We start from the raw sequence: 72,089 nt of genomic DNA, 5'->3' as shown, positions 1-72,089 counted from the left end.
CCATTGGTCTATATTTCTGTCTTTGTGCCAGTACCATACTGTCTTGATGACTGTAGCTTTGTAGTAGAGGCGGAAGTCAGGCAGGTTGAGTCCTCCAGTTCCATTCTTCTTTTTCAAGATGGCTTTGGCTCTTTGAGGTTTTTTGTATTTCCATACAAATTGTGAAATTATTTGTTCTAGTTCTATGAAAGTACCATTGGTAGCTTGATAGGGATTGCATTGAATCTATAGATTGCTTTGGGTAGTATATTCATTTTCACTATATTGATTCTTCCAATCCATGAACATGGTATATTTTTCCATATATTTGTGTCCTCTTTGATTTATTTCATCAGTGTTTTATAGTTTTCTATATGTAGGTCTTTTGTTTCTTTAGGTAGATACATTCCTAAGTATTTACTCTTTTAATTGCAATGGTGAATGGAATTGTTTCCTTAATTTCTCTGTTTTATCATTGTTAGTGTATAGGAATGCAAGGGATTTATGTGTGTTGATTTTATATTCTGAAACTTTACTATATCCATTGATTAGTTCTAGCAATTTTCTGGTGGAGCCTTTAGGATTTTCTATGTAGAGGATCATGTCATCTGCAAACAGCGAGAATTTTACTTCTTCTTTTCCAATTTGGATTCCTTTTATTACTTTTTCTGCTCTGATTGTTCTGGCCAAAACTTCCAAACTATGTTAAATAGTAGTAGTGAGAGTGGGCACGCTTGTCTTGTTCCTGACTTTAGGGGAAATGCTTTCAATTTTTCACCATTGAGGATAATGTTTGCTGTGGGTTTGTCATATATAGCTTTTATTATGTTGAGGTATGTTCCTTCTATTCCTGCTTTCTGGGGGTTTTTTATCATAAATGGATGTTGAATTTTGTCAAAGGCTTTCTCTGCATCTATTGAGATAATCATATGGTTTTTATCTTTCAATTTGTTAATGTGGTGTATTATGTTGATTGATTTGTGGATATTGAAGAATCCTTGCATCCCTGGGGTAAAGCCCACTTGGTCATGATGTATGATCTTTTTAATATGTTGTTGGATTCTGTTTGCTAGAATTTTGTTAAGGATTTTTGCATCTATGTTCATCAGTGATATTGGCCTGTAGTTTTCTTTTTTTGTGGGATCTTTGTCAGGTTTTGGTATTAGGGTGATGGTGGCCTCATAGAATGAGTTTGGAAGTTTACCTTCCTCTGCAATTTTCTGGAAGAGTTTGAGTAGGATAGGTGTTAGCTCTTCTCTAAATTTTTGGTAGAATTCAGCTGTGAAGCTGTCTGGCCCTGGGTTTTTGTTTGCTGGAAGATTTCTGATTACAGTTTCAATTTCCGTGCTTGTGATGGATCTGTTAAGATTTTCTATTTCTTCCTGGTTTTGTTTTGGAAAGTTGTACTTTTCTAAGAATTTGTCCATTTCTTCCAAGCTGTCCATTTTATTGGCATATAGCTGCTGATAGTAGTCTCTTATGATCCTTTGTATTTCTGTGTTGTCTGTTGTGATCTCTCCATTTCCATTTCTAATTTTGTTGATTTGATTTTTCTCCCTTTGTTTCTTGATGAGTCTGGCTAATGGTTTGTCAAGTTTATTTATCTTCTCAAGGAACCAGCTTTTGGCTTTGTTGATTTTTGCTATGGTCTCTTTTGTTTCTTTTGCATTTATTTCTGCACTAATATTTAAGTTTTCTTTCCTTCTACTAACCCTGGGGTTCTTCATTTCTTCCTTTTCTAGTTGCTTTAGGTGTAGAGTTAGGTTATTTATTTGACTTCTTATTGTTTCTTGAGGTATGCCTGTATTGCTATGAACCTTCCCCTTAGCACTGCTTTTACAGTGTCCCATAGGTTTTTGGGTTGTTGTGTTTTCATTTTCATTCATTTCTATGCATATTTTTATTTCTTCTGTGATTTGTTGGTTATTCAGCAGTGTGTTGTTCAGCCTCCGTATGTTGGAATTTTTAATAGTTTTTCTCCTGTAATTGACATCTAATCTTACTGCATTGTGGTCAGAAAAGATGTTTGGAATGGTTTAAATGTTTTTGAATTTACCAAGGCTAGACTTATGGCCCAGGATGTGATCTATCCTGGAGAAGGTTCTGTGTGCACTTAAGAAAAGGGTGAAATTCATTGTTTTGGGGTGCAATGTCCTATAGATATCAGTTAGGTCTAACTTGTGCATTATATCTTTTAAAGTTTGTGTTTCCTTATTAATTTTCTGTTTATTTGATCTATCCATAGGTGTGAGTGGGGTATTAATGTCTCCCACTATTCTTGTGTTACTGTTAATTTCTGCTTTCATACTTGTTAGCATTTGTCTTACATGTTGTGGTGCTCCTACGTTGGGTGCATATATAATTGTTATATCTTCTTGGATTGATCCTTTGACCATTATGTAGTGTCCTTCTGTGTCTCTTTTCACAGCCTTTGTTTTAAAGTCTATTTTATCTGATATAAGTATTGCTACTCCTGCTTTCTTTTGGTCTCTATTTGCATGGAATATCTTTTTCCAGCCCTTCACTTTCAGTCTGTATGTGTCCCTTGTTTTGAGGTGGGTCTCTTGTTGACAACATATATAGGGGTTTTGTTTTTGTATCCATTCAGCCAGTCTTTGTCTTTTGGTTGGGGCATTCAACCCATTTTCATTTAAGGTAATTATTGATAAGTATGATCCCAATGCCATCTACTCTGTTGTTTTGGGTTCGAGTTTATACACCCTTTCTGTGTTTCCTGTCTAGAGAAGATCCTTTAGCATTTGTTGGAGAGCTGGTTTGGTGGTGCTGAATTCTCTGAGCTTTTGCTTGTCTTTTGATTTCTCCTTCATATTTGAATGAGATCCTCGCTGGGTACAGTAATCTGGGCTGTAGGTTTTTCTCTTTCATCACTTTAAGTATGTCCTGCCCTTCCCTTCTGGCCTGAAGAGTTTCTATTGAAAGATCAGCTGTTATCCTTGTGGGAATCCCCTTTGTGTTATTTGTTGTTTTTCCCTTGCTGCTTTTAATTTTTGTTCTTTGTGTTTGATCTTTGTTAATTTGATTAATATGTGTCTTGGGATGTTTTGCCTTGGGTTTATCCTGTTTCGAACTCTTTGAGATTTTGGACTTGGGTGATTATTTCCTTGCCCATTTTAGGGAAGTTTTCAACTATTATCTCCTCAAGTATTTTCTCATGGTCTTTCTGTTTGTTTTCTTCTTCTGGGACTCCTATGATTCAAATGTTGGGGTGTTTAACATTGTCCCAGAGGTCTCTGAGTTTGTCCTCATTTCTTTTAATTCTTTTTTCCTCTCTGTTTCATTTAATTCTAACATTCTATCTTCTAACTTACTTATCCTATCCTCTGCCTCCATTATTCTACTGTTGGTTCCCTCCAGAGGACTTTTGATCTCATTTATTGCATTATTCATTATATATTGACTCTTTTATTACTTCCAGGTCCTTGTTAAACATTTCTTCCATCTTCTCAATCCTTGTCTCAAGGCTATTTATCTGTGATTCCATTTTGTTTTCAAGATTTTGGATCATTTTCACTATCATTATTTAGAATTCTTTATGAGGTAGATGCCCTATCTCTTCCTCTTTTGTTTAGTTTGGTGGGCATTTATCCTGTTCCTTTACCTGCTGAGTATTTCTCTGTCTTTTCATCTTGTTTATATTGGTGTGTTTGGGGTGGCCTTTCCATATTCTGGCAGTTTGTGGTTTCTCTTTATTGTGGCGGTTCCTCACTGTGGGTGGGGTTGGATGGGTGGCTTGTCAAGGTTTCCTGGTTAGGGAAGCTTGTGTCAGTGTTCTGGTCGGTGGAGCTGGATTTCTTCTCTCTGGAGTGCAATGAAGTGTCCCGTAGTGAGTTTTGAGATGTCAGTGGGTTTGGTGTGACTTTGGGCAGCCTGTATATTGAAGCTCAGGGCTATGTTCCTGGAGAATTTGTGTGGTATGTCTTTCTCTGGAGCTTGTTGGCCCTTGGGTGGTGCTTGGTTTCAGTGCTGGTATGGAGGCTTTTGATGAGCTCTTATTGATTAATGTTCCCTGGAGTCAGGAGTTCTCTGGTGTCTCAGGATTTGGACTTAAGCATCCTGCCTCTGGTTTTCAGTCTTTTTCTTACAGTAGCCTCAAGACTCCTCCATCTATACAGCACCAATGATAAAACGTCTAGGTTAATGATGAAAAGTTTCTCCACAGTGAGGGACACCATAGAGGTTCACAGAGTTACATGGAGAAGAGAAGATGGAAGAGGGAGATAGAGGTGACCAGGAGGAGAAGAGGTGGAATCAAAAGGGGAGAGAGCAAGCTAGCCAGTAATCATTTCCTATGTGTTCTCCACAGTCTGGATCCCTCAGAGATGTTCATGGAGTTACACAGAGAAGAGAAGAGAAGAGAAGAGGGAGGTAGGAGACAGAGGTGGCCAGGAGGATAAAAGGGGGAATCAAAAAGAGAGAGACAGATCCAGCCAGTAATCAGTTCCCTAAGTGTTCTCCACAGTCTGGAACACAGAGGTTCACAGAGTTGGGTAGAGAAGAGAAGGGGGAGGGAGGAGATAGAGGCGACCTGGTGGAAAAAAAGGAGAGTCAAAAGAGGGAGAGAGCAATCAGACCAGTAATCTCACTCACAAGTAAAAATAGGTACTGAAGATTGGATTCTTAAAGGTACAAAATTGATAACAAATACCAAAAAGTAAAGATTAGAAATCTAGAGTAGAGGTTAGATTCTCAAAAATACAATATTTTTTTCCCATGTTTAATGCAATTCTTTTTTTATTTATTTATTTTTTATTTTTTTAATTTAATTTTATTTTTTAAACTTTACATAATTGTATTAGTTTTGCCAAATATCAAAATGAATCCGCCACAGGTATACATGTGTTCCCCATCCTGAACCCTCCTCCCTCCTCCCTCCCCACACCAAACCTCTGGGTCGTCCCAGTGCACCAGCCCCAAGCATCCAGTATCGTACATCGAACCTGGACTGGCAACTCGTTTCATACATGATATTTTACATGTTTCAATGCCATTCTCCCAAATCTTCCCACCCTCTCCCTCTCTCTCAGAGTCCAAAAATACAATATTAAAAAAACAAAACAGTAACAAAAATTATAAAATATATGTATATGAAGTTTGCTTTAAAAATAGGTTTTTTTTTTTTTGCAAGGTAATAGTAGGTTATAAAAATGAAAATTAAAGGAGTAATAGAGGACTTTAAAATTTTAAAAGAATTAAGAAAATTTATAAAATAATAATAGTAAAAAATATATCTAGGACTTTCTCTGGAGCTGTTGGGGACACTGTGGGGTCAGTTCATTTTCAGATAGTTCCTTCATCCAGCTTATACTTCAGAAGACTTATAGGCCCCCTCCTAAGCAGTTGGTGCTAACTACAGGGTTTTAATCTATTGCACCTGTCACTTCCAAAGCAGTTCCCTCTGTTTATTTTAGCTTCTTCTGTTTGCTGGCCTCTTCAGTGTCTAATTTCTGCCCTGACACAAGGGGCCGGTGGAGGTCACTTTTTTTAGGCTCACTTGTTCAGTAGTGCTGTGGGGAGGGAGGAACACTGCAAACAAATATCACTAGCATGTGTGGGGAGTGCTCGCAGTGTCTCGGCCACACTGGGTTTGTCCCTGCTCATGGCATGTGTGCTTTCCCAGTCTACACTGCTCAGGCTCCAGGTTGCTCTGTGGGGAACTGTCTGTGGCAGGCCGTGGGTTGCAAGCACTTTCCAGGTCTAAGCCGCTCAGGTTCAGGTTCTCGGGTAGTCCACAAAGGCTCAGACTTGGTTGGGCCTGCGTTTTGTGCCCTTCCCAGGTCCGAGCAGCTCAGGTGACCAGGTGATTTTTGAACGCAGTTCCCACCCCACCCAGCCACGGCCCCGCCATTGGAGGCTGCATCTTATCACTTCCCCTGTCCCAGTCACTCAGTTTTCTGGGTGTACAAAGGCTGCACCTTCTCAGGTATGCTATCTGTGTCTTCTGGGAAGCTGATCTATGGTTGTGACCCTCCCAGTGTATGTCAACCATCCAGAATCCCAAGAAGTCTTGGATAGCAGTGAAGCTTGCTTGCAGTTTGGTAGAGGATGCATCTCTGGGATCGCAATTGCCCCCTTCCGGCTCTGCCTGCCCTCGCCTGCTTGTCTCCAGTGGGGGATGGGCCAGTCTACAGCTGGCTAGTTCTGCTCAGTCCTTTGTTCTTGAATGGTGGTGTCTTAGGTTAGGGCTTTTTGCAGGATAGCTATCCCACAGTCTGATTTGCTATCTCAAGCTAGATCCCTCAGATTGCCCTCAAGGCATTCAGGCCCATTCCTTACCCAAAGCAACGCAGCCTGAGCCTCCCTGGCCAGCACCTGCTTGCTGTGGCCAATGCGAGCATCTGGGTTGCTTTTCTGCTGGGAGTTGCCGTTAGGCACGTAATCTCCTTCCGAAGAAAATGGGCTGCCTTTCTGGGTGCCTGATGTCCTCTGCCAGCAATCAGAAGTTTTGTGGAATTTGCTCAGTGTTCAAATGTTCTTTTGATGAATTTGTGGGGGAGAAAGTGTTCTCCCCGTCCTATTCCTCCACCATCTTAGGACCACCCCCCAAATTTTTTTTTCCTGGCTCTGATTCTTAACTCTGGTGGTTTAATTCTCAAATGAAAGTTATTTGATGGTGCTTCTCTCTCCCTATGATTCAGAGCTGTTAATATAGGAACCAACCCAAAACTAGGTATTATAATTATTAGGTTTAATGATTAGAATGAATACTCTTTAGTCCTTTCAAACCACAGGATTAATAATAGTTCGTTTTTATTCAGTGCTTACCATGTAACAAGCATGTTTTTATATTTATCATCATCATCACCATCTTATAAGGTAGGTAGTACTGTTATCCCCATTTTTTACAGCAGAGGAGAGTAACACTTAGAGACGGTAAACTATCAAGGTTTTTGGAAGGTTTCAGAATCAGTAAGTGGCAAAGCTGGAATTCAGATTCAGGCAGGTTGATTCTAGTACCTGTTTTCTTATTTTGTAAAGAACATAAATCTTTTAAATTCATGAATCAACAATCACTTCTTTCTATGCATTTTCTATCTTATTTATTTCTTAAGTGTGGTTCTTTAAAGAGGGGTAGCAGGTTCCTTTAACCCTGGGTCATGGTCAAGGTTGCAGCATTTGTTATTTTCCTCCATTGTGGCACTCAACAAACTTTTTGCTTCTAAGTTGCTTATGTTTATTAAAAATAAGTATAATTTATATGCAATAAACTGTATATTTAAAATGTGTCCAATTTAATGAACTTTTGTAGATAATTTCACTCAGGAAACCATCACCAAAATCAAAGACCAAACACTTCCATCATTCCAAAAACCTCACTTACTTTAATAATTGTAATATACTGTCTTCTCTTTGGGGCAGAGGCCAAGGCCTTATACCGCTATTATTTTAGTAGCCTTTCTTACTAATTTCCCAGGACTGAAGAGGGTGGGGGTCTGAATATGTGGGTTTTCAGTGCTAAAACTGGGACAGTCTAGGGAAAACTGGGATGAGCTGCTCATCCTGTGTGGCTTATGTGCATTATGCTTCCAAGTGCTTTATGTGCATTAATCCTCATAATTACCCTGTTGAGAAAGATACTAATATTGTTCTCATTTACCAGTTGGAGAGCCATTGTGTTGAAAGGTTAAGTAACTTTTAATCCAACGTGACACTGTTAATTGATAGAGGATTTGAAACCAGGGCTATCCTGCTTACCTTTTTGTTATTCTGCCTTTAATGGTAAATGAATTGTTCAGAGGAAGAAGCTACTCACTCCCACTTTCCCGAGTTTATGGAGAGGTAGCAGTGGAGTTTGAGAATTGACCACACGAATATGGAGTCTACAGGTTGATAAGGAGCAATGATAACACCCAATTTTTGAGTTCTGCCAAGGCCTGGATATTAGGGACCATTATGGGTTGTTTAAAAGGGTGTGGAAAGAGGTTGATGAGGAATAGAAGTCATGTTTTGTACACACATATGATTACTGCCAAAACTCAAAACATGACTACTTAGAATAGATGGGAAAGTTGTGTACAATTTGCAGTCTTTCCCCTAGAAGCTGCTAGAGAAAATCACACAACGAGGGTAACAGGTTTTTAATCATGACATCAAAGCCATAAATCGGCACTCAGAAATGTGCAGCAATCTTGAATCTTCCTAGTGCAGTGTCTGAGATGAGCATCACATATTTCACTGCTGCTCAAACCTCCCTCCCTTCTAGCTGCACTGATGAAGTATTAAAAGCCTGTTTCACCTACTTTGCCATAGCCATGAATTCTTTCTTCGTTTGGTCGCTTTCTCCAGAATCATCTCTTTCTCCATTCCTATTTATGCTTTTTTATTAGTGTAAAAATAAGATCTAGTTCACACATTTCTCTCCAGCTACTCCCATTTCTCTCCTCTTCTTCACAGGCATATTTCAGATGAGTTATTCCTACATTTCATTCCTCTGTACTCTTCAAACACCCCCAGCCCCATTTAGCTTCTACACCTGAATTGCCATGGAAGTAGTTTTAGTTCAAGCTCAGTGATCTCCATTTTGATAAACCCAGGAGATACCTCTGTCTTCATTGCAGTACATCCATCTTTCAGTAATATTCAACTAAGTTGACCCTCACATGTTCCAAAAAAGTCTTCCTTCTCTTGACTTCTGAAACACCACTCTCACTTTGGCCGCTTCTTTTCAGTCAATTTTATTATTTTATCTCCTTCAGCATGATCTTTAGGTGTTGAGATTCTCCACAGCTGGTGTTTTTCCTCTCTCCATACCCTCTGGATGATGATAACCTATATTTCCATAGACTTAAATGTCATCCTTAGTTTCTGTCTTCGGCACTCAAGGGTGTTGGTACTGACTGTCCAGCTGTTCAGGTGTTATCTCCACTTATTTGTCTCCGACCTTACCGTGTCCTAAAAGGAACTCTGGAGTCTATATTCCACCTTTTTAAAACCGTACCTCCCCTCGCTGGGTCTTCATCATAGTGTTTCACTACCACCCAGCTAGTTGCCTGAGCTATAAGCCATCCTTGAATTCTCTCTTTCTTCACTCCTAACACACAATCACAACTACACACAATCCAGCTTCACTTCCTGCACTTTCCCCAAAACATATCTAAAATCCATTAATGATTCTGAGCCTCTCTGTCACTACCTTACTCTGAGGCAGTTCATGCCTTACCTGGTCTCTTTTTCATACCTCCTTTTAGTTCATTCTGCACATAGCAACCAAAGTGATTTTCTTGAAACCCAGTTATATCATATTTCTGGCCTTCAATTATTTCTTATGTCTTAGGATAAAACCCAAGCTCCTGATTATGACTTCTAGGGTCCTATAGTATCTAGCCCAGCCTCCATTTCAGACCTTATCTTGTGCCACTATTTTATTCCAGTCATGCTTTCAGTTTCAGGCACTTATCACCATCTTTACCAGGGCTTTACTCGATCCAGATGCTCACCCTGGTTCTTCATTTGGCTGACTCATTCTCTTCTTCCAGAACTGAGCTTAAAGATCATCTTAGTGGTATGTATCTGTTCATTCCATACTCCTAATTCATCTCTGCTCCCTTCTCCCTTTGGCAACCATAAATTTGTTTTCTGTGTCTGTGAGTCTGTTTCTGTTTTGTAAATAAAGCTATTTGTAATGTTTTTAGCTTTCACATATAAATGACACCATATTTGTTTTTCTCTGTCTTATTTCACTCAGTATGATAAGCTCTAGGTTAATCCATTTTGCTGCAGTACTTTTCTTTCTGTCACATCACAGTCTGAACTTATTTTATTTTTTCTATTTACTTTTTTTTCTTAAGTGCCTCTCCACTGGAAGACAAGCTTAATGATATCAGGGCTCATAATTCATTTTTTGTGTCCCTGGTGCTTAGCATACTACCAGATATGTAGTAGGCACTCCCTATATTTGTTAAATATGAAAATACATCTTTATTACTTTCTACCACAGTTTATGTAATAAACCAAGACACCTATCAGTGGTTTGATGTAATTCAATCTTAACCGGTAGACCAGATTTCCCTAAACAATCTTTGCCTCCCATTAGCCTGTTTTGTTTTTTACCTCATTTATTTTATTAAAGTATTTTAAATGGACTTTTCTTTGCTTTCTACTTAGGGTATCCTGATAGAAAAGAGAAGATACAAAATTCAAGGTAAGAATCATGAGTAGGGTAGGATAAGGTGGGGATCTTGAGTGACCCTACAGCTGATTGAGCACCTACTCCACCCAGGTTCTAGGAGGCTGTTGGTTACAGAATTGAACGAGAAGCTCAGTATCTGCTCTCAGAGCTTTTCATAACTTCTCAGACTTCTCAGGCTCCTCTGTGCATGGAATTCTCCAGGAAGGAATACTGGAGTGGGTGGCAATTCCTTTCTCCAGGGGATCTTCCTGAATCAGGGATCAAACTCAGGTCTCTTGCATTGCAGGTGGATTCTTTACTATCTCAGCCACCAGGGAAGCCTTTGTTGTTCAAAAAACTTTCTAAGTAATTGTACAAACAGAGCTGAAAGCTGCTTGTCTTTCATATTGCAGAATTAGTCTCCATTCCTAATTACACTACCCTACACACACACAAAGGTTATATAACTTTTACTGGGTTATTGTGACATTTGGGACATGGACAGAATGAAATATATTTTAAGAAAAAAATGATTCTGTCCACTGAATACTATATGAATCACTAATAATTTTAGACTAAGTCTAGGTGGTGCTAGTGGTGAAGAACCAGCCTGCCAGTTCAGGAGACATAAGATACAGGTTCACTCCATGGGTCGGGAAGATCCCCCGGAAGAGGGCATGGCAACCCACTCTTGCCTGGAGAATCCCATGGACAGAGGAACCAGGAATGCTACAGTCCCTAGGATCATAAAAAGTTGGACACGACTGAAGTGACTTAGCATTCTCACACACTAGATGTTGTAGTTATGAAGACAAAGTAGTCTGCAGTAAAAAAGTCAAATAAGACCAAATAGAACATCTAATCATCATGGCTTTATATGATCTATAACCAGTATTTATTAGAGCTGAAACCTGAAATATTATAACATCAATAGGTAATATTTACATTTACTACTAGTTCATTCTTTATGAAATTATTGGCTTAGTGTTTTATCTCTACCTATAAATGTAAACCCCATAGAAAATTAGGAACTTATCAGCCACATTAACAACTGTATCCCCTAGTGCACACCTGATTCTTCATACACACTTCATAAATATTTGAGGATTGCATGGATAAATGTTCCTTACAGCAGCCCTGTGAGAGAAGAGTACTTATTCCCATTGTATAGGTGAGGACCCTAACACCCTGAGTTTACTAATATACAGCCTCCAGGAGCTTTTTGTGATTTGTTCACTGTTGTATCTCTTGATGCATGGGCTCAGTGTGTAACACACTAAACAGTTTTTGAATGAATAAATGGAAAAGGCAAATCCAACTTAGCCTATATCATATGGATGATAAGCAACAGAGGTAGAATTCAAACTCAAGTCTCATTGGATCCATAACACATTCCTTTTACTTTTTGGAATTGTTTAAACCCACATAATAATTGAAATAACAGTGCAATTTGAGCATGTTATTTGATATTTTGTCACATTTATGTTGTTTCTCTCTCTATGTATACAATTTTGTTTTTTTCTGAACCATTTGTACAGGTGTTTCAGACATCTTGACACTTCACATAAACACTTCAGTCTGCACTTCCTCAGAATGAGTATATTCTCTTAGATAACACAATATTACTTTTATACCTAAGAAATTTCAGATTAATTTGAATTTGTACAGAATATTCCCCAGATTATTTCATTGTTATTTTATGTTTTCCCTTCCTAGTCAGGACCTGATCAAGGATCGTATACTGCCTTGGTTGCTAACTCTTCAGCAAAGCCCATTCTCTCAATTCTATTACATGTTGTCCAGAAAATGCTTAACTGCAATACTTTATTTCCACAGCATCATCACTTTGCCCAGCCTTTCTCCTTCAGGGTTGGCAAGTACAGCAGCAGAGGGGATGCACCCAGAGGAAAACATCTATATCATTGAGGAAAATGTATATGAAGTGGAGGATCCATACGAGTGTTACTGCTCCATCAACAGTGGGCAGCAATCCTAACAGCCTCTGGGCTGCTGTCACCTTTCATGCCACCAGATTCAACCACTTCATTTAGGGGCTTGGTGTTGTCTTTGAAAACATGAGATGGCTCAGCTGACTGATTTGAGACATTCTGTGCTTGGCCACCAAGCAGAGGTTTTCCATATTTTAAAGATAACTAACTCACTTGAGGATTGAGCTGGGACCTGTGTGGTAATACACAGGTATTACATTGCCTCTGCATTCCATCCACCCAACTCAGAGACTGCTAATTGGGACATTAGAGCTCCAGTGGGCTTTTATAGAGAGTAAGAATTCTTAATATGGGATCTCTGGAATTCTAGATATTCTGTTACATGGTATGTCCATGGAGCTCCTGAAAATACAGGGGAAATTATGTGCTGAGATACATGTGTATATATTACACATATTATATATGTGTGTATATATTACTCTTTTTCAACATAGGAAGTCTAAAGGAGTCAGTGATTCTCAAAGAGCTTGGTGATCCATGGAATGGGTTAGGAAACTACTGGAGTAGGACTAGATGGTCTTGATTCCCTCAAAGCCTAAAGGTTTATACTTCTTTGAATGTTGACTCTGCAACAGTAAGTGCCAATGCACAGCTCTCCTTGGCCTCAGTTAAGAAGATGACCCAGCAAGGCCTGTGGTGTGGCAGATGCTCCTGGAGAAAAAGGAAGTACACTCAGTGTGTGTTGACCAGTTTTGCTTGGGGGTACTCAAAGGGAAAGATCTCTAACTGACCTCTTCATTCATGGAGAGAAATGGAGCAGAGTTTTTCATAAAAGAAGGAGCAGTAACTGGGACACAAATTCTGTTCCCTGGTGGAAAGTAGGTGAAGGTCTCTAGCTGTCTTTATTCGTCAGAGTCAGACCCCTTCATGCTTCAACAATGGTCCTTAAGCTTCAGTGCCAAGATGGTGGAGAGTAGGTCCATCCTGCCTGTTCTTTTTCTCCCCAGTTATGGCACAACTCTGACACATAATAGAGATTTATTTAATATCTTTGGAGTGAAAAAATTAAATAAGCAGAAAGGTAAATTTCTGGAAAAACTTTTCCATTGGAGAGTTCAGATAGAGCTCTGTACCTTCACTTGTGGGAAACTCAAAAATACTCTTAATCCTCTGTTTCTGGTCTTGTCCAGCTCTTAGTTTTTCAGCATCTTCTTCCACCTCACGCCCTGGAAGTCTATTACTCTCCTGTTTTCTTTCTCTTTTCTGCTGGATGTATCAACAGTAGAGACCTGCCTGAAAACGGCCTTCTCCGGGTGATGACTAAAGTGCTACTGTGTTCATGCAGGAGATGTTTGTCACCAAGGATGCAGACTTCCTGTTTGTTACAGTGTTCAGGCTGCATCCAGATAGGATTGGGAAGCATTCATTTTCTACTGGAGATTATTTTGCAGAGTTCCAGGCAGTGGCTTTTAAACAAGTTGGAAAATTAATCTTAAGTGTTTTTAATTTATGAAATTCCGGAGGGAATCAGTTTCAGAACATATTTATATCAAGTCAATGATTGCACGACAAAAGGGATTCATATCCTAAAAAAATCTTTAAACAAGGATATATACATGAACAACTATTGCAACAGTGTTTGTGAGAGACTTTTTCAATGAATTGGGGAATAGCTGGTTATTATGGTATTGCCAACACACTGGAACAGTTAAAAAAAAATTAGGTGGTTTCATCATTGAGTTGTTTTGCTAGTTCAACAGATACAAGTGCTTACCTTGTGCCAGGTACTCTGGTGCTGGGATCACAGAGACCAAATAGACACATCTCTGACCCCATGGAACTTCTGACTGATCTGACAGGAAGGAGGATCTCATTCATTTATTCAGTGAACATTTCTTAACACCTACAACATGCCAGCAAATTTGGAAAACTCAGCAGTGGCCACAGGACTGGAAAAGGTCAGTTTTCATTCCAATCCCAAAGAAAGGAAATACCAAAGAATGCTCAAACTACCACACAATTGCACTCATCTCACACGCTAGTAAAGTAATGCTCAAAATTCTCCAAGCCAGGCTTCAGTAATATGTGAACCGTGAACTTCCTGATGTTCAAGCTAGTTTTAGAAAAGGCAGAGGAACCAGAGATCAAATTGCCAACATCTGCTAGATCATGGAAAAAGCAAGAGAGTTCCAGAAAAGCATCTATTTCTGCTTTATTGACTATGCCAAAGCCTTTGACTGTGTGGATCACAATAAACTGTGGAAAATTCTGAAAGAGATGGGAATACCAGACCATCTGATCTGCCTCTTGAGAAATTTGTATGCAGGTCAGGAAGCAACAGTTAGAACTGGACATGGAACAACAGACTGGTTCCAAATAGGAAAAGGAGTACATCAAGGCTGTATATTGTCACCCTGCTTATTGAACTTCTATGCAGAGTACATCATGAGGAACGCTGGACTAGAAGAAACACAAACTGGAATCAAGATTGCTGAGAGAAATATCAATAACCTCAGATATGCAAATGACACCTCCCTTATGGAAGAAAGTGAAGAGGAATTCAAAAGCCTCTTGATGAAAGTGAAAGTGGAGAGTGAAAAAGTTGGCTTAAAGCTCAACATTCAGAAAACGAAGATCATGGCATCCGGTCCCACCGCTTCATGGGAAATAGATGGGGAACAGTGGAAACAGTGTCAGACTTTATTTTTCTGGGCTCCAAAATCACTACTGATGGTGACTGCAGCCGTGAAATTAAAAGACGCTTACTCCTTGGAAGGAAAGTCATGACCAACCTGGATAGCATATTCAAAAGCAGAGACATTATTTTGCCAACAAAGGTTTGTCTAGTCCAGGCTATGGTTTTTCCTGTGGTCGTGTATGGATGTGAGAGTTGGACTGTGAAGGAGGCTGAGCACCGAAGAATTGATGCTTTTGAACTGTGGTGTTGGAGAAGACTCTTGAGAGTCCCTTGGACTGCAAGGAGATCCAAGCAGTCCATTCTGAAGGAGATCAGCCCAGGGATTTCTTTGGAAGGAATGATGCTAAAGCTGAAACTCCAGTACTTTGGCCACCTCATGCGAAGAGTTGACTCATTGGAAAAGACCCTGATGCTGGTAGGGATTGAGGGCAGGAGGAGAAGGGGACGACAGAGGATGAGATGGCTGGATGGCATCACTGACTGGATGGAAGTGAGTCTGAGTGAACTCCAGGAGTTGGTGATGGACAGGGAGGCCTGGCGTGCTGTGATTCATGGGGTCGAAAAGAGTCGGACACGACTGAGCGACTGATCTGATCTGATCTGATCTTGTGCCAGACAGTGTTTTAGTTCCTAGAAATATAGCAGTGAAGGAATCAGACAAATTCCCTAGTTTCACAGAGCTTCTGTCACTTGTCAAAGGATAAATCTATATTGCTAATAAAAAGGTTCTAAAATAGTATAGTTAATTCTCTTTATTTCTTTTACTGTAAAATATTCCAGAAGCATATTCCAAAGTTAATATGGTTATTCCACAGGGGCAAATAGTCAAGAGTTTCACTTTTTCCTTTTATGTGCTTCTGTAACTGTTTGAATAATTTTCTCCATTTTTTTTTGTAATAAAGAAATTTTAAATATGATCACAATGCTTTCCTGTCCACCCTCCTCCTCATAGAAAGAAATGAAGACTTTGGATAAACTCAGGTCACAGCCAGCGGTAGTGTGTAGCATCACTCTAGATGTGTCAAAAGTGGTTCCAGCAGGGATTGGGACCCTGGTTTTCAGGGTAGGATCAACTCTGTGTCAGTGATTTGTGATGAGGAAGATGGCAGAAAGATAACATACTATCAAGGAACCCCCAAAGGGTCTGGGTGATGACAAGTAGTAACTTAATTAGCAACAACATAGAAAGATTGAATGTGTGGGTTTTCTCTTAGAAGTGCCTTAGAAATTTTTCTCCTAGATCTCTGCCATAGACACCCACAGGGCCCAAAGAGGCTCCCTGATCTTTTCAGACTGAAAATTTAAGATCTTGCCATGTTTTATCTGCCTATCACTTTAAGTGTTAGAATTTCCAAGGCAAAAATTCCAAGTGGTTTGACTTGTCATTCATTTATTTGGGAACATCCCCTTATGCTTATTTCCATTTAAATTTAATTTTCACATAAGTTTTTTTTTAACTGAATACAAATTAATTTTGTCTCCAGATTTCTACTGAGAAAGTCTTTCCAGAGGCACGTAGAGATGCCCTAGATCTGTAATTTTAAAGATTTTCATCATTCTTTTCTGGAACTCAGCTAGAAAGGGGAAAAGGAGAGAGAGGCAGCTGGGACACTTGGTTAGAGATTTCTCAAGCTTAAGGGGAGCTCAGATTTTAACCAGTTTTCAGTGGAAAAGCTGTGCAGTAGAGAATGCATCAGAAATGTGACTTTCAAGATTTTAGATCCTCTACATCTTTTTTTCAGTTGTATTGCCTGTAACTATAAAGTTCACTCATTTACATAGTAGCAGTTTTCTTTCATAATTCTTAGTTAAGCTCCTTCTGATTATGGTGTGACTCTTTTTCCAGAGAAAGTAGTGAGGTTTTAAAAAATGATTTAAGCTATGCAGGTGTGGTTGTGGTGGTAGAATGTCTGTTTAAATACCCACATTATTTTTAATATACTTGTTTTGTCGGTGGGTTAGCTTTGGAAAGTATTTTGTTGCAGGTTTATAGTCTATACTTAACAACATGCCTTATGACAATCTGACACATTGTCCTTTGTAATTTCTACATTTCATGTTTTTAAACCTACTTCATGTAAAATGAAAGTATTTTACATTCCAATGCACTGTTTAAAATTATCTTCCTTTGGCCAGTTCTGAAATAGCCATGTATCTATATATCTATATCAAATCTGTTTTTAATTTTGTTATCCAGTTTTACCTGCCATTCCTACTCATTTGCATGCTGAGTTTAGTTCTTGTTCTGGAAACCTTTAAGTAAGTAGTAACACCTGTACAAATATAGGTGAAGGTTGTTATACTAATAATATTGATTTTTGATTCATTTTTTTTAATCTCAAAGTTCACGATGAGATCTTAGCAAAAATCTCTTGACCTTAGTGTTGGTTTAGTCTGAGGGCTGAAGCAAGGAGCCGATGAGGGAGCAAGGAGCAAGTGAAGGGGCTTTGAAAACGTCTAGCTGCTCAGGCCTCAGTGAAGTCCTTAGAGAGGTGGCGGCTTTCCTCTTCTCTGAGCAAGCGTCCTACTCCAGCAAAAATCCCTGGTACCTAAGCAGCAGCCAGGGAGCTTCTAATCACCAAGGGAGAAGAGAGTTTTCTGAATTGATGGAATTTCAGGTGGGAGCTAAGGAATATGATATTTAGTAATCCTAGCTGTCTTGTTTCAAGCAAATGTGTTTACAAGGAGCTGTGGGTAGGTGAGTTACTTTACAGTAAGTACTTTGAGACTCCAAGTAAGAATCTCTAAGCAGAAGATACATCTTGTTAGAGTGCTTGTTTCCCTCATTGTTGTTTTTTTTAGGTTTTTATTTTGAAATAATTTGAGATTTGCAGAAAAATTGCAATGATAGTACAGAGTTCCTGTATTCAGCAGATTTTTTTGGTTTTGTTTTGGTTAACAGCTTACATAACCATGGTACCATTTGTGAAAACTAAGAAATTAAGACTGACACATAATATTAACTAAACAATAAATTTTGCTTGGATTCCTACTCTGATTTTTAAAATTTTAAATTAAGTGCTTTCTGAAAAATAATTAAAAGTAGAAATCCCTATTCCCTGTCCTCTTCATCAAAAATTTTCCCCAGTCCCACTCCCCAGGAACAGTCCTAGGTCAGCACTGTCCAGTAGAAATGCAGTGTTTTTTTTTTTTTTCTTAGTGTTGTTATTTTGTTTTTTTTTCTTCATTATATGTCTTCACAGTTCAGTGAGTATTTTCCATTTAGAGGACACGTCCATTCTGACTAGTCACTTTTTAAGTGCTCAATAGCCACATGTGGCTAGTGGTTCTAGAGTTAGCAAAGTTCTGGGCTATTCTCTTGTTTTCTCTCTCTCTTTTTCACTCACTCTCACACACACACACACACACGGTAACCTAATTTTTTCCACTACTTACAAAAGCTCATCATTCCCCGTGAGAATGGGACAACTGCCTTTACTTAGACAGCTATGTAGTACTAAGTATAACAAATGTGCTTAATCTATTAAATCACTTCCCCACACACAGATGTTTAGGTTTTGTTTTTTTTCCCCATTTCAAATATACAAAAACCTATGTGCATTTGTATACTTCCAACATTTATGCTTGTGGACATGGAATTGTTGTGTCAAAGGATGTGATTGTATTTGAACTCTCATGACAATAGAACAGTAGTATATTTTTAAAGAAATATACCATTCAGTGTATTACTAAATGTATGTTTTTTTCTCAAGGCAGTCAGTTTGGAAAGCAATTTATTTAAATAGTGTTCCTTTCACTCAAAATAATTCATTTTTGATTTTTGACGTTTGAAGTTTTGAAATTTTAAAATGTCAACATTCTTTAGCAACATAGCTAGTTAACAGAGCATTCTGTTATCAGTGTGGTAAGTCCCAATGCTCACTACAAATGCAGTGCCTTGACAAAACTTTTGACAAAGCTCAGCATACATTTTGAATAACTTCTACTAGCACAGGAGTTCAACTGGTGCCCAAGTCTTGCAGTGGGCCAAGTCTTGTAGTGGGCTGAGTCCTTCATAAGATTCCCTTAACCTTATCTGATGAAAGCCAAGTGCTATCATGGTTTTTCTTTTTTTTTTTTTTTTTTTTCTGATCCAATCATCTTCCCTCAAATGGATGCAGAGGAAATGACTTACAATCATATGACAATGCAGCAAGGCACATAGCTAAAAGTGAAAGTTTTCATCCCCAAACAAATCTCTGATGTCAGTGTTTTTAAGTAGAAAACATTGTTTTGGTTTTGGGGACGAAGAAAAAGGACCCATCATTTCATAAATTGGGGAGATGTTCTGTTTTACACTAGGCAGTGCCCTCTAGCTGTGTGAACAGGAGCTACTTAGCTCACATTCCATTTTCTGACATCGTCTCACTCACAGCTTCAAAACCTGGAACATCAATGGATGTGGTATTACATGTGAGAGAGGTATATAAATTATATTGGGGCACAGTGTAACTCGACTCCTTTATTTTAAATTGAAGTACGGTTGATTTACAGTATTATGTTAGTTTAAGGTTCATAACAAAGTGATTCACATGTGTGTGTGTGGATGTATTTCAGATTATTTTCCATTATAGTTTATTGCAAGATAATGAATATAGTTCCTTATAGTGTGAAATGTAAGTCACTGAGTCTTGTCTGCCTCTTTGCAGCTCCATGGACTGTGGCCTGACAGGCTCTTCTGTCCATGGGAAGAATACTTAGAGTGGGTAGCCATTCCCTTTTCCAAGGAATCTTCCCAACACAGGGATCTGCCCTGGCTCTCTTGCTTGCAGGCAAATTCTTTACCATCTGAGTCACCAGTTTCCTATGCTATACAGTAAATCTTTGTTGCTTGTTTATTTTATGTATCAGTTGAACTGTATAACTTCAGTCGGTCAGTTGTGTCTGACTCTTTTCGACCCCATGAATTGCAGCACGCCAGGCCTCCCTGTCCATCACCAACTCCCAAATTTCACTCAGACTCAAGTCCATCGAGTTGGTGATGCCATCCGGCCATCTCATCCTCTGTCTTCCCCTTCCTCTCTTGCCCCCAATCCCTCCCAGCATCAGAGTCTTTTCCAATGAGTCAACTCTTTGCATGAGGTGGCCAAAGAACTGGAGTTTCAGCTTTAGCATCATTTCTTCCAAAAAAATCCCAGGGCTGATCTCCTTCAGAATGGACTGGTTGGACTTCCTTGCAGTCCGAGGGACTCTCAAGAGTCTTCTCCAACACCACAGTTCAAAAGCATCAATTCTTTGGTGCTCATCTTTCTTTACAGTCCAACTCTCACATCCATACATGACTACTGGAAAAACCATAGCCTTGACTAGATGGACCTTTGTTGGAAAAGTAATGTCTCTGCTTTGGAATATGCTATCTAGGTTGGTCATAAGTTTCCTTCCAAGGAGTAAGCGTCTTTTAATTTCATGGCTGCAGTCACCATCTGCAGTGATTTTGGAGCCCCCCAAAATAAAGTCTGACACTGTGTCCACTGTTTCCCCATCTATTTCCTTTGAAGTGATGGGACCAGATGCCATGATCTTAATTTTCTGTATACTCCTACTTTTTCTCCCACCATCCCCTTTGGTAACCATAAGCTTGTTTCCTATGATGACTTCCTTCATACTGAAAGTGCTGGCTTGTTTTCCTAAACTTGCAATGGTGGAGATTGTGGGTTTGCTTTATCTACTAAAATGTTCCATTGCTTAGTATGGGATGCTTGATGAATATTTGGTGAAATAAATGGGAATTCCCTGGCACTCCACTGGTTAGGATTCTGAGCTTTGATTGCAGAGGCTGTGTGTTTATATCCCTGGTTGGGGAACTAAGATCCCACAAGCTGAGTGTTACAAAGAACAACAACAAAAAACATTGGTGAAATACTGTTTCTTGAGGAAAAGGAACAGTGGAATAGGGGTAGGTGAACCTGGCTTTCACTTCTGCATTGGGCCTGAGTGACTTCTGTGGGTCCTCTCGTCTATTTCTCTCTGGTCCTCAGTTTATTCCCATAGAAATCAAGAGGTTTGGCCCCAGGTAGTTAAAGTCTCTTTTGTATAAAGAGTCTCAAAATTCATATGACTTTTCAGGCCTAAAGTCTGACCCTAAATCAAGACCTGTACTGAATTTTTAAAAACAGCCTACCTCAAAAAGAATAAATTTCCTAGAATAAAACTGCCTAAGAAGGTGAGAGACCTGTACTTGGAAAACTACTGAAGATAATAGGGAAGGAAAATTATACCATGCTCTTGGATTGGAAGAATTAATATTTTAAAAATGACTATTAAAATAATTAATATTTTTAAATATTAAATTTAATATTTACTAATATTTATATACATTTACATTTAAAAATTTATATAAATATATCAATATTCATATATTTTATATATTATATAATATACATATAATGTCGTATGTCAGATCAGATCAGTCACTCAGTTGTGTCCAACTCTTTGCGACCCCATGAATTGCAGCACGCCAGGCCTCCCTGTCCATCACCAACTCCCAGAGTTCACTCAGACTCACGTCCATCCAGTCAGTGATGCCATCCAGCCATCTCATCCTCTGTCGTCCCCTTCTCATCCTGCCCCCAATCCCTCCCAGCATCAGAGTCTTTTCCAATGACTCAACTCTTGGCATGAGGTGGCCAAAGTACTGGAGTTTCAGCTTTAGCATCATTCCCTCCAAAGAAATCCCAGGGCTGATCTCCTTCAGAATGGACTGGTTGGATCTCCTTGCAGTCCAAGGGACTCTCAAGAGTCTTCTCCAACACCACAGTTCAAAAGCATCAATTCTTCGGCACTCAGCCTTCTTCACAGTCCAACTCTCACATCCATACATGACCACAGGAAAAACCATAGCCTGGACTAGACGAACATTTGTTGGCAAAGTAATGTCTCTGCTTTTGAATATGCTATCTAGGTTGGTCATGACTTTCCTTCCAAGGAGTAAGCGTCTTTTAATTTCATGGCTGCAGTCACCATCTGCAGTGATTTTGGAGCCCAGAAAAATAAAGTCTGACACTGTTTCCACTGTTTCTCCATCTATTTCCCATGAAGTGGTGGGACTGGATGCCATGATCTTCGTTTTCTGAATGTTGAGCTTTAAGCCAACTTTTTCACTCTGCACTTTCACTTTCATCAAGAGGCTTTTGAGATCCTCTTCACTTTCTGCCATAAGGGTAGTGTCATCTGCATATCTGAGGTTATTGATATTTCTCCCGGCAATCTTGATTCCAGCTTGTGTTTCTTCCAGTCCAGCGTTTCTCATGATGTACTCTGCATATCAAATTTTATATTAGTAAATTATTATTGCTAAAATATTTTATTAATATTTAACAATAATTAATATTGTTAAAATACTATTGTTAAAATTACCCAAGGCAATTTATTGATTCAATACAATCCCTACCAAAATACCAATAGTATCTTTCAAAGAACTAGGAACAATTTTAAAATTTATGTGGAAATACAAAAGACCCAAAAGGCCAAAACAATATTGAGAAAGAGAACAAAGGTGAGGAATTCACACTCCCCAACTTTAGACTATATTACAAAGCTATTGTAATCAAAATATTGTGGTACTGGCTAAACAGACACACAGATCAATGGAAGAGGATGGAGAATTCGGAATCATATACTTTTGGTCAATTAATCAATGACAAAAGAGGCAAGAATAGACAATGGAGAAAAGACAGTCAAAAAAAGCAGTGCTGGAAAACTGGACAGCTACAGGTAGAAGAATGATAGCTCAGCAGGTAAAGAATCTGCCTGCAATGTGGGAGACCTGGGTTCGATCCCTGGGTTGGGAAGATCGGTTTCCCACTCCAGTATTCTGGCTTGGAGAATTCCATGGACTGTATAGTCTACGGGATCGCAAAGAGTCGGACACAACTGAGTGACTTTCACTCCTGCACTTAATATCACATACAAAAATAAAATGGGTTAAAGATATAAATAGACCAGAAACCATAGAACTGCCAGAGGAAAACATGGGCAGAGCACTCTTTGATATAAAAAGTAGCAGTGCTCTTGTTCAAGAACCATGACTACCTAGAACAGCTGAGTGATGACTGAGGTAGCAAGACAGTCTACGAAAAGTTCCTAATGCAGCTTCTGGCCATCAAGGGCATGCTACAGAAGATCATGGATGCCTTCTTCCAAACCATCTTCAGCATCACTGGGGCTCAGCCCTGCTGCTGGCCATCGAGTACATGTTTGATTTCCTGGATGAGCAGGCCAATCGGCACCAGGTACGTGATGCAGATATGCATCACACCTGGAAGAAAAACTGCCTGTTCCCGTGCTCCTGGTTGAACATGATCAAGAAATGACAGGTTCTATTCAACATCTACAAGAGCAGCAGCACTGATGTCTGGCTGTCAGTGGTAGCCTAGGCCTTCATGGACTCCTGCTCTACATCTGAGCACAAGCTGGGCAAGGACTTTTTCTCCCAGAAGCTGCTCTACACCAATGACATTCTTAGCTACAAGAGCCAGGTGGAGATTAACTATGCCTACATCACCAAGATGGCCTGCCATCAGCTACCAGGACACAAGTGCATATCTCACGTTGGACCTGAGTCAATTCAGTAGCACGAGTGTCCTGCATGAGATCTACTCACATCACCAAGTACAAGGGAGAGGCCCCAACACAGCCCTGGAGAAGGATAAGCAGACCTGGTGGCAGCTGCTTTGGAGCAAGCTGGAGCGAGTAGTACACACCAAACCCCTGAGTAGCTGAGTCATGGGCCCATGAACATCTGACCAGGGGGACTTGAGTGAATTTGGGGCTGGCCCTTATCTAGCAGCCAGAGCTGGGAGATCTGTAGAAGAGGCCTGGTCCCAACTGTGCCAGGTGCCCTGTGCTGGGGGCCAGGTGTCCATTCCTGGTCCCCTTGGCACTAACCCCCTTGGAGCCTGCCAGGGTCCCAGTTCTTAATTGGTGTGGATGAGATGATGCCTGAGCCCTCCATGCCCAGAATTGCTTGCTATGGGGTTGGGGAACCCAGGTGTGACCAGGGTCCTTCTTAGGACAATAAGGTGACTATTAAGGCCCTGGAGGTGAGGCCAGACCCTCTGGAAGATAGAGACCAGGTTTCCAAGGCCAGGACTAGGCTCAGGGGCTGGGAGGGTTCAGCTGTGCCTGGCTTCCTGGGCAGAGTCTGAGGACGGGGCCTGGCTGGTGGCCCAGGTGGGGAGAGTGAATGCCCAGGGCTCAGTCATGATGAGCTAAAGCCTGTCTGGGTCATCACCCCCACCTGCTATGTTTCAGCACCCCTATGCTCACCACTACACACCCACAACCACTATCCTCTTCTTTCACCACATGCTGTTCTTGGCTGAGGTTGGAGTGACACATTGACCTCACTCAGAGAGAGGCCCTGGGTCCATCCTGTGGAGGGGTTGCAGGATGGCTCCACCCAGGGCCCAAGTGACTTCCTGTTCTGTCCTCTGGGCTGTGCCTCTGAGAGATATTGGGGCTTGGAGCTCCTGGTCATGAGTGTAAGTTTATCTCATTTATTCTCCCTCATCATGCCCACCATACCCCACACCCTGCCTCAGGCTGAGCTCTCAGCTGTAGAGGTCCCAGGGGCAGTCATGATCACTCTCCTCCCCACTCTCTGACCCACCACCAACCTTTCAGAGGCTTCAGTCTGGCTCCCCAACAACATGCTGGACTCTTGCAGCAACGGGATATCTGGGGGCCATTGCTCATTTTTTAGGGGAACAAAGGACTCCTGATTACTTTTCTCAGGTACCTGGGAGTGTTGAGGTCTCAGGTCACACCCAATGGCCTGGTTGGCAGCAGGATGCAGTGACCAGAGAGTCTGGAGTTTGGGTCGTCCCATGTTATAGTCAACAAGCAAGAGAATACATGCTGAATTAGAAAACCTGTGCATTAAAAAAAAAGTAGCTATGTTTTCTCGCATCTGCTCCTTTTAAAGCAAGAGAAATAAAAACAAAAATAAATGGGAACTAATTAAACTTAAAAGCTTTTGCACAAAGGAAACCATCACAAAACAAAAATTTCTACCTCTCAACATAATGAGAGGTAGAAATTATTTGTAAATGATATGACTAATAAAGGGCTAATATCCAAAATACATAAACAGTTCATACAACTCAACATCAAAAAAACAACCATGTTTCAAGATGGAGAGAAGACCTGAGTAGACATTTTTCCAAAGGGGTCATGCAGATGGCCAACAGGCACATGTTTGGCATTGCTTCTCTTCAGGCAAATGGATATTAAAACGTCAAAACCACAATGAGGTATCACCTCACACCTGTCAGAATGGCTTTCATAAAAAAGAACACAAAACCAAATGTTGGCAAGGAAATGGGGAAAAGAGAACCCTTGTACACTATTGGTGGGAATTTGATTTAGTGCAGGCTTAGTGGAAAACACAATGGAGGTTTATAAGAAAACTAAGAATGGGACTATGGTATGACTCAGGAATTCACCTCTTGGTTATATACCCCCCCCCAAAAAAAACAATAATTTAAAAAGATATATGCACTCCAATATTCATAGCAGCCTTATTTACAGTTGCCAAGATAGGAAAGCAACCTAATTGTCCTTAAACATGAATGGATCAAGAAGTTACAGTGTATATATATACACGCACAATGTTGCCATTTGCAACAGCTTGGTTGGAGCTGGAGGGTATTATGCTTAGTGAAATAAGTCAGAGAAAGACAAATACTGTATTACTGAAATCACTTTTATGTGGAATCTAAAAAATAAAACAGACTAGTCAACATAATTGATGAGGAAATAGATTCACAAATATAGAGAACAAGCTAGTGATTACCAGTGGGAGAGGGAATGGGGGAGAGGAAACAACAGTAGGGGGCCAAATGGTATTAACCACTAGGTATAAAATAAGCTACAAGGATATACTGTACAACACATATTGTACAACAGACAATACTTTATAATAGCTGAAAATGGAGCATAACCTTTAAAAATTGTGAATCACTATTATACACCTTTAACTTCTTTAATATTGTACATCCACTCTACTTCAATTAAAAACTAAAAGCAGCCTAGCAGAGAGCAAATTCTATTCCAGCTCACTAAAATCTTCCAGTAATCTATTTAGTGACTGGATCAAATCCAGCAAAAAGACTGGCAGACTAGAGAAGTTTAACTTCTAAAGATAGCTCCCAACATTCTCTGGAAAGGTGTGACAAAAAGATAAGGACTAGAATTCCATCTTTATCCATAAACAGAAGAGAGAGAATCAGTGACAGACCACCAGAGAAGCTGGAAAACTACCTCCTGACTCAGCTGTAAGTACAATCCTCTGGAAAGCACTGTACTTCTCTTCAGCTCAGCAAAGGGATGTATTGTTTCTATGTCACACAGCTTTTGTTTGTTTATTTTGGTCCCCCTGCATGGCTTGTGGGATTTCCCTTTCACAGATTGAATCCAAGTACATCGATGGATGTACTTACATCCACCTGTAAATACAATCTTTTCTTATGCTGAAGAGAAAACTGGAACATTGCTGCTTGAACTTTCTCAGTAAAATATGGAATCTTAATACAATGATGAATGGACCAATAGAAATTGTGTCACTCATATAAAATGTATTTGTATGTCTAGAGAGAGGAATCCTCATTTAATTAGAATCATGGACTTACACATTGGAATTTTTTAAGCTTTTCCTGGGCAACATCAGTGAGGAAGAGAGAGGGGAAAAGAAACCTGAGCAGAATTGTGTGGTACCTTTGGAGGAAGAAATACTCATTGAGGCTCACTTGAAAGCTGTGTGGGAAATTCCATGACAGTTCAGTGATAGGACTCAGAGCTTCCACTGTGGGGGGCATGGATTTGATCTGTGATTGGGAGATGAAATCCCACAAGGCAAGCAAGTGGAACAAACAAACAAAAGCTGTGTGACTTAGAGTCAATACATCCCTTTGGTGAGTCTCTCCTTATCTGTTAGACGGGTGTTATATAGTATCAAGGAAATGGGAATAGGAGTATGTGTATCTATGTGAACAATTTTGTTCATCAATGTCTGTGGTTTATAAAGTTAAAATATTTGTAAAATGTAAAGGAGGAGCCTGATATTTGCTTCTGACTTTTACAGGTTTGATAGTATTCTTTTATGTGTTAGAAATTGATCTTGCAAAGATTAGCAAGTACAAGTTTTGGCTTGGACTTTTGTTAGGCTTGGGATAGAAGGAAGGGTGTGGCTATCTTGGGAAGTCTCTTTTGGGCAGATTTTATACTTTCAACTTTGGTCTTAGGAAATGCCTGAATGCTTTAAGATGGGGAGGATAATTGATGGGATTATTTAAATACTGGAGAAGATTTAAAAAATAGCTATCCTCTGATGTGGCTTCTTCCTCATAGTTGGCAGTTGCAGATAGCTGGAGAGCATTGGCCTCCTGGGCTTTGCTTTCATGACCCCTTGGTTTCCAGTGGCACCTCAGCACTTCCAAATGGTCATGTTTGAGTCCCTCGTCCATTTGCTCTCGAAGATGTGCTATCCCCAGTCATGTCTCAGTAGAATCCCCTAATTGGACAGTGAATTCTGTCCCTCTATTGCTCCATGCATTTTTTCCTTGCCCAAATCAATTCTTCCACTCAGTCATCCCCAGATCATACAAGCATGCTGTTATTTTTATCATCTGTCTCTTAACCCTATTTCCAAACTCCCCCTTCCTTTTATTTTTTGTCACAAAATTCCTTGAAAGAGTTCCCTGACTTCAATTTTTAATTCTCTTTTGATTTTCCCTTTCCTTGTAAACCCTTTTCTTGAGATGTAACATAGATTGGGAAAGTGAACAGTCATTCAACTATTCTTTACTGAAACTGTTTTATTAAGGTCATTAATGATCTCCAGGTTGCTCTGTCCTACAGGCAAATCTCATTCCTTGCCTTTGTGGCATTTGATTCATGATCATTGCCTCTTTGCTAATGCATTTGCTTCACTTGGCTGCAGTAGGATCCCATTTACTTTTTACCTTTCCTCCTGCTTCATTGGCTTGTTTCTATGTGTGTGATGGTGCTTCTTCAACCTCCTACTTTTGCACAAGGCCCCAGGGCCTAGTCTATGAACCAAGGACATTCCCTGAGCATCAACTCTGGTTCATGGCTTTAAAATCCCATTTCTATCCTGATGTCTCTGAAATAAGTATTTTCAGTGCAGATCACCTCTCCGGAAAAGGTTTCACTTGGGTGTCTGAGAAATCTGAAACTCAACGTGTCTGAAGTCCACAATATTTCCTCCCAAACTGTTACACACAGCTACCCCTGTCTCAGTTGGTGGCACCTCCAGTCTTTCCAGTTCCTCAGGCCACATTTCTTGGAGTCATCTTTAGGCTGTTACTCCACACTCTTGCAAGAAGTCCTGCTGGTCCTGTGTTGAAACAACCAGGGCCTGAGCTGCTCTCCATCCTCTCTTCTGTTAAAGACATATAATCATACCTCTTGGTTTTATGGAAGGGTTGATTTTCAGCAAGTAGTTCAAGGCACAGCATGTGTGAAGGCCCAGCAACAGGAGCGAGCTTGTGTTTAAGTAGGTCGAGGAAGCTCTAAGACTTGGGCCTCCTCCAACCAAGGCCTTCTTCAGACTGAAGCACCCCCAGACAGAAATATTGCAGTAGCTTCCTGACAGGTCCTCACGCTTCTCACATAGTGGCCCCTGCATTCCTTCTCAAAGGTGAGCCTGATTCTCTCATTCTCTGTGCCTGCACTGGGGCTTCATTTCCTGTGGAGTAAGCAGCTGGAAAGTCATGTTTGCTGCCTGAACTTTATCTCTCAACTGGGATGAATCTTCAAGGGGTCACAAAGTTGATTCTAGAGTAGCAACTGTCGAATAGCTCAAACTGAAAAAATCCATTGTGCTATGTGGGAGCCTTGAGGACATAGTGGGGGCTCCCATGGGCGACAGCTTGCCTGAAAATTCAGTCCTATGGAATCGTACACTTACTGCACATCATAGAGCCTTGGTTCTATGTCCCTGTTTTGGCTCTTACTCATCATTTCTCCCACTTAAAACACCCTTTGCCTATTTCCCATTCTCCAGTTGTGAAGCTCATATGTCACATTTTGAAGAGACTTCCCCCCAGTCCAAAATCCCAGGCCCTCAGTCAATGAACAGTGTCTCTCTGTGCCTTTGTGCTTTCATACTTTATTCAGTCAATACCCATCGAATCCCTAACAAGTTTTCAGGGATAGAGAATGAAAGGGGGAGGCCTACCTTGAAAGGGGTTTATTTATAGTCTATGTTGAGTGCCATCCAACACAGTAGCCATGTTTGGCTATTTAAACATATATAAATTAAGTTAAATGGAAAAAAAAAATAATTCTTTGATTGTAATGGCATATTACAAATGTTTGCACAACACCCATAGAGCTCCAGCATCACAGAAAGTTCTATTGGATATTACTGTAAAAGAGGGAGGAGAGGTGGATTTCTCTTTCTCTCTCTCTCTCACACACAAATACATCATAGGAAACAAGGTAAATAAATGCAGAGAACTGAAAAAAAGGCAGTGACTGGTTGGCTACTTTAGATTGAAGGACCAGGAGAGTGTCTGAGAAGGTGAGATTTAAGGGATCAGAATGAATAGAAGAAATTTGAAAATGATGGGGTGAAAGAATAGGGATCTAGGCTGAAGCACCTGTAGTGAAAAGGTCCTAAAGCAGGGATACATTTGAAGGAAGTCCATTTGTTGGAGCCCTGTGGGCAAGGAGAGAGTGGTAAAAGAAATCTGAGAGATTGGTGGGGGCTAGGGCTTTGTTTTTTTTTTTTTTTAATTTTATTTTTTAACTTTACAATATTGTATTGGTTTTGCCATATATCAACATGAATCCGCCACAGGTATACACATGTTCCCCATCTTGAACCCTCCTCCCTCCTCCCTCCCTGTACCATCCCTCTGAGTCATCCCAGTGCACCAGCCCCAAGCATCAAGTATCGTGCATCGAACCTGGACTAGCGACTCATTTCATATATGATATACATGTTTCAATGCCATTCTCCCAAATCACCCCACCCTCGCCCTCTCCCTCAGAGTCCAAAAGACTGTTCTATACATCAGTGTCTCTTTTGCTGTCTCATATACAGGGTTATTGTTACCATCTTTCTAAATTCCATATATATCTGTTACTATACTGTATTGGTGTTTTTCTTTCTGGCTTACTTCACTCTGTAAAATAGGCTCCAGTTTCATCCACCTCATTAGAACTGATTCAAATGTATTCTTTTCAATGGCTGAGTAATACTCCATTGTGTATACGTACCACTGCTTTCTTATCCATTCATCTGCTGATGGACATCTAGGTTGCTTCCATGTCCTGGCTATTATAAACAGCGCTGTGATGAACATTGGGGTACATGTGTCTCTTTAAATTCTGATTTCCTCAGTGTGTATGCCCAGCAGTGGGATTGCTGGGTCACAAGGCAGTTCCATTTCCAGTTTTTTAAGGAATCTCCACACTGTTCTCCATAGTGGCTGTACTAGTTTGCATTCCCACCAACAGTGTAAGAGGGTTCCCTTTTCTCCACACCCTCTCCAGCATTTATTGCTTGTAGACTTTTGGATCACAGCCATTCAGCTGAATTCTACCAAAAATTTAGAGAAGAGCTAACACCTATCCTACTCAAACTCTTCCAGAAAATTGCAGAGGAAGGTAAACTTCCAAACTCATTCTATGAGGCCACCATCACCCTAATACCAAAACCTGACAAAGATCCCACAAAAAAAGAAAACTACAGGCCAATATCACTGATGAACATAGATGCAAAAATCCTTAACAAAATTCTAGCAAACAGAATCCAACAACATATTAAAAAGATCATACATCATGACCAAGTGGGCTTTACCCCAGGGATGCAAGGATTCTTCAATATCCACAAATCAATCAATGTAATACACCACATTAACAAATTGAAAAATAAAACCATATGATTATCTCAATAGATGCAGAGAAAGCCTTTGACAATATTCAACATCCATTTATGATAAAAAAAAAAAAACTCTCCAGAAAGCAGGAATAGAAGGAACATACCTCAACATAATAAAAGCTATATATGACAAATCCACAGCAAACATATGCTCAATGGTGAAAAATTGAAAGCATTTCCCCTAAAGTCAGGAACAAGACAAGCGTGCCCACTTTCACCGTTACTATTCAACATAGTTTTGGAAGTTTTGGCCACAGCAATCAGAGCAGAAAAAGAAATAAAAGGAATCCAAATTGGAAAAGAAGAAGTAAAACTCTCACTGTTTGCAAATGAGATGATCCTCTACATAGAAAACCCTACATAGACTCCACTAGAAAATTACTAGAACTAATCAATGACTATAGTAAAGTTGCAGGATATAAAATCAACACACAGAAATCTCTTGCATTCCTATACACTAATAATGAGAAAGTAGAGAAATTAAGGAAACAATTCCATTCACCATTGCAACGAAAAGAATAAAATACTTAGGAATATATCTACCTAAAGAAACTAAAGACCTATATATAGAAAACTATAAAACATTGGTGAAAGAAGTCAAAGAGGACACTAATAGATGGAGAAATATACCATGTTCATGGATTGGAAGATCCAATATAGTGAAAATGAGTATCCTACCCAAAGCAATCTATAGATTCAATGCAATCCCTATCAAGCTACCAACGGTATTCTTCCCAGAGCTAGAACAAATAATTTCACAATTTGTATGGAAATGCAAAAAACCTCGAATAGCCAAAGCAATCTTGAGAAAGAAAAATGGAACTGGAGGAATCAACCTACCTGACTTCAGGCTCTACTACAAAGCCACAGTTATCAAGACAGTATGGTACTGGCACAAAGACAGAAATATAGATCAATGGAATAAAATAGAAAGCCCAGAGATAAATCCATGCACATATGGACACCTTTTCTTTGACAAAGGAGGCAAGAATATACAATGTCTTTAATAGACAATCTCTTTAACAAGTGGTGCTGGGAAAACTGGTCAACCACTTGTAAAAGAATGAAACTAGAACACTTTCTAGGGCTTTGTAAATCTGAGTAAGGAGTTAGACTTTTTTTTCCCCCTATAAGAACCATAGGAGGGTTGTAAGTCAAGTAGTGATGTAGTCCAATTATGTTTATCAGTTTTATCATTCTGCCCAATTTTATTAGTTGCTTATTTATCTCTGTCTCTACCTGATTGCACAATTCTGAATATTTTTCATCCTTGATGCATTGAATCGTGCCCTGTTACTGTCAATATATTATTAATAACAGTGTTAGAATTGAATTAAATTAGAACATTTTTATCACTGATATACTGGGCTTTGGCCGTGTCTCCCAAATAAATAAGGCAAGGCCTACTTTTGTATGAGGCATTTCTTCCCCCTAACCCTTGGTGCTGATTGAAGTGGGGTCAATAGTGTCCCCTCCAAGAGTATAGAGGCAGTGGAAAAGAGGAAAGCAGGTTTCCAGAAATATGCTATTCCTTGGTAGAACACCTCTTGTTGTCCACTTAAATTCATGTGCATAGCATCATAAAGCTGTGCTGTGCTTAGTTGTTCAGTTGTGTCCAACTTTTTGCAACCCCTAGGAGGACTATTAAGACATATAATCACCTCTTGGTTTTATGGAAGAGTTGATTTTTAGCAAGTAGTTCAGGGCACAGCATGTGTGAAGGCCCAGCAACAGGAGGGAGCTTGTGTTCAAGTAGGTCAAGGAAGCTCTAAGACTTGGGCCTCCTCCATCCAAGGCCTCCTTCAGACTGAAGCACCCCCAGACACGGGCTCCCACAGCCTTGTTTCTCATAATAAAAGTTCTTATGAACTTTTATAAAATAGAGATAGAGCAAGTATTTTCAGTGCTATTCTCCAAATGAGGAAATCAAGTAACAGAGCTGTGATCTGAACCTGTCTAGTCCAGACTCTGCTTCCTGAAACATTCTCCTGATATCACTCAATAAGATGTGGCCTGAGACATCCTGTAGAATGAATGGGTAGGCATAATTATTTGCATTTTTGCTGAATTCTTGTGGCTTCTAAAGAATGTTGCTCCCCACTTGGCTCTACTAAGATTGAATCTGTAGCCACAGTAGTAGCTGACTTTCAACCACCCTGAAAGGAGTTCAGGGCAGATATCAGGAATGAGGCATTCTGTGCTCTGGGAAAACTGGAAGAATAGCCCTTCAGATGATATTTTTGAGAGAAAATTTTATGAATCCAAAATTCTTTCATCTTCCCATCCTTAGAAAAGCACTAAAGTCAGTTAACTGAAATGTCTCTTCCCTGTGACTAGCAACCTTTTACTGTGTGCCCTGACTGCACAGTTTCAATATCACAGACATGCCGACATCCCATCCCTCCACCCCACCTCTTTGGAGCAGTTCCTCAGAGTTCTCTGAGAGGCCATCTCCTTGTACTCAGTCTCCAAATAAAACAGAAACTCACAGGTACATTGTGCATTATTATTTCAGTTGACCGTTTTGGGGACCATGAAGAGACACAGACCAGACTTTCCTTTGCTTGAACTTTATGAGGATCAAGAGCCCTTGGTACTTCAAAGACCAGCAGGGTCTCTTGTGTCTGTCTTCATTCTCGATGAGTCCAGATGAATTTGAGTAGACTTTTCTTGGTTCTCATGTCTCCTGATTATTGACTGATGATCCTGAGTTTTACTTGGCAGTGTATAATTGATAACTGCTCCCCTCTCCCCCACCTCCCTGAAGTTGGAAGACACTGGGAGGTTGGTTGAAAGAGACTGGAGAAATCTGGATTGGATGATTAGGTGGGAAGTTGGACGTGTTCCTCCTAGGAGAAGTTTGCGTTTCTCTCCTGGTGCCTTGAGACGTGAAGACTTTACCAGTGCTCTCAGGAACTAGTATCTAGATGGTCTAGGGACTAAGAAAAAAAAAGGAGAAATCTTTTTTAAATTCAAGGAAGTAAACAACTTATTCCAACTGTTATTTAAAATACTAGTGTATTGTAATACCTGATTCATGACTAAGTTTTAAAAATGAAGCTATGAAATCTCTGGTTGTATCTGTCTATATGTCTGTGTGAGCCTTATAGATATGATATGTCTACCTCTGGCGAACATTACCAAAATTAACTTTTAAATGAACTCTATTTACTTGACTTACAGAAAATTAAATACTTACATAGATTCTCAGAAATATAAAAGAAATTAACCCAAATGAATTTTAGGTTCATGTGAACTAAGGAATATTCAGTATTAAATTAATATTTGAAGTAAAAGTAAAAATTTGTTGGCTTAATTAATATAGACATGTTTTTAGGTCTATCAACATTAAATGTAATACTTTTATTATACCTAGATTTACTACAATAAGATCTTCTTGTCAGCAAGAAAAATAACTTGGCATGATGAAATTTTTTATAAAATATCAAGCTGTTAAATGTAAAAGAGATAAGAGGTTTTAGGTAAACTCTTTAGATATAATCATGTTTTGGCAATGTCTACTTATAACTAGTCTCTCTAAATATTTGGTAACTTGAAACTTTAGGATTTTCCTACATTAAGTTGAATGATGAAAGTTTATTAAATATCAAGTTCCCTTCCAAATAAAACAAGGTAGCTGAAACATTAATTACTGAACATAGATATCATTTTGCAGAGAACCTAAAGATTCAGGACTATTAATAAATACATTTGGTGCCACATTGCGACATTTTCTCTAAGAAAGCACACGCATTTTAGAAATTATGCTGTTTAATCACTAAGTCTAGTCCAACTCTTTGCGACCCTATGACTTCAGGACACCATGCTTCCCTGTCCTTCACTATCTCCTGGAGTTTGCTAAAAGTCATGTACATTGAGTGGCGATGCTATCTAACCATCTCATCCTCTGCTGCCTTCTTCTCCTTTTGTCTTCAATCTTACCCAGCATCAGGATCTTTCCAATGAGTCAGCTCTTCGCACCAGGTGGCCAAAGTATTGGAGATTCAGCTTCAGCATCAGTCCTTCAATGAATATTCAGGGTCGATTTCCTTTAGGTTTGACTAGTTTGATCTTCCTGCAGTCCAGGGGACTCTCCAGAGTCTTCTCCAGCACCACAATTTGAAAGCATCAGTTCTTCAGTCTTCAGCCTTCTTTATGGTCCAACTCTCACAGGACTACTGGGAAAACCACAGCTTTGACTATATGGACCTTTGGCAGCAAAGGGATGTCTCTGCTTTTTAATACACTGTCTAGTTTGGTCATAGCTTTTCTTCCAAAGAGCAAGTGTCTTTTAATTTCATGGCTGCAGTCACCGTCCACAATGATTTTGATACTCAAGAAAAGAAAATCTATCACTGCTTCCACTTTGCCCCCTTCTATTTGCCATAAAGTGATGGGACTGGATGCCACAATCTTTGGTTCAGTCTCTCATTGTGTCTGACTCTTTGTAACCCCACAGACTGCAGCACACCAGGCTTCCCTGTCCATCAGCAATTCCCAAAGCTTGCTCAAATGTGTGTCCATCGATTCTATGATGCCATCCAAACATCTCATCCTCTGTTGTCCCCTTCTCCTCCAGTCCTCAATCTTTCCCATCATCAGTCTTTTCTATTGAGTCAGTTCTTTACATCAGGTGGCCAAAGTATTGGAGATTCAGCTTCAGCATGAGTTCTTTGATTGAATATTCAGGACTGAATATTCATTCCTTTAGGATGGACTGGTTGGATCTCCTTGAAGCTCAAGGGACTCTCAAGTGTCTTCTCCAACACTACAGTTCAAAAGCATCAATTCTTCGGTGCTCAACTTTCTTTATGGCCCAACTCTCACATTCATACGTGACTACTGGAAAAACCATCCATAGCTTTGACTAGATGGACCTTTGTTGGCAAAGTAATGTCTCTTTTTTAATATGCTGTCTAGGTTGGTTAGAGCTTTTCTTCCAAGGAACAAGTGTCTTATAATTTTATGGCTGCAGTCACATCTGCAGTGATTTTGGAGCCTAAGTAAATAAAGTCTGTCACTGTTTCCATTGTTTCCCCAACTATTTGCCATGAAGTGGTTGGACTGGATGCCATGATCTTCATTTTTTGAACACTGAGTTTTAAGCCAGCTTTTTCACTCTCGTCTTTCACTTTCATCAAGAGACTCATTAGTTTCTCTTCACTTTCTGCCATAAAGGTGTTGTCATCTGCAAATTTGAGGTTATTGATATTTTTCCAGGCAATCTTGATTCCAGCTTATGCTTCATCCAGACCAGCATTTCACATGATGTACTCCGCATGTAAGTTAAATAAGCAGGGTGACAATATACAGCCTTGATGTACTCCTTTCCTAATTTTGAACGATCTTAGTTTTTTCATGTTGAGTTTTTATAAATAGTATTTCAATTTGTCAATCTATGGGATGCTAATGTAAAAGACAGTATGTAGTTGTTTGCTTCTCAGTTTTCACTAGAGATTAAGGTTTTTGAAAGTTGATAATTCAGGACTTCTCTGGTGGTTCAGTGATTAAGACTCTGTGGTTTCAATGCAGGGGCCTGGGTTTGATCCCTGGTCAGGGAACTAGACCCCATGTGCCTCAACTAAAAGTTTACATGCTGCAACTAAAGATCCTGCATGCCCCAATGAAGACACAATGCTGTCAAATAAATATTTTTTAAAAATTGATAATTCTAAGTAATTAGCCTATAAAGTTAATATGAAAAACATCTTTGTATGCATGTAAGAAGAAGAGGGGCTTCCCTGGTGGCTCAGATAGTAAAGCATATGCTTGCAATACAGGAGACCTGGGTTCAATCCCTGGGTTGGGAAGATCCCCTGGAGAAGGAAATGGCAACGCACTCCAGTACTCTTGCCTGGAAAATTCCATGGACGGAGGAGCCTGGTAGGTTACAGTCCATGGGGTTGCAAAGAGTCAGACACGACTGAACGACTTCACAAGAAGGAGATATAAGAAATAAAAATGCATTTTATTAAGGAAAAAGAAAATAATTTTGTTCTGATGCTAGTTATTTCTAATTAGGAAGGAAGAGACAGATTATTATAAGTATAGAAAACTGTAGGTTTGAGAGGAAAAAAGAAACTTTAGAAAGGATTCTATGTTTGGGCAGAACTAAGGTTAGAATTAATTTAATTGGGCAAATGAATTTCAATATTAAAGATAAAATAGTACAAAACCTGAATTTTGTTTCTCTGTATTAAGAGGGGAGAGTTTTCTTAAGAATATTGATCTGATTTTTGTAACAGATTGTGAATTTTCTTTGTATTTTAAGTAATTTTTTATAACTTTCTGTATTTGCCCTTGTAATATTTTATTGTTTCTTGGGTGTAAGTATAAGTATTGTTTCACAGTGACTTGTAAGGCTACCTGACCAAGTGTTTTTTTAAAGCCTTTGGATATTTTTGGTAAATTTGCCAGAGATCAAATTCTACTTGAAGTTCATTTGACCTTTAGCTTACTTTGAACTTTTCCAAAAGGTCCTGAAACACCTAAGGGAATTATTTTCTCTCTTTATCAAAGATAAAAATTTTAAACTAACTGGGCTTATATCCTATGTTAAACTGCATGAGAAGCATTTCAAAGGGATGGTGATAAACATCCTTATGCTATATTGTTAGGGGAAATGTTTTAGATACTCTAGAAATTATTGGAATTCCTAAGACTCTGATATGTCATAGTAAAATGTTATCAGACTTTATTCTGATTATTATCTTAAATTGTTCTGTCACAGCAGTAAAGAAGTTTCTTTGTCAATTGCATCACAATTGGATCTTTAACCATGTCTTTAAAAATCTTTGTTGTTCATAAACAGTTATTGTTTGATCCTGATGCCTTTGCAAAAATGCTTAATGTTCAAGAAAATTCACAGAAAGAATTTTTGACAAGTGGGACAGGAGTCGGACACGACTGAGCAACTTCACTTTCACTTTTCACTTTTATGCACTGGAGAAGGAAATGGCAACCCACTCCAGTGTTCTTGCTTGGAGAATCCCAGGGACGGGGGACCCTGGTGAGCTGCCGTCTGTGGGGTCGCACAGAGTCGGACACGACTGAAGCGACTTAGCAGCAGCAGCAGGCTTTTAAAAACTTTATAAAACTGTTAGCAAAAGATCAAGAATTAGTTATGTAGGACTGAGTGAACTGATGAATATGGTTATAGATTTCATGGTTTTTCTGGTCTGAAATATTATTGCTTTTTAATCTGTTTTCCAGATATAAGGCAACCTTTCCCCTTAAACTAATTATAACTTACAGCAATTTTGTTGTGATACCTTTGTAAGCAAAACTGAAACATGTATCTTTTCTTTCTACCTGATCCCTCCAAAACTGTAAACCCTTAGGCTGCTAGCAGACTTCTTATCAAGTAAATAAGAAAGTCTACCTCCTGACAGTTGCAGGAATCTGAAGACACTTTGGAACTCTGAAAAGAGAGAAATTAATTCAGATCTTTAGGTATCACACGTGGGATCTGATGGCATGCCCTTGGGATGACTTTTCTCACCGTGAGAAAGAAGCCTTTTAAATATTCAATCTGAGATTCTTTATAAAAAGTTCCACCTAAACCAATTTTTAAAAGGATTGTATAATCAATTACACTTATATAAGTAATCAGGCCAAGTTTACTGAAAGCAGACTTATTTTTGCAAACAAATTACTCTTAATTTGATTATATTTGATAGAAGTCACAGAATTTTAGAGAGAAAAATTACATATATGGATATTAAATTCTAGTACTGTTAATTTAGGTGTATATTTACTGCCCAAGACTCACTTCTGAGATAGGCCCCTGTTGTTAGGTTACATTATTGTAAAGTTTAATTGAATTATTAAAAGGACACTCTATGTTTGTCTCTGAAGCTTATCACTGTAATCTATCTTTGGAAGAATATCAGATGCCCCATGACCTCTAACCAGAAGATTATGCATTTTTGAAAAGGCATCATTTAAGGACTGTCTCCAACCTACATGAAAGGACACTTGTCAGACATGCTTGATTAGCTCATGCACAGAACAAACGAAAGAAATTGACTTTTGGATTTGTATTTTCCACTTAGAAAGAGTTCTTTCAATGGAGCCCTTCAGTTCAGTTCAGTTCAGTTGCTCAGTCGTGTCTCTTTGCAACCCCATAAATTGCAGCACGCCAGGCCCCCCTGTCCAACACCAACTCCAAGAGTTCACCCAAACTCACGTCCATGGAGTAGGTGATTCCATCCAGCCATCTCATCCTCTGTCATCCCCTTCTCCTCCTGCCCCCAATCCCTCCCAATGTCAGAGTCTTTTCCAATGAGTCAACTCTTCGCATGAGGTGGCCAAAGTACTGGAGTTTCAGCTTTAGCATCATTCCTTCCAAAGAACACCCAGGACTGATTTCCTTTAGAATGGACTGGTTGGATCTCTTTGCAGTCCAAGGGACTCTCAAGAGTCTTCTCCAACACCACAGTTCAAAAGCATCAATTCTTCAGTGCTCAGCCTTCTTCACAGTCCAACTCTCACATCCATACATGACCACTGGAAAAACCATTGCCCTGACTAGATGGACCTTAGTAAGCGTCTTTTAATTTCACGGTGGCACTTAGACTCACCTTAAAACAAAGTTCAAACAGAGGAGAAACTACACTCCCATCAAGACAAAGAGAAGACAATATCAGAAGTGGACAGCTATCCCTAGATTTCCAATCTGACCTGTGTGATTAGTTACAGTACTTTCAGCATAATAATAACATTAGATAATAATATCATATTATATAATTATATAAATATGGATGTAATTATATATTATAATTATTTTTGATAATTTATTAGACTTTTTCATAAATCCATGTTTGTTTTTTTTTGTCATGGTGTAAGTCTTACACAGAGTTTAAAAATTAATCTAATTGTTAGGCTTATGATCAGTTACCTACATCTAGTACTTCTGGGTTACCTTGGTGGATTTCTCCTCTCCACAGGTCTAATTGGATGACTCTTAGGAAATTTATTCCAGAAAAAAGCAATAATTCTGTTTGAGGAGATATTGATATTACTAGATTGGACTCCCTCACTTGGCCAGTCATAGTGCTTTTTCTATAATATGAATTTTCTTTTAATTTTACTCAAGCTCAAAAATAACAAACTAAACTTCAGTTAGCAAATATAACTTCCTGATTATTAGGAGGGATCCTCCTTCAGTTATAGGGTGGATTTATATGACTCCCACCAGATTATTTAAATCATTTAAGTTTAAAAGCTCCCAAATTGGGAACAGTTAAATTAAGGATTATCAGCCTAATAACACTAGGGAATTAGGCTGGATGCCTTGTGAACAATACAAGTATTTCATTACCTTTAAGATAGTGATTGTACAGGACAGATTGAGTCAGATGAGCTGGTAATATACTGGATCACAACTAATTGAAACTCTTGGCCTAAATGTTTACTTATGACCCTATTAATGCTACTAGCTATATTACTCAGAGAAGGCAATGGCACCCCAATCCAGTACTCTTGCCTGGAAAATCCCATGGATAGAAGAGTCTGGTGGGCTTCAGTCCATGGGGTCACTAAGAGTCAGACACGACTGAGAGACTTCACTTTCACTTTTTCACTTACATGCATTGCAGAAGGAAATGGCAACCCACTCCAGTGTTCTTGCCTGGAGAATCCCAGGGGCAGGAGAGCCTGGTGGGCTGACATCTATGGGGTCGCACAGAGTTGGACCCCACTAAAGCGACTTAGCAGCAGTAGCAACAGCAGCTATGTTCTTGTATTTGGCCTATTTTACAAGATTGTGATTTCTTGCATTACTAAATGTGTGACTAAGCCTCTGATAAAAATGATGACTAGGCAACTTGAACATATATATTTATTTAAGAGCTATACATGTATATATTTATTTATGAACTCAAGACTCTAATAGTGTAGCTCTAAATATGGGAAGAAGCAACACAGGGTATTTTGCTTGGACCAAAACAGATTTGAAAGACATGTGGTCCAAAGACTTTTGGCTACTATTAGCAGTGCCTAGTCCAGTAAGAGCACACTGAAAATCATCAAAATACTGGCCTGACTGAGAAAAAGATATAAGTTATGACCAACCTAGATAGCATATTCAAAAGCAGAGACATTACTTTGCCAACAAAGGTCCGTCTAGTCAAGGTTATGGTTTTTCCAGTGGTCATGTATGGGTGTGAGAGTTGGACTGTGAAGAAAGCTGAGTGCCAAAGAATTGATGCTTTTGAACTGTGGTGTTGGAGAAGACTCTTGAGAGTCCCTTGGACTGCAAGGAGACCCAATGAGTCCATTTTGACGGAGATCAGCCCTGGGTGTTCTTTGGACAGAATGATGCTGAAGCTGAAACTCCAGTACTTTGGTCACCTCATGCGAAGATTTGAGTCATTGGAAAAGACTCTGATGATAGGAGGGATTGGGGGCAGGAGGGAAAGGGGATGACGGAGGATGAGATGGCTGGATGGCATCACTGACTCGATGGATGTGAGTTTGAGTGAACTCTGGGAGTTGGTGATGGACAGGGAGGCCTGGCGTGCTACAGTTCATGGGGTTGCAGAGTCGGACACGACTGAGTGACTGAACTGAACTGAACTGCACTATGAGATAAAGTGATCATGAACTGCCTCCTAAATCATGATTGAATTTATAACCATGAGGGGGCACTGCCAGCTAAAGAATGTCCCTAGCCATCTGGTTCTGTAAGAATTAAGTCACTAGCCATTGTAGTCACTGATACTCAATATACCCTGAAAGGAATTCAGTGCAGTGATCCAAAATGAAGTACTCTGTGCTCTGGGAAAACTGGTAAAACAGCCTTCAGATAGACGTTTACAGGAGAAAATTTTATGAATCCAAGTTTCATCTTCTGTACTTAGAAAAATGCTAAAGGCATTAATTGAGCTATTTGTTTCTTGTACCTAGTGGGGACCTTCTACTGAGATGTTTGATTATACTTCTCCAAAATCATATATAAGCTTATCTCTCCACCCCTCTTGGGCGTGGTTACTCAGAGCTATCTGAGAGGCAGTCTCCTGAGCCATAAGTGAAACTCACAACTCTCAGTTCTTAGCTCAGTGGACATTTGATAATCTGACTAAGGCTGGGAACTAGCCATTGTGACCACAAAGGAAGAAGTACCCTCCTCTCACCAGAAATCCAGGTGACTCATCGTCAAGGCTAAGGATAAGTGTATCTTTGCCATGGGAAATCTGGTCTTTGCTCTGGCGTTCCCTGCTAAGCCTTCCTCTCATTTCCTTCGTGTTTGCTCCCTCATCTCCTCTGTCAGCACCTAGAGTCAGTTTGGACTCTAGGTGTAGGAAAGGAGCTGGGTAAGTAGGCACTGTTTCAGAGGACAGCTTTGCCTGTCTGTTGGAAGGGGCAGAGCTCTCAGTCACCTGGAGCAGACAGACAGCAGAAGCATTTGCAAGTGTGCTCCTGCTTCCTGCATGCAGGCTTATGTGATTCACCCTGTAAGAGTGAAAGGAGAAGTTGCAATCTGAGAATTAAGATTTGTTCTGATACCATCTGATTGAGGGTCATATCAAGCAGTCTGCTTTCTCTTTCCTTCAGGCCAATAGCATCATGCATCCTTGGGTAGCCATCCTGGGCCTCCTACTCCTGCCAGGTAAGTGAATAGGTGGATTGTGCTTTGGAACCCCAAGGATGTAGGGGGTGTGTAGGGGGTAAGTGGGAATGGTGGAGGGTGCTTTGTCGAAGGTAATGGGATCAAGCTCAAGTTCTAAGAATTAAAAAATCTATGGGTAGGTGAATAAGGCATGCTGCAGTACAGTACAGCTTATGCTGCCTTTTGTGTTTAAATTAAAAAAAATAGTTGGTAGATGGTTGTGTATACATGAACTACTCAAGTGTATGTAAGAAAGAGTAACTGTGGACGAGGTGGGAAGAAGCAATGGGGATGGGTGGGAAGGAGACAAGTCCTTTATTGTACCATTTTGTACTTTTTGATTTTTTTTAACCATGTGTAACTGTTTCTTTTCAAAAGAAGGTATTTTAACTTCCCTGGTTTACCAGTGGTTAAAACTTTGTGTTTCCAATGCAGGAAGAATGAGTTCTATCCCTGGTTGGGGAACTAAGATCCCACATGTGGTGCCAAGTGGCTAAAAAATTTTTTTTAATCAATAATCAAAAAATTTAATTTTTAATAAACAAAATAATGGAGAAGGCAATGGCACTCCACTCCAGTACTCTTGCCTGGAGAATCCCATGGATAGAGAAGCCTGAAAGGCTGCAGTCCATGGGGTCGCTTAGGGTCGGACACGACTGAGCGACTTCACTTTCACTTTTCACTTTCATGCATTGGAGAAGGAAATGGTAACCCACTCCAGTGTTCTTGCCTGGAGAATCCCAGGGATGGGGGACCCTGGTGGGCTGCCGTCTATGGGGTTGGACAGAGTCGGACACGACTGAAGTGACTTAGCTTAGCATAATTTAATTTATCTCATATTTTAACATTCTATGAGATGGGGGAAATTTTTAGGAATAGACATTATCCTAAATTTAAAAAAAATCTCTAGAGGTAGGAATATGAGGAAAAGTATATTTTTAAATTATATTCTGTAACAAATTTCTATAATCAGCATAAATTACCTTTATAATTTAAAAATGATATTAAGCAAAATTAAATATAATCAGAATTTTGGTAATAAAAACTAGACTTATTTTATATAACAATGAGTGTTTTATTCCCACAGCATTTCCCAGATTTACAGCCAAGTTCTAATTATGACTGGCTGTTGAATCTCAGATTTTTTTAAGGACCACTCAGACTTCATTTGGCAATACGTTTTTTTAAACCACTGCTGCAGGAGACAGTTTTCCTGCCTGTTTGTTTTTAAGAGGTAAAGTTTAATATTTGATTGAATATTATCCAATTTTTTGGTTTCACCTGGCTAACTGGACAGTGCTCCATTGCAGGACAGTCATCAACTCACAAGAAGGGATCCCTGCTTGAATTTTTTTTAATCAATCCTAAATCCCATGATGGGCTTCCCAGGTGGCTCAGTGGTAAAGAATCCACCTACCAACGCAGGAGACATGGGTTTGATCCCAGAGTCGGGAAGATCCCCTGGAGAAGGAAATGGCAAACCACTCCAGTATTCTTGCCTGGGAAATTCCATGAACAGAGGAGTCTGGTGGACTACAGTCCATGGGGTGGCAAAGAGTCCAATACAACTAAGCAACTAAACAAAAACAACAAAGCCCATTATAAGCCTCAGTTCCTTCTGAGAGTATTAAAAACCCTTTTTTCTAAAAACTGATTTCTAAAGAGTTTATTAGCCTCTGCCTTCTTGCCAATGATGCTGTAAGTAGGGTATTAGCTGTTTTTTCCTTAACTTAGAGAAGATTTATGAGGTGAAATTTTTTGCATAGCCATTTAAAAAATTGCAATATAATTGAAAATCAAAAATTTTAAATGCAACTCTGTTTTAAAATCAGATTTCAACTGAGACAGTGACTGAATCTAGGGGAGAGGAAAAGCCACCTGTATGTATTAACATTTAGTAAGCAGATACCTGTCAAACACAGGATAAAATGCACACACACTGATGCATTGCTGGAGTGTCATTTGTTTCAAACCTTTTGGAGAGGAATTTGAATCATATTCACCAAAAGACTGAACATATTTATGCCCTTTATCCTGATACTTTCTCTCATAAACCTGTCCTATTAGGAAGTAATCCTGAATACAGAAAGGCATTTATCTGATGTTTCATCCTCAAATATATCTGGTTAATAATAATACTGCTAAAGAATATGTTTACAGGAAAAATGCATATATTAAATTTACAAACTCAAGATACAGTTAGATAATTTCAAACAGCACAAACTATATAAAGAACAAAATGAAAATAAAATTAAAGTTAAAATTTTGAGACCTCATGCTCTGGTTTCTCTTTATTTACAGATGGTGTAACCTCTTACCATCGAGTGACTGGAGTAGCGGGTCAGAGTGTCACTCTACCCTGCTACTATAATGGAGAAGTCACAAGCATGTGTTGGGGCCGAGGGGCATGTCCTTGGTTGAACTGTGGAACTAACATCATCTGGACTGATGGATACAGAGTCACCTATCGGAGGGATGGACGTTATCAGCTAAATGGCAATATTCGTGGAAGGGATGTGTCTTTGACCATAAACAATGCTGCCGTGTCTGACAGTGGCTTGTATTGTTGCCGAATTGAGGTGAGAGGGTGGTTCAATGACATAAAAACCACCCTAGAGTTGAGGATCAATCCAGGTGAGCTTATCTTCATACTTCTTAGATCACTTCCTGTGGGTTCCCAGAGATAAGAGTTTTCTGTTTGATATGAACTTTCTTTTCCTTTAGTAGGGAAAGAAACGTTTCCTATGATCTTGTTTTCTAATAACTCTTCAACTGAATATCTTGTATTTGTGTAGAGTGAAGTGCTAAGACTAGCCTTGATTCAAGACCGTAGGCTAGAGGATCTTCCTAGTCAGCAAACTGTCTCCTGAAGCAGTGCTTCAGGAACACGAGTTGGTTCATGAAAAAGCATTCACTGTTCCACACTGAGTTATAGTGAGCATTTTTATGGAGCTGAATTTCTTCTTCTTGAAAATCTGACCTTTTCTCTGAGGTAATTTCTTTGGAGAATTTTCAAATGTTCTTTCTTAACATTTTAAGACTCATAAAGAGTTTCACACATATAAAACAGATAACATAAGGTTTTGTCAAATAGATGTATCATTTGGTTTAGACAACTGTCAACTCAATTTTGTAGCATATACATTGAAAGAGTCTAGATAGTTTCATCCCTTCCCTCTACCCTTGGATTTTTTGAAGCACAATTCACACCATATCATGGCTCAGCTGGTAAAGAATCAGCCTACAATGTGGCAGACCTGGGTTCAATCCCTGAGTTGGGAAGATCCCCTAAAGAAGGGAATGGCTACCCGGATCAGTATTATGGCCTGGAGAATCCCATGAACTCTATAGTCCATGGCGTCTCAAAGAGTTGCACACAACTGAGTGACTTTCACTTTCACTCACATCATATCACTAAATTGCTTGTTTAAAAGTTAAAATCGCTTTCTTATCCATTTGACTGCTGGTGGACATCTAGGTTGCTTCCATGTCCTGGCTGTTATAACCAGTGCTGCAATGAATATTGGGGTACACGTGTCTCTTTCAATTCTGGTTTCCTCAGTGTGTATGCCCAGCAGTGGGATTGCTGGGTCATATGGTAGTTCTATTTGTAGTTTTTTAAGGAATCTCCACACTGTCCTCCATAGTGACTGTACTAGTTTGCATTCCCACCAACAGTGGAAGAGGGTTCCCTTTTCTCCACACCCTCTCCAGCATTTATTGCTTGTAGACTTTTGGATAGCAGCCATTCTGACTGGTGTGAAATGGTACCTCATTGTGGTTTTGATTTGCATTTCTCTGATAATGAGTGATGTTGAGCATCTTTTCATGTGTTGTTAGCCATCTGTATGTCTTCTTTGGAGAAATGTCTGTTTACTTCTTTGGCCCATTTTTTGATTGGGTCGTTTATTTTCCTGGAATTGAGCTGCGGGAGTTGCTTGTATATTTTTGAGATTAATTCTTTGTCAGTTGCTTCATTTGCTATTATTTTCTCCCATTCTGAAGGCTGTCTTTTCACCTTGCTTATAGTTTCCTTTGTAGTGCAGAAGCTTTCAATTTTAATTAGGTCCCATTTGTTTATTTTTGCTTTTATTTCCAGGGGGGTTGATTCCAAGAATGTCTCCTCCAGTGGATAGCTGAAACTGCACAGAGTACCAAACCCTGTGCATGTTTTTTCCTGTGCTTGTCAGTTCAGTCACTCAGTCATGTATGCCTCTTTGCTTATATACGAACTATAAATTTTAACTTAGAAATTAGGCACAGTATGAGATTAAGGAAAGCTAATAATAAAATAGAACAATTATAACAAAAAAAGAGAAAAAAATAATTAAAATCACCTTATTGCAATATGAGAACATTTTCATCTCAATAATTGTTCACTTTTGGCTTTTAAGAATTTTGTGAAATCCAAAAGTCTGGGAAGTTTATGTTTTTCTATCTTGATGTAGACATTTTAATTTTTTTTACCACTTGGTGAAAGGAGCAGTTTCTAAAGGATTTCCTGGTTTCTGGTGCTCTTTCATAGTAAGTATTCTCCCACTAAAGTTTCTAATGAAAACGGAAGCCAATATTCAGAGCCTTTATAAGTGAGGTCTCTTTTTTAGTTTAAATGAACTTGATATTTCAATTTCATAACTTTTCCTAACTTCATCAAAGACACTTAGCTTATTTGATGAAGGCAAGTAAAATCAGGTCAATTGTGATGCAGAAAATAGCTGACTCTGGGAAAACATCTAGGAGGCAATTTAAGAAAGCCAAAAGATGCTGGTGCTATACACATGTGGCAGGAGGCTGTGTGTGGAGAAGAGATTATTTTTGGAGTTGTGAAATTATATGATTGGTCTGGAGGAAGAAAGAAATTAATAGGGGTTATTTATAGTGCTTACAAATTCTTTAATAGATGAATATTTGCAAAGTCACTGCTGTGTCCAGTGGGAAATGGGTTCATAACTGAGCCAAAGTGACTCTCTGCCTCCAACCCAATACTTTACTTTTTTCTTGCAATTTTCACAGAAAGAGCTTACTTTCAACTTCTCTTAGCGCTCTTCCTCAGCAGCTTTTCCTAGCCTTAGTGTCCTAGTTTCTTAGGAAATATTTAGTCCTGAGCAAGACACATTAGTGGAACAAGCTGAGGACAAAGACAGCTTCAGGCTCTAGACACTTTTCCCTCCTTCACAGATGCTTATGAAGATATGTAAATCTGATATGTATGACTAGTCTTTACAAACTGCTTCAACGCAAATCCCATGTGTCATTTTTGAATAGCAACATCCTGAAATATTATCCTTTAAATGCCGCTGTTGCCTTGTTGTGACCATGTCTTCACTCCCTCCTCAGTCACAGATTCTAGTTGACCCATGACAAGAACTTGGAGTTCATGGGAGATAAGTGCTGAGTTCTGCCTGGGGACAGTCTCCTTGGTTGTGTTGGTGCACAGGCCCAACATGAGTCTCTTGTTTCCTGCTGCTTGATGAATCCCTGCTTTCATGTTGATTTCTAGCTCCACCTACAACTACAACGACCACCACTACTACTACAACAACACCTACCAGCACTACTCCTATAACCACTACCACTACTCCAAGAACAACCACCACTACAAGAAGGACAACTACCACCACTACTCCAAGAACAACCACTACAAGAAGGACAACTACCACCACTACTCCAAGAACAACCACTACAAGAAAGACAACTACCACCACTACTCTAAGAACCACTACCACCACCACCACTACTCCACGAATAACCACCACTACTAGAAAGACAACCATTACTACTACTCCAACAACGACTACCACTATTATAACAACCACCACTACTACCCCCAAAACAACACCCACCACAACTCCAACAACCACCACCACCACTATTCCAACCACAATGGTCACCACTGCTCCAACAGCCACCACCACTGCTGTGCCAACAACAATCAACACCACTACTCCAACCATGACAGTCACCACTGCTCCAGTGACAGTGAGGTCCTCTACTTCTGCTCTTCCAATGCCAGCACCCACAAAGGACCTCCAGCCAGGTAAGCAAAAGTATTTCTAAGTGCAAAAGTTTTTAAAGTCAGGATACGCACCATCCAGGGCACTGTGTTAAGGCATATGGACAATCTAGGGTAGGGATTCTTAACAGGTTTCCAAACCTGGTTTCACAGAATCTGTGAATAACTTGTACCCTCTTATATTCATCTTTTGTATCGTTAAGCATTTTCAGAGTGAGAGGGACCTATGGTTTTTACTAGATTCTCAAAGGAATCATGAAGAGCAAAAAAAAAAAAAAAAAGCCAGACCACTGGTCATGGACATCTAAGAAGGATGGTCCATTCAGCCCTGTTTAACATAGAATTATGAGGAAAAAATAAGGGTGCCAGAACAGGGCTAAATGAATGAGATTCTGTCTTACAAGGAGCTCTGAATAGAGATCATTTAATCCATTTTGAAGGTTACACTTGAGGATAAGATTTCAGTGAAGTTAATGCTTACTCTGTTTCCTGTGTCAGGAAACATGCTAACTGCTTTATAAGTATTAAGCCCCTTAATTCTTATGACAACCCCAGGACTGATGCTAAAGCTGAAGCTCCAATGCTTTGGCCACCTTATGCAAACAGCTGACTCATTGGAAAAGACCCTGCTGCTGGGAAAGATTGAAGGCAAAAGGAGAAGAGGGTGGCAGCGAATGAGATGGGTAGACAGTATTGCTGACTCAATGGACATGAGTTTGAGCAAACTCCAGGAGACAGAGAAGGACAGGAAGCATGGCATGCTGCGGTCATGGGGTTGCAAAGAGTCGGACACAACCTAGCAACTGAACAACAAAAGAAGTGTAAAAAGTGAAATAATTCTGTTGTTAAGCTCTGAGATCATTATCTAGATCAGATTTATTCATGATAATGAAATGCCTTCATAGCAGGGTAATACCTCAAGGACATATATTAATACATTTCTAAGAAAGAGTCAAAGGGTAATTTCTGATTTAGTTTTGTTTGGTCTTTCTGCTGGGGATGTAAATTTTCCTCCACTAATTGAACACTACTTTTCTGTTCTTGTCATTCCTATAGCTTCTTTATCTTCTCCAAGTCAGACAGCAGAAAGCCAGCCTACTACCCTGTATGAAAGAAAGATAACCAGCTCACCATGGCACTCTTGTTCAACAGGTAACTTCAGTTTCTTTCCCGAACACCTGGGAGCATTCACATTTTGATAAATATTAGCACATTTTTCAGAGCACGTATTCTGAAATAAGACAAGCATGACTTGAATGCCAACAATGGCTATTCCATTCAGCTATGAAACTTGAACAAATGTCTTATTACCCTCTTTGAATCTGTTTTTATCCTTTGGAAAATGGAGGAAATAATACTTATTCTTATAGCGTTATATGAGATAAAGATCTGGGGACACAGTTACAAGGTAAGTGATAGAGGGCAAGTATGAATGTTACTTGGAATGTCCAGAAATACATACATTTGAGTGACGCAGGCAGCTTATATGATTTGGGATCATCCACATACATATCCACATTTTTCTAAATGAAATGAATCAGCCTTGTCTTTAAACTTATTTCTAGGCATACTTCCCTGGACAGAGCCTTAAAACAATTAAATACAAACTGGTCCAGAATGAACTGGTTGCCTGTTTATGCTTCCTCTAAGCCCCAGATACTACATATAGCCAGGAGGCTCCCCTGCTGCCTTGTCGAGCTTTCATTTCACATGGACACTTTGAGTTGGGTTGAGGACATGGATACCAGAGCCAAAGAGGCAGGTCCCACTAGGATTGTGCTATTCCACTCCAAAAGTCTTCCAGTAATCCCTAGTTTTGGAAAGTTCATATTCTTTTGAGATGTAAGATTAGTTTGTTGTTCCTATAATGGAGAAAGATGATATTGAATTGTCATCTTTCTGAGCTAACTCTGTTACCCATGGTAATATATTTGGAGAGTGCCACGTGTGAACCCCTTTGTAATGCAGAGCTGGCATATTTGTCCATGTTCCTGTAAAGCATCCAAACAAGGTCAGATTTGTAAGATTTTGTAAGACTTGTGCCTATGATTCATCATTCTCAGGAGTTACTATAGGAGACACACAGGGTGGCCTACTTTGCCAATTATTCAAGAAAACTCTTAATTGAAAATGGACATGCAGCAGGACTCAGAGAGGGACCAATTTACTTGAAATTAGCTAATAGTGATATTTGGTTTTGAAAGTGGAATCCTTGGTGTGAAGTGTTTCTTGGCACAGAAACAAAGAGAAAGCAGATAAAAATACAGGTAAGAGCAGTTGGGGCAACTGCACCCCACACTTTTAGGCTAAGAGGAAGAACAAAGTAGAAAATGGGAAATTGTTCTCTAGAATATGTCACTGAAACCTGGCCAAGTAGACTTGGCAGCATGGAACAGACATTGCAGCAGCTGTGTCCCCACGACTTCTGTGACTGCTGCCGTCTTGGCAGCATCTCTGAGGCCCTTCAGCCAAATGCTCACAGTGCCCGAGTCACACATAAGTGGGTTAAAGCCTCACAAAGCAAAGAATGTTAGTCCAGGAGGAATTTTGGTTTTCATAGAGCTTGCACCTACCTTTTCAGATGCATGTGCCAGCAAATTGTTGTGCATTATCTCATTTAATTCTTTCAAGGCAGGTTTATTTCTTGCCATTGCCAGACTGAGGAGGACATTTAGTTCTACTTTGGAGACAAACAGCTTCCAATTCAACTCCCCGCCAACAGCAGTTTCAAGTTGCACGCCCATGGGCAAGTTGTTTCATTCCTCACTACATGTTTGTAAGGAATGAAGGACATGATATTTGGAAAATCCATTGCATGGTGTCCCTTCCCCTTTGCTCCTATTATTATATAGCAACATAATTGTGACACCTGATATTTGTTTAATATAGTGTTAAGCACCTTACATGCATCATCTAATGTGATAACTTTATGAGACGGGTGCTATCAAGAGCTTGTAGTTCAAGGTTACCCCGGCTACAAATATAAATACATACATTTACATTCATATATATGTAATGTGCATGTAAAGGACAATGGTTGAGGTCACATTGGTAAATGACATGTCAGCACTGAAGTCAAGTTTCATCTGACTCAAGTCAATGCTATTTTTTTACAACATCACTCATTCTGTAGTTAAAGGATTTAAGGTTATAACATAAATCATACAGAGACTAGACTGTAGACACTGTCTTTGTCTCTTGAAGAAGTAGTGTCGGAATGTTTAAATTGTAGATATAGTAATGTAAACTGTGAAAATTTAGGGGTATATGGTTCGTTCATTTTCACTACTATTAGAACATGATGGTTTTATAGCTCTGTCAGTAGTACGGGAATCTCTGAGACCTGCAGAATTTACATTGGATGGGAACATAGGGTGTGCGGTGGTTATGAGCTGAGGTTCTTGTCCTTTAGTAGAGTTGGAAACTTCAACCATTTCAGCACCTCATCTAAAATTTCAGATTAAGAAAATTTCGTATTAGGATGTAAAGTGCTTGTGTATAATCAGACCAGATCAGTTGCTCATTCATGTCCGACTCTTTGCAACCACATGAATAGAAGCACACCTGGCCTCCCTGTCCATCACCAACTCCCAGAGTTCACTCAGACTCACGTCCATCCAGTCAGTGATGCCATCCAGCCATCTCATCCTCTGTCATCCCCTTCTCCTCCTGCCCCCAATCCCTCCCAGCATCAGAGTCTTTTCCAATGACTCAACTCTTCGCATGAGGTGGTCAAAGTACTGGAGTTTCAGCTTTAGCGTCATTCTTTCCAAAGAAGTCCCAGGGCTGATCTCCTTCAGAATGGACTCGTTGGATCTTCTTGCAGTCCAAGAGACTCTCAAGAGTCTTCTCCAACACCACAGTTCAAAAGCATCAATTCTTCGGCACTCAGCCTTCTTCACAGTCCAACTCTCACATCCATACATGACCACAGGAAAAACCATAGCCTGGACTAGACGAACTTTTGTTGGAGAAGTAATGTCTCTGCTTTTGAATATGCTATCTAGGTTGGTCATAACTTTCCTTCCAAGAAGTAAGCGTCTTTTAATTTCGTGGCTGTGGTCACCATCTGCAGCGATTTTGGAGCCCAGAAAAATAAAGTCTGACACTGTTTCCACTGTTTCCCCATCTATTTCCCATGAAGCGGTGGGACCGGATGCCATGATCTTCGTTTTCCGAATGTTGAGCTTTAAGCCAACTTTTTCACTCTGCACTGTCACTTTCATCAAGAGGCTTTTTAGTTTTTCTTCACTTTCTGCCATAAGGGTGGTGTCATCTGCATATCTGAGGTTATTGATATTTCTCCTGGCAATCTTGATTCCAGCTTGTGTTTCTTCCAGTTCAGCGTTTCTCATGATGTACTCTGCATATAAGTTAAATAAACAGGGTGACAATATACAGCCTTAACGAACTCCTTTTCCTATTTGGAACCAGTCTGTGGTTCCATGTCCAGTTCTGACTGTTGCTTCCTGACCTGCATACACGTTTCTCAATAGGCAGATCAGGTGGTCTGGTATTCCCATCTCTTTCAGAATTGTCCACAGTTTATTGTGATCCACACAGTCAAAGGCTTTGGCATAGTCAATAAAGCAGAAATAGATGTTTTTCTGGAACCCTCTTGCTTTTTCCATGATCCAGCAGATGTTGGAAATTTGATCTCTGGTTCCTCTGCCTTTTCTAAAACCAGCTTGAACATCAAGAAGTTCATGGTTCACATATTGCTGAAGCCTGGCTTGGAGAATTTTGAGCATTACTTTACTAGCGTGTGAGATGAGTGCAATTGTGCGGTAGTTTGAGCATTCTTTGGCATTGCCTATCATTGGGATTGGAATGAAAACTGACCTTTTCCAGTCCTGTGGCCACTGCTGAATTTTCCAAATATGGTGGCATATTGAGTGCAGCACTTTCACAGCATCATCTTTCAGGATTTGGAATAGCTCAACTGGAATTCTATCACTTCCACTAGCTTTGTTCGTAGTGATGCTTTCTAAGGCCCACTTGACTTCATATTCCAGGATGTCTGGCTCTAGGTCAGTGATCACACCATCATGATTATCTAGGTTGTGAAGATGTTTTTTGCATAGTTCTTCTGTGTATTCTTGCCATCTCTTCTTAAAATCTCCTGCTTCTCTTAGGTCCATACCATTTCTGTCCTTTATAATAGATACTCAGTAAAGAGAGAATCCTGTATTTGACCTATATTTGCTTAGAAATGCCAACAGTATATGTTCTGTGGGACAAAAGAGATATTTCAAATCATTATTAAAATTTGGACATTGAAAACTTTAACAGAGTGTATCCTTTTATATTGGGAGTTTAGGTAGTATAAGGTATACTGGCCTTGGGAATGTTGTAACGTATTTTCTAAAGCATATTTGGATCAGTGTCTGGGCACACTGGCATATAATGTAGGAGTTGGATGCCAACTGTTTAAGGTATCTTAGTGCATTTCACTCACATTTTGAATGTAAAACCAATGTAATGTTCATTTTGAATGGAGTGGTTCTGCTATTTGGATGTGTAATGACTTCTGAGCACTCATTGCAAGTTTCTGAGCTGCCATGAAAATACTGATTATTTATCTGTAAGTGGTAATTTTTAACCTAGTTCTGAGGATGGGTCACTCTGACTTGTCTAAAATTGTCAGTAAATTTTCTGTGAGCATGCATTTTTTTCCCTCGCCATAGGGAGAAAAAAAAAGGTTCATTTTCAAAGGGTCCATGACAAAATGGTTAAGAAACACAACCTTACTACTTAAATTAAGAAATGTTATTAACTTGGTATTATTCCTGGGATGCCTACAGCATTAGGCCATATGATTATTCAACATTCCCTTCATTACCGGAAGGCAGTGTGAATATATTGGTGATTGCAGGAAAGTTCAATATCTTTTTGTAATTCTTATTAATTTTCTTTCTTGTTGAGCAGATGGAAATGGCACTGTGACCCAGTCTCCAGATCCCCATTGGCATAACAATCAAACTGTAAGCATATTCCTTCTTATTTTATTAGCCTGATTCACTTGTATGTCTCTTCTGGAATCAAGTTACATTTAGAGATTATTATTGTTAGAATAGTCCACAGATTGATTCTTTCTAATTTAAAAATAAAGGAAGAAAAGAATTTGACTCTTAAATAGGGATAGTTTAATTAATTTTAAAAGTCTATATAGATGCACTACTTCGTTAGAAATACCTGAAAAGTGGTATTTTCTCTAGGCACACATATACACCCAAGACAGAATTTCTCCTGACCATAAGATAAGAAAAAAAGAGTGAATTAATTCAGGCATAGTAACTTAACATTATATAACAAGAAAGACTTAGATCATTGTCAGAGAAATAACATGCCTTGAATTGATGTAGTGGAATGGGGGCCATCCCCATCAAAAATATTATGTCAATGAAAGTGTGGTTCCTTAAACATAGGCCCCCTAATATCTTTTTCCAATCCAATTTTCCTCCTATAGAGAAATTTTGAGGCCACTGCTGAGTCTTTCTATATATAATCCTCCCCATATGATGACATATTAAGGTCCTAAGGTCTTCAACAACTTTGTGATTCTGTAATTTGTGTAATTTGTGTAATTTCCCATAACTAGCTTGGGAAAAATCCAAGGGACTATAGTCTTATGATGTTCATCAAAGCCTCATCTTTGTGTGTAAGTTAGAAGAATTTATCAATGAGATTTTTACTTTTGGCTCCCTTGGGTGAAACAACTTTCCTTTCACTATGTGCAAATAACTCTTAGAAGCAAAAAACATGAACAGACTCAGGTATGAGAGTAATCTTGATTGCAAGTGGTGAGAAATTGCAGCATGGACATTGTAAGAGAAATTCAAGTTCAAGCAAAGTGGGGTTAATGTGACGTCAAATGGCCTTATGTTGCGTAACTTACTGACAATGAGAACACTACCACATAGGAATGATATGAAATATTTTAATCACTTTGATGATATGGGTACTGATTGATCTGATGGATATGGGCTGAATTTGTTGTGCTTGTTAAATAGCAGAACTGCCACCATGTAAATGTCATGTCAGTCAGACTTATGCTAGTTTTAAAAGAAGAAACAAACACTGCAAATGAGAAGATTGTTTTTGACCTCAGTTACCTGCAGGATAGGTATATTCAGTAGCAATTAATCTCTTCTATATAATGTAAGCAATACAGAAGCGAGTTCACAGTAGGTGGTAGCACAATCATGGGATTTTTGTGTCTTGATCGTGAAGATATCAAGTGTCTCCCAAGTATCTTGAAACCAAGCAGCATATATATCCACCCAGTAGGTCAACTTCTTGAGCTGTATCTTAAGAGGAGAATGAACATATACATAAAGATGTATAAAACAAGATATACATTGCTGCTGTTTATAATCATGAAAATGTTATAAACAACCTAAAAGTTCAATAATAAGAGATTAATAACTTATCAATTAAGCATGCCCATTTATTGCCACTAAAAATGGTGTCACTTCAGTGTACTTACTGCCATGAGAAGACAGTGTCAATTGTTAAATGAAAAAACTAACTTTTCAGATAGCATTGGGACGTCCCTGACAGTCCAATCATTAAGACTTCATGCCTCCAATGAAGTAAGTAGAGGATGGATGGCTGATTAGGGAACTAAGATCCCATAAGCCATGTAGCATTGCCAAAAATGGAAAAAAAAAAATATTATATACAGGTCATAGATACAAGATAAAATGATGTATATACTGTGGTATACATTGGATATGGTAACTGTATCTGTTAAGAAAACTACTAAAAAGATAAAATTCTAAGAGTATGTAACGAAAAATGGTAATAGTAACTATTTCTGGATGTTGAAATTATGGTTGATTTTTGTTTTCCTTTCTTTATCCTGAGCTGCACACTCTAAAATGAACTTCCAGTTTTTATGTAACATAATATTTTTTTAAAAGCAAGCAAAGATGGCTTCCTGTAACCCTGTGTTCCATCTAACTGCTTTCACTCCCACAAGTAAGGTGATAACACAGCTTTTCCCTTCCAGGGCACTGACTGTTTTCCGTTTAGGCAAGGACAGCTCAGAGGCTAGGTCACCCTCCTCTGTATTCCTCAGAGTGTTTATCAGGAGGTACCTGAAGTACCTTTCCCAAGAACCCTATTTAATCTGCATTTGACAGCAAAAGAGGTTTGGAGAGGCTAAATAACTTGCTAGGGTCACAGAGCAACTAAATAAAAGTTAATCTGGGATTTGACTCCAGAGATTAAACTCTTATGCAGGAAGAGACTTGAGACTTAATCTTTTTCTCTGATTTTCACTTCTTTTCTGTTAAAATACCTACCTGGTGGGACATCTTTGGAATTAGAATTAAGCTATGTAATGGAGGCAAGCATGATGACATGGTATATTTTGGGTTTACTCTAGGAAGTGATGATCTGTCACAGTAGGAATTTTTTCCCAATTGCACAGCATTTTAATTGTTAAGCAGAGCCATGAATCTGTGCAGCTACTTTCATGCCCATTTTTAACATATAGAATCTTGAATTCTAGTTCAAAAAAGTGTTTAAATTAATGGCTAGTTTCAGTAACTGAACAGATTCAAATAGCACCACTATGGCAACTTACATAGGAACCAGAATTGCTTTTTATTAGTATCATAAGAGGATTATTTATGAAAAGAGCTTATTTTTTTATAATATGTATAAATTATAATAATAAAGCACAGTCATTTGAAGCATACAGTTTGAGTTTTAACAAATCTGTACCCTTCTCTAAATATCACTGCAAGTAAGATGTAAACATTTTCACCACTCCCAAATACATTTTGAATTTTGAGTTGTCTTAGAATTTCATCATAAGGCTATAACTTTACATCATTTGGTCTTACCTTTCATGATACAGAACTAGCCAGGGGCCAATAAACAATAATGTGACTGGGTATATTATTTTCTGAAATGTTTTCTGCCTGTAACTCTAACAAGATCGCTTTATTTTTCTGTTTTGTGTTTGATCTGCTGATGTTTCTGTAGACTGCAGCGCTGGCACAAGAAACATGGATGAGCACCAACAAGGGAGTCTACATTGGAATCTCGGTTACTGTTTTGGCATTGTTGGTCATGTTTGTGGTATTCTTGATTAGGAGAAGTAAGTCACCTCAGGACTGAAATATTCAGAAATACTCTTGAGCCCACAGGAGTATTCTTTTTTTTTTTATTTTTTTTTATTTTTTTAAATTTTATTTTATTTTTAAACTTTACATAATTGTATTAGTTTTGCCAAATATCAAAATGAATCCGCCACAGGTATACATGTGTTCCCCATCCTGAACCCTCCTCCCTCCTCCCTCCCCATACCATCCCTCTGGGTCGTCCCAGTGCACCAGCCCCAAGCATCCAGTATCGCGCATGGAACCTGGACTGGCGACTTGTGTCATACATGATATTTTACATGTATCAATGCCATTCTCCCAAATCTCCCCACCCTCTCCCTCTCCCACAGAGTCCATAAGACTGTTCTATACATCAGTGTCTCTTTTGCTGTCTCATACACAGGGTTATTGTTACCATCTTTCTAAATTCCATATATATGAGTTAGTATACTGTATTGGTGTTTTTCTTTCTGGCTTACTTCACTCTGTATAATAGGCTCCAGTTTCATCCACCTCCTTAGAACTGATTCAAATGTATTCTTTTTAATGGCTGAATAATACTCCATTGTGTATACGTACCACTGCTTTCTTATCCATTCATCTGCTGATGGACATCTAGGTTGCTTCCATGTCCTGGCTATTATAAACAGTGCTGCGATGAACATTGGGGTACACGTGTCTCTTTCCCTTCTGGTTTCCTCAGTGTGTATGCCCAGCAGTGGGATTGCTGGATCATAAGGCAGTTCTATTTCCAGTTTTTTAAGGAATCTCCACACTGTTCTCCATAGTGGCTGTACTAGTTTGCATTCCCACCAACAGTGGAAGAGGGTTCCCTTTTCTCCACACCTTCTCCAGCATTTATTGCTTGTAGACTTTTGGATCGCAGCCATTCTGACTGGTGTGAAATGGTACCTCATAGTGGTTTTGATTTGCATTTCTCTGATAATGAGTGATGTTGAGCATCTTTTCATGTGTTTGTTAGCCATCTGTATGTCTTCTTTGGAGAAATGTCTATTTAGTTCTTTGGCCCATTTTTTGATTGGGTCATTTATTTTTCTGGAGTTGAGCTGTAGGAGTTGCTTGTATATTCTCGAGATTAGTTGTTTGTCAGTTGCTTCATTTGCTATTATCTTCTCCCATTCTGAAGGCTGTCTTTTCACCTTGCTAATAGTTTCCTTTGATGTGCAGAAGCTTTTAAGGTTAATTAGGTTCCATTTGTTTATTTTTGCTTTTATTTCCAATATTCTAGGAGGTGGGTCATAGAGGATCCTGTTGTGATGTATGTCAGAGAGTGTTTTGCCTATGTTCTCCTCTATGAGTTTTATAGTTTCTGGTCTTACGGTTAGATCTTTAATCCATTTTGAGTTTATTTTTGTGTATGGTGTTAGAAAGTGTTCTAGTTTCATTCTTTTACAAGTGGTTGACCAGATTTCCCAGCACCACTTGTTAAAGAGATTGTCTTTAATCCATTGTATATTCTTGCCTCCTTTGTCAAAGATAAGGTGTCCATATGTGCGTGGATTTATCTCTGGGCTTTCTATTTTGTTCCATTGATCTATATTTCTGTCTCTGTGCCAGTACCATACTGTCTTGATAACTGTGGCTTTGTAGTAGAGCCTGAAGTTAGGTAGGTTGATTCCTCCAGGTCCATTCTTCTTTCTCAAGATTGCTTTGGCTATTCGAGGGTTTTTGTATTTCCATACAAATTGTGAAATTATTTGTTCTAGCTCTGTGAAGAATGCTGTTGGTAGCTTGAGAGGGATTGCATTGAATCTATAGATTGCTTTGGGTAGTATACTCATTTTCACTATATTGATTCTTCCAATCCATGAATATGGTATATTTCTCCATCTGTTAGTGTCCTCTTTGATTTCTTTCTCCAGTGTTTTATACTTTTCTATATATAGGTCTTTAGTTTCTTTAGGTAGATATATTTCTAAGTATTTTATTCTTTCCCTTGCAGTGGTGAATGGAATTGTTTCCTTAATTTCACTTTCTGTTTTCTATTTATTAGTGTATAGGAATGCAAGGGATTTCTGTGTGTTGATTTTATATCCTGCAACTTTACTATATTCATTGATTAGTTCTAGTAATTTTCTGGTGGAGTCTTTAGGGTTTTCTATGTAGAGGATCATGTCTTCTGCAAATAGTGAGAGCTTTACTTCTTCTTTTCCAATTTGGATTCCTTTTATTTCTTTTTCTGCTCTGATTGCTGTGGCCAAAACTTCCAAAACTATGTTGAATAGTAATGGTGAAAGTGGGCACCCTTGTCTTGTTCCTGACTTTAGAGGAAATGCTTTCAATTTTTCACCATTGTGGATAATGTTTGCTGTGGGTTTGTCATATATAGCTTTTATTATGTTGAGGTATGTTCCTTCTATTCCTGCTTTCTGGAGAGTTTTTATCATAAATGGATGTTGAATTTTGTCAAAGGCTTTCTCTGCATCTATTGAGATAATCATATGGTTTTTATTTTTCAATTTGTTAATGTGGTGTATTACATTGATTGATTTGTGGATATTGAAGAATCCTTGCATCCCTGGGATAAAGCCCACTTGGTCATGGCGTATGATCTTTTTAATGTGTTGTTGGATTCTGATTGCTCGAATTTTGTTAAGGATTTTTGCATCTATGTTCATCAGTGATATTGGCCTTTAGTTTTCTTTTTTTGTGGGATCTTTGTCAGGTTTTGGTATTAGGGTGATGGTGGCCTCATAGAATGAGTTTGGAAGTTTACCATCCTCTGCAATTTTCTGGAAGAGTTTGAGCAGGATAGGTGTTAGCTCTTCTCTAAATTTTTGGTAGAATTCAGCTGTGAAGCCGTCTGGACCTGGGCTTTTGTTTGCTGGAAGATTTTTGATTACAGTTTCAATTTCCGTGCTTGTGATGGGTCTGTTAAGATTTTCTATTTCTTCCTGGTTCAGTTTTGGAAAGTTGTACTTTTCTAAGAATTTGTCCATTTCTTCCACGTTGTCCATTTTATTGGCATATAATTGTTGATAGTACTCTCTTATGATCCTTTGTATTTTTGTGTTGTCTGTTGTGACCTCTCCATTTCCATTTCTTATTTTATTGATTTGATTTTTCTCCCTTTGTTTCTTGATGAGTCTGGCTAATGGTTTGTCAAGTTTATTTATCCTTTCAAAGAACCAGCTTTTGGTTTTGTTGATTTTTCTATGATCTCTTTTGTTTCTTTTGCATTTATTTCTGCTCTAAGTTTTAAGATTTCTTTCCTTCTACTAACCCTGGGGTTCTTCATTTCTTCCTTTTCTAGTTGCTTTAGGTGTAGGGTTAGGTTATTTATTTGACTTTTTTCTTGTTTCTTGAGGTGTGCCTGTATTGCTATGAACTTTCCCCTTAGGACTGCTTTTACCATGTGCCACAGGTTTTGGGTTGTTGTGTTTTCATTGTCATTCGTTTCTATGCAAATTTTGATTTCTTTTTTGATTTCTTCTGTGATTTGTTGGTTATTCAGCAGCGTGTTTTTCAGCCTCCATATGTTGGAATTTTTAATAGTTTTTCTCTTGTAATTGAGATCTAATCTTACTGCATTGTGGTCAGAAAAGATGCTTGGAATGATTTCTATTTTTTTGAATTTACCAAGGCTAGCTTTATGGCCCAGGATGTGATCTATCCTGGAGAAAGTTCCATGTGCGCTTGAGAAAAAGGTGAAATTCATTGTTTTGGGATGAAATGTCCTATAGATATCAATTAAGTCTAACTGGTCTATTGTATCATTTAAAGTTTGTGTTTCCTGGTTAATTTTCTGTTTAGTTGATCTATCCATAAGTGTGAGTGGGGTATTAAAGTCTCCCACTATTATTGTATTATTGCTAATTTCTCCTTTCATACTTGTTAGCATTTGTCTTACATACTGCGGTGCTCCCATGTTGGATGCATATATAATTGTTATATCTTCTTCTTGGATTGATCCTTTGATCATTATGTAGTGACCTTCTTTGTCTCTTTTCACAGTCTTTGTTTTAAAGTCTATTTTATCTGATATGAGTATTGCTACTCCTGCTTTCTTTTGGTCCCTATTTTCATGGAAAATCTTTTTCCAGCCCTTCACTTTCAGTCTGTATGTGTCCCCTGTTTTGAGGTGGGTCTCTTGTAGACAACATATGTAGGGGTCTTGTTTTTGTATCCATTCACCCAGTCTTTGTCTTTTGGTTGGGGCATTCAACCCATTTACGTTTAAGGTAATTATTGATAAGTATGATCCCATTGCCATTTACTTTATTGCTTTGGGTTCAAATTTATACACCGTTTTTGTGTTTCCTGTCTAGAGAATATCCTTTAGTATTTGTTGGAGAGCGGGTTTGGTGGTGCAGAATTCTCTCAGCTTTTGCTTGTCTGAAAAGCTTTTGATTTCTCCTTCATACTTGAATGAGATCCTTTCTGGGTACAATAATCTGGGCTGTAGGTTATTTTCTTTCATCATTTTAAGTATGTCTTGCCATTCCCTCCTGGCTTGAAGAGTTTCTATTGAAAGATCAGCTGTTATCCTTATGGGTATTCCCTTGTGTGTTATTTGTTTTTTTTCCCTTGCTGCTTTTAATATTTGTTCTTTGTGTTTGATCTTTGTTAATTTGATTAATATGTGGCTTGGGGTGTTTTGCCTTGGGTTTATCCTGTTTGGGACTCTCTGGGTTTCTTGGACTTGGGTGATTATTTCCTTCCCCATTTTAGGGAAGTTTTCAACTATTATCTCCTCAAGTATTTTCTCATGGTCTTTCTTTTTGTCTTCTTCTTCTGGGACCCCTATGATTCGAATGTTGTAGCGTTTAATATTGTCCTGGAGGTCTCTGAGATTGTCCTCATTTCTTTTAATTCGTTTTTCTTTTATCCTCTCTGATTCATTTATTTCTACCATTTTATCTTCTAATTCACTAATCCTATCTTCTGTGTCTGTTATTCTACTATTTGTTGCCTCCAGAGTGTTTTTAATTTCACTTATTGCATTATTTATTATATATTGACTCTTTTTTATTTCTTCTAAGTCCTTGTTAAACCTTTCTTGCATCTTCTCAATCCTTGCCTCCAGGCTATTTATCTGTGATTCCATTTTGATTTCAAGATTTTGGATCAATTTCACTATCATTATTCACAATTCTTTATCAGGTAGATTCCCTATCTCTTCCTCTTTGGTTTGGTTTGGTGGGCATTTATCCTGTTCCTTTATCTGCTGGGTATTCCTCTGTCTCTTCATCTTGTTTAAATTGCTGAGTTTGGGGTGTCCTTTCTGTATTCTGGCAGTTTGTGGAGTTCTCTTTATTGTGGCATTTCCTCGCTGTGTGTGGGTTTGTACATGTGGCTTGTCAAGGTTTCCTGGTTAGGGAAGCTTGTGTCGATGTTCTGGTGGATGGAGCTGTATTTCTTCTCTCTGGAGTGTAATGAAATGTCCAGTAATGAGTTATGAGATGTCTATGGTTTTGGGGTGACTTTGGGCAGCCTGTATCTTGAAGCTCAGGGCTGTGTTCCTTTGTTGCTGGAGAGTTTGCTTGGTATGTCTTGCCCTGGAACTTGCTGGCCCTTGTGTGGTGCTTGGTTTCAGTGTTGGTATGGAGGCATTTGATGAGCTCCTGTCAATTAATGTTCCTTGGAGTCAGGAGTTCCCTGGAGTCAGGGTTTGGACTTAAGCCTCCTACTTCCAGTTATTGGTCGTATTTTTACAGTAGTTTCAAAACTTCTCCTTCTATACAGCACCACTGATAAAACATCTACATTAAAGATGAAAAGTTTCTCTACTGTGAGGGTCACTCAGAGAGGTTCACAGCGTTACATGGAGAAGAGAAGAGGGAGGAGGGAGTTAGAGGTGACCCAAATGAGATGAGGTGGAATCAATAGTGGAGAGAGTGGGCTAGCCAGTAGTCACTTCCTTATGTGCACTCCACAACTGGACCACTCAGAGATGTTCACGGAGTTATACAGAGAAGAAGGAGGAAGGAGACAGAGGTGGCCAGAAGGATAAAAGGGGGAAATGAAAAGGAGGGAGACAGATCCAGCCAGTAATCAGTTCCCTAAGTGTTCTCCACCGTCTGGAACACACAGAAATTCACAGAGTTGGGTAGAGTAGAGAGGGGTTAGGGAGGAGACACAGGCGACCTGGTGGAGAAAACGGAGAGTCCAAAGGGAGAGAGAGCAGTCAAGCCAGTAATCTCGCTCCCTAGTGAAAAATGGGTCCTGAAGATTGGGTTCTTAAAGGTACAAAATTGGTAACAAATACATAAAAGGAAAAATTAAAAATCTAGAGTAGAGTTGGGATTTCAAAAATACGATGTTAATGAAAAGAAGAAGGAAAAGAAAGAGAGAAAAAACGAACAGAGAAAAAATGAACAAAGGAAAACAAACAAGGTCGCAAAAATTATAAAGAAACTACAGGTACAAAATTGATAACTAATACCAAAAAGCAAAAATTAAAAATCTAGAGTAGAGTTTGGAATTTCAAAAATACAATGTTAAAAAAAAAAGAAGAAAAATAAAGAGAGAAAACAAACAAACCAACAAAAACAATATCGCAAAAATTATAAAGAAAATACAGGTACAAAATTGATATCAAATACCAAAAAGCATAAATTAAAAATCTTGAGTAGAGTTTGGAATTGCAGATATACGATGTTATATAAAAGAAGAAGAGAAAGAAACACAGGGGAAAAAAAAAGAAAAAACAAGTCACAGAAATTATAAAAAAAAAAACTATAGGTACTAAATTGATAACATATACCAAAAGGCTAAAATTAAAAATGTAGAGTTTGGAATTTCAAAAATACAATGTTAAAGAAAAGGGAAAAAAAAAAAAAAAACACGGTCAAAAAATTATAAAATATATATATGAAGTTTGCTGAAGAAGAAAAATAGGGTCTTTTTTTTTTTTTTTTGCAAAGTAATAGGTTATAAAAGTGAAAATTAAAGGACAATAGAGGACTTAAAATTTAAAAAAAAAAGAAAGCAAGATTGGTCGTAAAAACAGTAAAAATATATCTAGGTCTTTCTCTGGTTTTGTTGTGAGTATTGTGGGTTCAGTTCATTTTTGGCTAGTTCCTTGGTCCGACTTATATTTCTCAAGATCTATAGGCCCCTTCCTATGTAGTCCGTAGTAACCACAGGGTTTTAATCTATGGCCTGTAGCTTCCAAGGCGTTTCCCTCTGTCATAGCTTCTTCTGTTTGCTGGTCTCTTCAGTGTCTGGTTCCCGCCCTGACACAAAGGGGACGGTAGAGGACACTTTTTTTTTTTTTTTTAGGCTCACTTGTTCAGTCGTGCTGTGAGGAGGGAGGGAGGGATGCTGCAAACAAATAACACTGGCGTGCGCTCGCAGTGCCTCAGTCACACTGGGTCTGCCCCCACTCACGGTGTGTGTAGCCTCCCTGCCCACACTGCTTGGGCTCTAGGTTGTTCCGCAGGGAACAATCAGAGGCTGGCCCTGGGCTGATCTCCCAGGTCCAAGCCACTCAGGTTCAGGCACTCGGGTAGTCCTCAGAGGCGCAGACTCAATTGGGCCTGCGTTTTGTGCTCTTCCCAGGTCCGAGCAGCTCAGGTGATGAGGTGTTTGTCGAGCGCCAATGCTGCGACTTATCACCTCCCCGCCACTTGGTTATCTGGGTGTAAAACCGGCGCACCTTCTCAGGCAGATGTTGACCGTCCAGACCCCCAAGAAGTTTTAGTTAGCAAAGAAGCCTGCTTACAGTTTTATAGATAGTGTCTCTCTGGGGCTGCGATTGCCCTCTTCCAGCTCTGGCTGCCTCTCACTGGAGGGGGAAGGTCTGCAGCCGGTTATCTCTGTTCAGTCCTTTGTTCTGTGCGTGGGCCTGGTGGTGTCTTAGGTTAGGGCTGGCTTTTTGCGTGGTAGATATCCCACAGTCTGGTTTGCTAGCCCAAATTATTTCACTCAGATAGCGCTCAGGACATTCGGGCCAGATTCTTACTCTAAGCGACGCAGCCCGCGCCGCACTTCCCTGCCCAGCCCCCGCTTGCTAATGCTGTGTGCAGGCGTCTGTGCTGCTTCTCCGCTGGGGGAGTTACCGTAGGGCTCGCAATCTGCGATTTTTAATTGTTTATTTATTTTTTTCTCCCTGTTATGTTGCCCTCTGTGCTTCCAAAGCTCGACACAGATTTGGCAGTGAGAAGGTTTCCTGGTGTTTGGAAACTTCTCTCTTTTTAAGACTCCCTTCCCGGGACGGAACTCCGTCCCTCCCTCTTTTGTCTCTTTTTTTGTCTTTTATATTTTTTCCTACCTCCTTTCGAACAGTTGGGTTGCTTTTCTGGGTGCCTGATGTCCTCTGCCGGCATTCAGAAGTTGTTTTGTGGAATTTACTCGACGTTTAAATGCTCTTTTGATGAATTTGTGGGGGAGAAAGTGTTCTCCCCGTCGTACTCCTCTGCCATCTTGGCTCCTCCCTCCCACAGGAGTATTCTTGAGCCGCATGTTTTCAGTTTCATATAACTTTCTTGGTTCTTCCCTTGTTCTTTTTTTTTTTTTTTTTAATTTATCTTAAATTTATTGTTCCATGGAGAAATAAGCACTGGTTGTGTAAAGTTGAGATTTGGAAGTCAAAAGCCATTGTAATATATAAGAGTTCCCTCCAATTTTGTTCTTTTCACATTCCCTCAATAACAATATTTTATCCCTATCGGGAGTAAAACTGTTGATGGCTTTATAACACCCACTTAATAGAAGAAGCACAAGAGACATTAGGTGGGTACATGATTTAAGAGCTAGGAGAAGAACAAAGGGTTTCACATGACATTCATCCAGCACGTCGTGGTCTCCTTCCACCAGTTGTGTGTGTATGTGTGTGTAAAACCTGTCTTCTATGGGAGAAGTGCAATATTCAGGGTTTTTTTTTTTTTTTTTCAGTGAAATGTAATGGCATTAAAGTAAGCTAGGGCATGTAGGTCAATACACTAAACCTATGAATCAGAAGATACTCTATACCAAGGGGCTTACTTGGCTCCTAGAGATTCAAGAGAAGTTACCTGGAGTTATCAGGTTAGGGTCCAGATTGATTATTTTTTTTCTCCTTCTTTTTAAAAATATTCTTTATTCTAAATTAATTTTTTGTTTTGGACTCAATGCTGTACTGATTTTTCTTATATTAAAGTAATAATCGTAATAATATACTGGTTTGGAAAAAAAATCTCATGAACTCTTTGGCTTGCATGTTTAATTTTCTCTTCATTTCCCCCTCAATTTAGGATATTTTTGCCTGGGGAGCAAGGTGGAGCTACTACGGTAAGTTTGAAATGGTTTGTGTTAATAATGCTTTTTGATGTTCTTACTCTAGTAAACATAAGGAAAATTTCTCTGTCCCTCTCCTCTTTTTCTTCCAAGTTCTCCATTTTATACTCTGGATCATGAAAAATCTAGTATATAGAGCACCTCCATTGCTATTCAACCTTCCAGTGATGATTTTAGCATCTCTATGCTGCTGCTAAGTCTCTTCAGTCGTGTCCGACTCTGTGCGACCCCATAGAAGGCAGCCCACCAGGCTCCTCCTCCTTCCCTGAGATTCTCCAGGCAAGAATACTGGAATGGGTTACCATTTCCATCTCCAAGCACCTCTATATTTACCTGAAATTGTGTCATAACTACTACAGAAATAACACCTCAAACCTTATCTCTTAGAGCAAGAGAACTAAATTTCAGATATTGTTTCAGGGGTCATTTGAATGGGTCGTTTAGTTTGTTATTTGATTTCATTCAGTGCTTTGTTTATTGCATGCCTATTGAATCTCTATTATATTCCGAAAAGATGAGCAGAACAGACAGAAAACATATAAATGGATAAGCAGGGCCTTATAGAACTTCCAGAGAAATACCATGGGGAATACTAGAGCAGGGCAGTAGGCTATGTGAGTGAGCCCCAAAGAAGCAAAAGGCAGCTCTGCAAAAACTGCAGGAACACCCCTGCAGGCTGAAGACCCGCAAAGGCAGTGGGTAGGGCCATGCCTCCAGCTCCCCACAGTTCCCACCATCCCCTATTATTCCATACCCAGCCTGCTCTGTTCATTTACATTAGTTGTCTGAACTCACAGGCATTTCAATTTACAGTTTTGCAAATTTACCCCTTCACCCAATAAAAAAATTTTTTTTTCTTCCTCTTTTTTTTTATTTATTTATTTATTTATTTATTTATTTTTAAATTTTATTTTATTTTTAAACTTAACATAACTGTATTAGATTTGCCAAATATCAAAATGAATCCGCCACAGGTATACATGTGTTCCCCATCCTGAACCCTCCTCCCTCCTCCCTCCCCATTCCATCCCTCTGGGTCATCCCAGTGCACCAGCCCCAAGCATCCAGTATCGTGCATCGAACCTGGACTGGCAACTCATTTCATACATGATATTTTACATGTTTCAATGCCATTCTCCCAAATCTTCCCACCCTCTCCCTCTCCCACAGAGTCCATAAGACTGTTCTATACATCAGTGTCTCTTTTGCTGTCTCGTACACAGGGTTATTGTTACCATCTTTCTAAATTCCATATATATGCGTTAGTATACTGTATTGGTGTTTTTCTTTCTGGCTTACTTCACTCTGTATAGTAGGCTCCAGTTTCATCCACCTCATTAGAACTGATTCAAATGTATTCTTTTTAATGGCTGAATAATACTCCATTGTGTATATGTACCACAGCTTTCTTATCCATTCATCTGCTGATGGACATCTAGGTTGCTTCCATGTCCTGGCTATTATAAACAGTGCTGCGATGAACATTGGGGTACTCGTGTCTCTTTCCCTTCTGGTTTTCTCAGTGTGTAAGCCCAGCAGTGGGATTGCTGGATCATAAGGCATGTCTATTTCCAGTTTTTTAAGGAATCTCCACACTGTTCTCCATAGTGGCTGGACTAGTTTGCATTCCCACCAACAGTGTAAGCAGGTTCCCTTTTCTCCACACCCTCTCCAGCATTTATTACTTGTAGACTTTTGGATTGCAGCCATTCTGACTGGTGTGAAATGGTACCTCATAGTGGTTTTGATTTGCATTTCTCTGATAATGAGTGATGTTGAGCATCTTTTCATGTGTTTGTTAGCCATCTGTATGTCTTCTTTGGAGAAATGTCTATTTAGTTCTTTGGCCCATTTTTTGATTGGGTCATTTATTTTTCTGGAGTTGAGCTGTAGGAGTTGCTTGTATATTCTCGAGATTAGTTGTTTGTCAGTTGCTTCATTTGCTATTATCTTCTCCCATTCTGAAGGCTGTCTTTTCACCTTGCTAATAGTTTCCTTTGATGTGCAGAAGCTTTTAAGGTTAATTAGGTCCCATTTGTTTATTTTTGCTTTTATTTCCAATATTCTGGGAGGTGGGTCATAGAGGATCCTGCTGTGATGTATGTCAGAGAGTGTTTTGCCTATGTTCTCCTCTAGGAGTTTTATAGTTTCTGGTCTTACATTTAGATCTTTAATCCATTTTGAGTTTATTTTTGTGTATGGTGTTAGAAAGTGTTCTAGTTTCATTCTTTTACAAGTGGTTGACCAGAGTTCCCAGCACCACTTGTTAAAGAGATTGTCTTTAATCCATTGTATATTCTTGCCTCCTTTGTCGAAGATAAGGTGTCCATATGTGCGTGGATTTATCTCTGGGCTTTCTATTTTGTTCCATTGATCTATATTTCTGTCTTTGTGCCAGTACCATACTGTCTTGATAACTGTGGCTTTGTAGTAGAGCCTGAAGTCAGGTAGGTTGATTCCTCCAGTTCCATTCTTCTTTCTCAAGATCGCTTTGGCTATTCGAGGTTTTTTGTTTTTCCATACAAATTGTGAAATTATTTGTTCTAGCTCTGAATCTTCTTTGTATGCATCCCTGCAGTCATTTTCCCAAGCCTCTGTAAAGGTAGGAAACCACTACCTACTTTCAGCAAAATAAACTGCTTCATCTGATCCAGCTTTGGCTTTAAGCCAAGTCTTTCTTTGATTCCGAATTCGTCCCTCTTTAACTGCCATCCATTATTCTTAGTTCTCTTTCATTGGATGTTTGTACCCAGTCTTTCCTATATCTGAGTTAATCACATGAGCCAGTCCACAAAATACGCCTTGAATAATCTCCAGCATATTGCAAGTGTTCCATAGATGCTGGATTTTATTATTGCAGACATGACTTTCACAGCAATAAACCTGTGAGACAGGCAGTAATATTATTCTCAGTTTACTAATTAGAAAACAGGTTTAGAGATGTTAAGTGACGTCCAAGGTCACATCACACAGCAGGTCTCTTAGAGTCCCAAACCAGACTTTTGGAGTTTTTGACTGTCAGCTTCCAAGAATGGAAAAAAAAAAAAAAAGTACTCCATACAGACAGAAAACCATGAATGATAACTTCTTTTAGTTCATTTTTGTTCTTTCAAAGTTTACTTCTTTAAAGTTTCAGTTTTCAATCACCTAATTAGAAAAGAAAATATTTATTGTAGAAGATGCTGTATAATATAGGAAAGAAAACAAAACAAAAACAAAAAGGTGTATTTCCTCATGATGTTATTTTTGGAGGCAGCTATATCACATTGACTCATTTTGAGCTCTGATACCTAACCTGTTTCCACACATGTATGACTAATCTGTTTAAAGAGCAGAGCAGAGTGATGATTCATTGCATTTCATATCATTTCTGGGCAGGCTTGGGTAATAAAAATAGTGTCTACAGACAACTTCTACAAAAGCATTGATATCAAAACCCCACAAATGACCTTTGTGTACACTTGATGTGTGAGCATTCATGTTATAAAGCTCATCTAACCCATGGCTTTATAATTTTGACTGTTAAGGCAGGGTGTGATTTTTGACTCTGTGAACTAGAACACACTTAGGTAAGCAATAGTATTTTACTATATCTGATATGCTCTGCTATTTTGTATACTTATATATATTTATCTTAAATACAAGATACATACCACTAAATAACATCGCTAAAGGGTCACAGTCCTCAGGTAGAAAAACACCAGCCAAACCATTTCCTGGCCATCTTTGAGATTGTGCATCCTGGTTTAATACTTCAATTTGGTGTGTAGTATTTGTCTTCTTAGATTATAAATTTTTGTGTTCTATTGCATGAATGTCTTGAAAGAGACCAGTGTGAGTTTTTTGAAACTAAAACGTGTGACTTTCTACCTCCTTATTAAAAATAATTTCCTGTAACTTCATATTCACAAATCTGGAAGCTTCTATTCATTTCATAGGATGTTTTAATGGGGCTCTGAGAAATGCAAATACCCAGGCTTGAATGAACATAAACAAATATGCTGCTCATACTTGAGAAGTGATCTTCTTTTTTCTTACTCATGTTATTGTTTCTACAGTGTGATTCCATTGAAAGATTCTCGCATTGGAGCTTTGAAAAATGCAGCTCTGAAGCCTATCCAAGCAGAAGACAATGTCTACATTATTGATGACTATCACTAAGTCCTGGATCCAGATTCTAAAGTATTATGCCTTGATTGTAGCAGACAGTGACCAGATACTGTGTCAGAGTCCTGTCAATCAGCTGCAGAATTTTTCAGTCAGTTTCCCATGGCATTCCTCTGAGTCGGGGACACTGGGTAGAGTGATGCTAGGTCAACTGTGTAAAGTCAACCTCTGTCACAGAGTCCTAATTTTTTATATTAAATTGATTCAAACTTTCTGATCATTGCAGAGGTCTCTTCAAAACCTGAAACATACTTCTTAGAATTGTACATTCTCTTTAGACCTCGTAAATCCTGTTTTCCATCAAGAATTCTCATTGGGAAGATAGAAAAAAAAAACAAAAAAAAAACCACTTCTACCTCAGTTACCAAGGCTGTCAAGAATACCTGAATACAACTTAGAATCAGGACAGCTAATCTGGGACGTTAAGGACCTAACATGCAAGCACTTCATGATTGCCCTTTTTTTTTTTTTTTTTTTTAAATCACCTGACTCCAAATGTGATATTGCTTAGGGTCCCCAAGGTTTCAAATCATGGTGTGTACAGGTTTTTATTTACCCAATAGAAAAATGGCAGTGAGCAGTCAGAATGGCTGCGATCCGAAAGTCTACAAGCAATAAATGCTGGAGAGGGTGTGGAGAAAAGGGAACCCTCTTACACTGTCAGTGGGAATGCAAACTAGTACAGCCACTATGGAGAACTGTGTGGAGATTCCTTAAAAAACTGGAAATAGAACTGCCTTGTGACCCAGCAATCCCACTGCTGGGCATACACACTGAGGAAACCAGAATTGAAAGAGACACGTGTACCCCAATGTTCATCACAGCTCTGTTTATAATAGCCAGGACATGGAAGCAATCTAGATGTCCATCAGCAGATGAATGGATAAGAAAGCTGTGGTACGTATACACAATGGAGTATTAATCAGCCATTAAAAAGAATACATTTGAATCAGTTCTAATGAGGTGGATGAAACTGGAGCCTATTATACAGAGTGAAGTAAGCCAGAAAGAAAAACACCAATACAGTATAGTAACGTATATATATGGAATTTAGAAAGATGGTAACAATAACCCTGTATACGAGACAGCAAAAGAGACACTGATGTGTAGAACAGTCTTTTGGACTCTGTGGGAGAGGACAAGGGTGGGGTGATTTGGGAGAATGGCATTGAAACATGTATAATATATATGGAACGAGTCGCCAGTCCAGGTTTGATGCACGATACCTGATGCTTGGGGCTGGTGCACTGGGATGACCCAGAGGGATGGTAAGGGGAGGG

The 72,089-nt window shown here is 39.2% G+C and overlaps 1 protein-coding gene and 1 pseudogene across 7 annotated transcripts; both read left to right on the top strand.

Annotated features, from left to right (window-relative positions):
- The first annotated feature begins 17,169 nt into the window (after positions 1-17,169).
- LOC129631594 (plexin-A1-like) lies at positions 17,170-23,473 on the top strand (annotated as a pseudogene).
- Positions 23,474-25,942: 2,469 nt separating this feature from the next.
- On the top strand, positions 25,943-71,026 carry LOC129636728 (hepatitis A virus cellular receptor 1-like). 7 transcript variants are annotated; one of them, XM_055560334.1, is made up of 9 exons: positions 25,943-26,028; positions 42,219-42,273; positions 44,575-44,907; positions 47,774-48,310; positions 49,343-49,438; positions 54,215-54,270; positions 57,284-57,398; positions 66,600-66,636; positions 70,701-71,026. In XM_055560334.1, the coding sequence occupies exons 2-9, from the start codon at positions 42,231-42,233 to the stop codon at positions 70,801-70,803; spliced, it is 1,320 nt and encodes a 439-aa protein (XP_055416309.1). In that variant the 5' UTR covers positions 25,943-26,028; positions 42,219-42,230; the 3' UTR covers positions 70,804-71,026. The 7 variants fall into 7 exon arrangements, with proteins under 7 accessions (XP_055416309.1, XP_055416342.1, XP_055416322.1 ...); XM_055560347.1 differs by lacking the exon at positions 25,943-26,028 and adding an exon at positions 35,883-35,943; XM_055560341.1 differs by lacking the exon at positions 25,943-26,028 and adding an exon at positions 41,682-41,808.
- The last annotated feature ends 1,063 nt before the right edge of the window (positions 71,027-72,089 follow it).

This window comes from Bubalus kerabau, chromosome 1 (assembly GCF_029407905.1).
Source record: "Bubalus kerabau isolate K-KA32 ecotype Philippines breed swamp buffalo chromosome 1, PCC_UOA_SB_1v2, whole genome shotgun sequence".
NCBI classification, from domain to species: domain Eukaryota; kingdom Metazoa; phylum Chordata; class Mammalia; order Artiodactyla; family Bovidae; genus Bubalus; species Bubalus kerabau.
This window is presented reverse-complemented; position numbering and strand designations above follow the sequence as displayed.

Bases quoted from the DNA above. Each gene is read 5' to 3' on its own strand.
- LOC129636728 (XM_055560334.1), top strand. From the start codon at position 42,231: ATGCATCCTTGGGTAGCCATCCTGGGCCTCCTACTCCTGCCAG. The intron at 57,399-66,599 runs GTAAGTCACCTC...CCCTCAATTTAG, and splicing joins GGTATTCTTGATTAGGAGAA to GATATTTTTGCCTGGGGAGC. The intron at 66,637-70,700 runs GTAAGTTTGAAA...TTGTTTCTACAG, and splicing joins AGCAAGGTGGAGCTACTACG to TGTGATTCCATTGAAAGATT.